The sequence below is a fragment of the Talpa europaea genome (genome assembly GCF_964194135.1).
Source record: "Talpa europaea genome assembly, chromosome: 14".
NCBI classification, from domain to species: Eukaryota; Metazoa; Chordata; class Mammalia; order Eulipotyphla; family Talpidae; genus Talpa; species Talpa europaea.
The window spans coordinates 13,683,848-13,755,030 of record NC_140082.1 but is presented as its reverse complement, the minus strand read 5'-3'; the positions used below and the strand labels follow the sequence as shown (position 1 = coordinate 13,755,030).

At 46.8% G+C, this 71,183-nt stretch overlaps 3 protein-coding genes across 3 annotated transcripts in view; 1 reads left to right on the top strand and 2 right to left on the bottom strand.

Moving 5' to 3' along the window:
• Positions 1 to 18,163, bottom strand: part of LOC311184321 (solute carrier family 5 member 4) — a gene marked incomplete at its 3' end in the record, with an annotated part of 36,660 nt that extends 18,497 nt beyond the window's left edge. Inside the window, exons 1-7 of the mRNA XM_084254212.1 lie at positions 18,131 to 18,163; positions 17,398 to 17,469; positions 15,693 to 15,797; positions 12,433 to 12,492; positions 11,149 to 11,253; positions 6,348 to 6,453; positions 3,996 to 4,076 (exon numbers count right to left, since the gene is read on the bottom strand). Coding sequence (XP_084110338.1) covers positions 3,996 to 4,076; positions 6,348 to 6,453; positions 11,149 to 11,253; positions 12,433 to 12,492; positions 15,693 to 15,797; positions 17,398 to 17,469; positions 18,131 to 18,148 — 547 coding nt within the window. The 5' untranslated portion in view covers positions 18,149 to 18,163. The remainder of the gene's footprint in view (positions 1 to 3,995; positions 4,077 to 6,347; positions 6,454 to 11,148; positions 11,254 to 12,432; positions 12,493 to 15,692; positions 15,798 to 17,397; positions 17,470 to 18,130) is intronic.
• Positions 18,164 to 25,938: 7,775 nt separating this feature from the next.
• TCHP (trichoplein keratin filament binding) lies at positions 25,939 to 36,286 on the bottom strand (the record flags this gene model as incomplete). Its single annotated transcript, XM_084253474.1, has 13 exons — positions 36,207 to 36,286; positions 34,420 to 34,613; positions 33,492 to 33,702; positions 32,864 to 32,920; positions 32,323 to 32,391; positions 31,537 to 31,710; positions 30,640 to 30,752; positions 30,348 to 30,414; positions 29,231 to 29,403; positions 28,371 to 28,452; positions 27,483 to 27,668; positions 26,928 to 27,071; positions 25,939 to 25,971 (listed from the first exon to the last, which is right to left on the bottom strand). The coding sequence occupies exons 2-13, from the start codon at positions 34,611 to 34,613 to the stop codon at positions 25,939 to 25,941; spliced, it is 1,503 nt and encodes a 500-aa protein (XP_084109600.1). The 5' UTR covers positions 36,207 to 36,286.
• Positions 36,287 to 48,051: 11,765 nt separating this feature from the next.
• On the top strand, positions 48,052 to 67,089 carry GLTP (glycolipid transfer protein; the record flags this gene model as incomplete). The annotated part of the gene is made up of 5 exons (XM_084253767.1): positions 48,052 to 48,154; positions 61,280 to 61,338; positions 62,808 to 62,941; positions 65,008 to 65,158; positions 66,907 to 67,089. 5 exons carry the CDS (start codon positions 48,052 to 48,054, stop codon positions 67,087 to 67,089), a joined length of 630 nt encoding a protein of 209 aa, XP_084109893.1.
• Positions 67,090 to 71,183: the final 4,094 nt, after the last annotated feature.

Below are 71,183 nucleotides of genomic sequence, written 5' to 3'. Positions count from 1 at the left end.
CTAGCATTGCCCAGGCTGTCAGATTTACTTTCACAAATCACATAACACAAATCACTCTTTAACTGTTTTCTTAAGGTGCTACTGAAAAATTTGGATTTAGTATTTAGCTTTGCAGTAAAAATAATACTGTTATCTAAGAGGCTGATGTCTTATATCAAACCAGAGCAGACACAAATCTGTTGAACATGAATTAACAGTAAGAATAACAGAACTAGTCATCAAAAAACCTGGCTCCACTGAAAGAGCCAGGAGGTATCGGCCTCTCTTCTTGACACAGAGCTTGGCTGGTCTGACTTATACACAGTCTGTTGTTTGCGGTACTGTACTAACTACATTATAGTAAAAAATTGGGGAGACAAGGAGCAGAAATTGGAAGCACTGTTTATCTGTGGTGAGGGGATATATTGCAACTCAGTCCACTTGAGGTCTGGAAAGGCTAGTTAGGCATAGAAAAGAGCCATAATGGATGAAAACCCTAGAAAGAGAAGCCCAGGCTTCTAGGGCCACTTAGTATAGGTTCAAATGATGCAACATTCATCAGAGCATCATACAATGTGTAGAGTTGAGGCTGACATTAGTTGACTTTTTCCTTAGTCATTCAACTGGGCACCAACATGTTTGTATGTACCAAACACTGAGCTGGGATTATGTGCAAAATGAATTTGCAAGGCAAGAACACAACCTAGTGGAGGGTACAGAAATAGTAGGAAATTGTTGTGATAAAGGGACTGTGGTTTGTAACAAAAATACAAAGGAGGGGCCTTCCTGGTGGCACAGGGTTAAAGGCACAGCACATCAAGCTATTGACAGTCATGGCAGCACGAGTTCCATCCCCAGCAGGCCAGGGAGCTAGCCCATATAGTGCCCGGTGGACCTCTCCTGTCTTGCTTGCTGCTCCCCTCAGCAGCGTATTTCAGTAGATCTGCCTGTTCTGCTCCCCACTCTGTCTCTAGTGAATCCTCTCACCCCCCACAACTCTGCCCTACACACCAGTTCTTGTATGCATAAATAAATAAATCTTTAAAAAAATACAAAGACTCCTAGGAGATGAGTGTTTCCCCATCTCATCCTCAGAATGGGAAAAGTGAGGCTTAAAGAGGCTGATCTGGGAAGTGCATCACTGAAGAAAACCAAAGAACCATGAACAAGAATAGCAACAATTTTCTGACTCACTAAATAGAAAGTCAGCAAGGAATTGGTACTAGTAGTTAGTTGTCTTGGAGCAGTGAAATAGAACTTTCTGCAGTGATGGAACTGTTCTATATCTGTGCTGTCCAGAATGATAGTCACTAGTCATATATTGAATACTTGAAATGTGGCTAGGCAAAAGTGTTCCTGACTAGAAAAACGAAGAATGGAGGCATTACACTCCTGGGCTTCAAACTATACTATAAAGCCATAATAACTTAAACAGCATGGTACTGGAACAAAAATAGACACACAGACCAATGGAAATGAGTTGAAAACACAGACATAAAGCCACACATTTGTGGACAACTAATCCATGACAAAGGAGCAAAGAATATGCACTGGAACAAGGATAGTCTTTTTAATAAACGGTGCTGGGAAAACTGGACTGCTACATACAAAAGAATGAAACTAGATTACTACCTCACATCATACACAAAGATCAACTCAAACCTGTAAAACCTGAAAGCATATAATACATAGAAGAAAACATAAGCAAAATACTCCATGACATACATCTCCAAGACATCTTTAAAGACTCATGCCCTAAAGCACAGAAAAATGAGGGAAAAGATAAATAGCTGGGACTACATCAAACTAAAAAGCTCTGTACAGCAAAAAAGACAATAACCAAGAGGAAAAGATTGGGAGAAAATATTTGTATACTCCACAAAACTGGTAAGGGTTATCAAAGATCTACAAAGAACTTACACAACTCAACAAAAACAAAATAAAGAATCTAGTCAAGGGACTCTCTGGTGGCACAAGGGATTAAGCACCACACTATGAGGCACTCTGCAGCCTCTGCAGCATGATTTCAATCCCCAGCTGGCCAGAGAGAAACACACATGGTGAGGCAGACCTCTCCTGTCTCACCTGCTGCTCCCCTCAGCAGTGTGTTTTGGTCAGTCTGCTTGTTCTGTTTCCCTCTCTGTCTCTCGTGAATCCTCTTACTCCCCGCATCTCAGGCCTGTACCCCAGTTCTTGTATGCATAGATGAATAAATCTTAAAAAAAAAAAAGAAGAAAGAATCCAGTCAAAAAGTGGACAGAAGAGCTGTCCACACTTCTCCAAAGAGGAAATGCTGATGGCCAACAAGCACATGAAAAAATATTCAGCATCATTTATAATCAGGGAAATGTAAATCAAAACCACAATGAAATATCACCTCACACCACTAAGAATAGCCCAGATTTAAAAAAAAAAAAACAAACTAACAACAGCAAATGCTGGCAAAGATATGGAGAAAAATGAACCCTCTTATATTGCTGGTGAGAATGCAAACTGGAAAGCCATTTGAAGGACCCTCAAATTACTAAAAATGGATCTACCATATGACCCAGCAATTCCACTCTTAGGAATCTACCCAAAGGATACAAAAACAGTAATTCAGTAGGATACTCGTACTCCTATGTTCATTGCAGCACTATTTACAGTAGCTAAAACATGGAAACAAACCAAAGGCCCAAAAACTGATGACTGGATCAAGAAGATGTGGTATATATGCACAATAGAATATTACCCAGCAATCGAAAAAGATAAACTCATGCCATTTGCAGCAACATGGATGGAGCTGGAAGGGATCATGGTCAGCGAAATAAGTCAGAAGGAAAAAGAAAAATATCAGATGGTTTCACTAATAGGAGGGATATAGGGAAACCATACAAGGGATGGGGGACAAAAAGACAAAACTAAAAGGCAAACTATAAATTGGAGACATTCTTCAGGGGATGATGAGGGAAAGGGATCAAAATGGGAGGGATGATCACAAGAGTCTATAGTGGTGGTTCATAGGTGTCTTGATGGTGGTAATTTTATGGGGACAACACCTGAGAGGAGAAATCAAACATTGTACAAAAATGAACAATGATGTAAAAATATATAAATAATTAAATTAAAAAAAAAAATATGGCGAGGCCAATGAGAAACTAAATTTTTGATTCAGTTAATCATTTTAAATTAAAATAGTCGTATGTGCCTACTGGTATCCATTTTGTATCGAAATCATCAATTATTAATGTAGTTTTTTCTTTTTGTCTTTGCAGTTCTATCAGTATCTTCATGCTCTGTGATTAAGTGCATGTATGTACAGAAATGTATTCGGTGCAGCTTGAGTGGGTAAGCATGGTGGCTGCAGGTCAGGGCTGGGATAAAAAGACATTTGTTTTCATCCTATACTTTTTACTGTGTGCATGGACTTCCTACACAAACAACCACCATAATAAAAGAAAACAAAAATTTAGCAAGCTGTAAATTAGATTTATCAGCGGTGCTAGCTGGTATGACTTACAAAATGTGAGCAGACTGATGATACTAATAAGAGAGAGCCATAAAGGAAAATCCAGTCTGTGTTTGTATATTAGAACAGTAGTGTGAGTAATGTATTTTAATAATTTCTATTAGAAATGGTTATAATAAAGGGAACATTCAGTCATCTAAAATTTTTCAGCATATTTAATCCTTCATTTTAGGAAGATTCTATATAACGAAGGCTTTCTGCCACTTAATCAAATGCACCAATATTTTTGTAAAATTATCATCCCATGGATACCGATTTTGTCCATTCTGAGCACAGATATTAAGATTAAACAAGATAATTTACTTGAGCAATAATTTTTAAAAGTAAGTGAAGTTCTTTTCCCTCATTTCCTCAGGCTGAGATAGTGTAGCAAGAAAGAAGTCAGACATTCATTGCAATGATGTGAATTATCTAAATGGAAAACGTGATTATATAGAACTGGAAAGTAGTGGTGAAGAGAAGGTATGTGGTAAAGACAGAAACCCCATGCTCCACAGTTATCACTTACCATACCCCGTGAGAATGACAGAACCGATCAGCATGATAATGGTCTGGAGGGTGTCTGTATAAATAACTGAGGCCAAGCCCCCTGTGGAGAGAAAGAAAAAACCAAGACATTTATCTCAGCTCTTCCCTTCCACCCAAGCCCAGGAAGTGCTCAGTAAAACAAACAAAAAATCATATCAAAAACCGGGGTAGCACAAGCTCCTCTTGGCACTACTATCTCATTATTATTATTGTCTGTCATTCATCTTTCTATCTCCTTGCCTTGCCTTGACTCAAACTTTCTGTTGACTTGTAGTGGATTCTGTATTTGTGTGAGTTTTTGAATGTTAAATAAGGGAAAAGGCAAGTTTTAATATCTTGAAAGTTTCCCTCAACAATCCCTCAGTTCATCCCTTTGGCACAATACAATATGTGCTCTCCAAAACTGGACAAAACCAGTTTTGTCCTTGTATTAGGATATAACATTGTTTTGTCAATTGAATACTAGATGCAACTGACTTGAGCTTTTGCTTCAATGTTGAACAATCAGCAACAACTTCTTTTCCTATTCTAGACCCACAAGATTGTCAATCAACAAGATACTTCATTTAGGAGAGTGTTGGGGGGGGGGGCAGCCTGAAGAGACTGATCCTGAAAATGGGAGATTGATGCCTTCATCTCTTCTTAATCTAAAATATATGCTCAATGTATGAAAATGGACCCAAAACTGCCTGGATTGTGCAAGCTGTTGTTTTTCTATATATTTTTTCCAACTCAGCTGGTATAGTTTAATTTTCAAGTTAATGATGGAGGCTTAGAGTAGAAAATTTTGGATGCATGTTTCACAAGGTCAGAAACTAGAGGTGGGGGTAGAAATGATTAACATAGTCTTGAAACCAGCCATGGAAATGTGAAAAAGCCTTAGGCTGGGATGGAGATTGAGGATCACTACAAAGGGCTGCTGATCAGAGTGGGGATACGGAGATTGAGGGGCATTACAAAGAATCACCAGTCCTTACAGATTCCCCAATCAGATCTTAGAAGTAACTGATTTAACAATAGATAAAAATTTCACAGAGAAATGAACACCTCCCCCCGAAAGGAAAGTAACATCTTAATGGCCATAGAAAGGGGAGGTTCCAGGTTTCCTGCCCCACCTAAGGATGGGGGAGCTCAGCACTGAGGGGAAGCCTAAAGGACTTTGGGAAAGAAGACTTGAGAGAAAACTTGGAGGACGCTCATGGAGCGAAAAGACTTGTGTAGAAGAAGCTGCATGTGCTTCTTGATCTTGAACTCATACCAGGGACTTAGGAGACATGGAAGGAGACACTTGAAAGAGACAGAGACATGAGTGAAAGACCCGTGGGGAGGTTGACAATGACAGCCTTTATCTTGGTTTGATTTTGCTCCTTTCCTTCCAGACTTGCCTGCCCCCTTCAGCCCCATTTCTATGGTTCCCTGCCAGAAGGTGCCTTAGATTTTTGGCAAGTTTGGGCCAACACTGTTTGGCTGGACATTTACCCATGAAGGGTAACTTTGGATGTTTCATAGAGAAACTATTTTAACTATATTCTTTCTCTTTGTTACAGGGCAGGAAGCGGGGTACCCCAGAAAAGGATCAGAAACAACCAGACAAGTCTGGAAGGAAAAGAGCAAAATCAAAATCAAGATAAAAGCTGTCATTCTTAACCTGCCCACAGGTCTCTCCCCCATGTCTGTTTCACCCAGCCCAGGACCAAAAGGCAAGTGCAGTTTCTTTACATGTCTCTCTGCTCCACATGCCTCTTCCAGGTCCCCTTCTTGCTCTCCATCCTGCTTCCTTCCTACTCTAGTCTCCTCTCCAGATTCTTCTCCTCCCTGCTCAATTCCACCCTCCTTTGGGTATGGCAGAGGACCTGGAACCTCCCCTTTTTCCTGGGCACCACCCTGTTACAAGACCTCTGCCACATACCTCCTCCCACAACCTACCCATTGCTCCAGTTTTCCTCTCCTGATTCTGTCATTCAGAGCTCACCACCATGACCTGGCATCTTATGTTCATTTGAGTCCTGTCTTGGACTTGCCAATCTCACATCTGAACTATTATTTCATCCTAACCTTCCATGGGTATGATCTTCTGGATTCTAAATGCTGGCCTGGGTACTGAACTCAGTGGAGCTAGGTCATCATTTCCCGCCCCACCCATCTCATAATTATTCCCCACTTAATCTTGAGGATTCTGCTTCCTTGCCTCTAGTGTTTCTGAGCCTATGCCTGACTTTCTAGGACTAAGGGATATTCTTAGCTTGGCTGTCCCAAAGCTATCACTAAAGCTATTAATTGCAGGTTGGAATAGAATCAGAAGATAGCATTGCGAACTGAAAAATGGACTCACCAGTGATCGTGTACACAGCAGTGATACCCAAGAGAATGAAGATTGCCAGGTAAAGGTCCAGTCCCAGGGCCATCTTGATGAATATGGCTCCAGAAAATATGTCTGCCTAAAAAGGATGGTAAAGACACATGAATGGTATCCCTCAGTTTCTCGCTGATGACATGTCATCTCTGCCATCCAGTTATGAACTCCTTGGAAGCCAGGTCTCTTTCTCAGAGTTAATTCTTGGGTTGACTAGAAAGGGGAATGATGAGTGAATACATGGAAAGTGAGAAAGTCTGCGCTGCAGCTTGTATAGATTTTCTTTTCATGATTGTCAGCAGAGAAACAAAAAATTGAGCAGCAGGTGGAGGCAATGGAGTCAGGCAATGGTTGTTGTTAGGAAGGAAGGTGATTGGGCATGTTGGGGGTAGTAGAGACTAGGATAAAAGATGATGGTGGGGTAATTATGAAACAAAATCCCAGAGACTTACGTAAGATGGGATCAAGAAAAGGCACAGGTGGATGGGATGGGCCTTTGACAAAAAGGGAGACTCTTCACTGTCAGAGTGGTGAGGAGATGGACAGAATGAGGTAAAAGTATATTATTGAATGGGGGGAGGGAAGGATGAGTGATTCATGCTTAAATGTTTTGAATAGGGCCTCCCCGGTGGCGCAGCAGTTGAGCGCTGGGTTGCGAAGCTGCCCACAGCCTCTGCAGCGCCGGTTCGATCCCCAGCTGCTCCCCGGCCACCGGAGGGGGGTCCCACATGGCGTGCAGACCTCTCCTGCCACCCGCTGCTCCCTTCAGCAGTGTCCTTCGGTCCTTCTGCCTGCTCTGCTCCCCGCTCTGGCTCTGGTGAATTCTCTCACCCTCGCGCACTTCTGACTGTACCCAGTGCTTGTATAAATAAATAAATAAATCTTTTAAAAAAAATGTTTTGAATAAATAGGAAGTGAGCCATACTGATTAAAGGCGGAGGTCTAGGAGCTAAAAAAAAAAAAAAAAAAAAAAAAAAGTTGTGGGCAGCTTAGAATAAGGATTGAAAAGACCTGGGTAAAAATCGTAAGCTACACAGACAGAACGATTATAGGTTGAGGTTTGGAGTTCAGTAGGGCATCCCACGGAGGTATATAAAGATGCAAGATGCATCCAGCTTTCCTGGAGCCCTGTATCCTTACAGGGTGCTTCCCAGCCTCCCTGATATTTCTTCAGTTCAAATTTGTGTAGACCTTGCTTGGATCTGCTTCTTCAACTCAAATCCTCCAGACTTCAAAAACCAAAATCCCAAACAGAACAAAACCCTGAGAAATAACATATAAACATGTTAGAAATACAGAAAAAAAATCCTTAGGTTCAGGTATAGAGTAAGTGGGAAGCTGGGTTCAACCAGTGTTGAAGCTTTGCCAGGGGAGTTCAGAAAAAGGGGTGGGAGGGGTGGGTATGGATAGACAAAGCAATTGAGGCTGTGTGCTGAAGCGTGATTATACCATCCATATTATTTCCTTACAGTCTCCCAGTTTACATGGAATCTAAGCGGAAAGAAGGGGTGAGTGAGGTGAAGGGAAGGGATAAGGTAACAGGATTTAGAATCAGAAAATTATAGGTAGTTTTCTTTGTAGAAATTGGATTTAGAAGAGGTGTAACAGGAAATGGTTGTTTCCCCTCCCTTGCAAGATTTGAAATAAAACCTAAGGTTTTATTCATCTGACCAGACATTCATGTTGGTTAAAAAACCTGTTCTTGATTCTCTGAACCTAGAAGCTAACCCTGTGTTACAAACACAAAGTACTTTGTCATTACTGGGTTTTTTAAATACGCAACCATTGTGTGAATTGAAGGGAGATGGTACTTTTTTGAAAATTGGTTATTTACCAAAAAAAGATTTACCATTCCAGAAAAGATATCACCTACTGAGAGGTCAGTCATTGCATCTGAGTGCCATCAAACACACCTGCATTTATAGTTGTCACATTCATACTCATTGCCAATACAGGGGGGGAGGGGAATTGTGATAGTAATTATTTAACCACAGCACTAGGATTTGTGTATCTGCGCCTAATCATTTACATGTTAAAACAAATTATCTTATTATGACTTCGTTGACTTTTGTTTCTCTTAGGTACAACTAAGGCATGAAATTGATTGTTTTGAAATGAAATCTAAGTCGCTTATATTAGCAATGTTTTTTTTATAGCATTAAAACATTAACAAAAAATTTGCCATTTTAAAATGTACAATTCAACAGGATAATTATATTCATAACAATTATCAAATATAAAATATTACTGATAACAAAAAGAGGCATTGCATGATCCAGATTTTCTTTTGCTACTGAAGGACATTAGTCTCTCGTCAGTGTGAATAAAGTCCCTAGATTACAAGCAGTTTGTTTCAAAGTTAATTTCCTTGTTTGAAAATTTGAAATGTGCTTTTTCTACAAGAATATCAATGGTTTTAAGGCATCCAGACCAAAATATTAAGGGGGAAAGGTGTGTTGTGTCTATAATAATTCTCAATATATGTATTATTGGAAGTAGGGAACCAATGAGTAAGAATATCTTTTTCAATCTGAGGGGCAAGGGAGGACTATGAAACTGTCCCAGCTCCTGAGCATGACTTGTTTAATAAGTAACCAGGGTAGAATCTGCCATCAGAGTATAAAAGATCACAAAAGGTCATGTCTAAGATTAATCACTATTAATATACTTAAAACATAATCTTTGAGGATAAGAATGGACTCCTGCCACTGTATCTTTCCAGCTGATCACAGACCCTGCACATTTGCATATGCTCTTGGCCTTCCTGCTCCCTGTTCAGGTCCCGAACATTCCATCCCCTTCCCACCACTAGGAACCTTCTACTCTATGAGGGTGCAGCCCTATTATTCTGGCCTATCACCTGTGTGTGCTCTTCAGAACCATAAAGCTGTAGATGTCAAAGCCAGGGGAGAGGAGGGAACTCATTTTGTCCCCTTCTCCCAGACACATGCAGAGCTCTGATTACCGAGGCTTCCTCTGCTCCCCTCAGCTTCTAATTGTCATGTCCTGGGGCTTATTTTATTCATTTATTTTTTAAAAATATATCTATTTTTTTGTCATTGTTCTACTATGCTATATAAGTTTTGGAGTACAGCTTCACACCTTGATAAGTGTATACCCCACGCCCACTCACCACCAGAGCTCTACTGCCATTCACTGCTGCTGGGGGCTTGTTTAAATGCCCCCTCCCCTCCAGCGAGGACAACTTCCAGTTCCACCCAATAGGGATCCCAGGAATCACCTTCTTTCCTGGGAGTCCATCCATGCTATGTTTCTGTACTTGTCCTCACAGTCATATTTTAATATATTTGCACATATTGTCATCAAGTGGTATTTCAGATGTAGAGTTCTTAACCATATGGTGAACTCTTTCATGCACAAGAATCTTTTTTTAAAGATTTTTTTTAATTAAAGATTTATTTATTTACTTATACAAGAACCGGGGTACAGGCCAGATTTGCGGGACAGAGAGAGGATTCACCAGAGACAGAGTGGGAACAGAACAGACAGACTGACAAAATACACTGCTGAGGGAAGCAGCGGGCGAGACAGGAGAGGTCTGCTTCGTCATGTGGGATTCTCACCAGCCGGCCGGTGGGGATCAAACCCGCGCTGCAGAGGCTGTGGACAGCTTCACAGCGCAGCGCTCAACCGCCTGCACCACCAGGGAAGGCCCTAAGATTTATTTATTTATGCATACAAGAACTGGGGTACAGGCCAGAGGTGCGGGGAGTGAGAGGATTCATCAGAGACAGAGTGGGGAACAGAAGAGGCGGATTGACTGAAATACACTGCTGAGGGGAGCAAGGGATGAGACAGGATAGGTCTGTTGGACCATGTGGGTACCTCCCTGGCCAGGGACAGACCCCATGCTGCAGTGGCTGCCGATAGCTTCACAGTGCTGAGACTTAACCCGTTGCATCACCAGGGAGGCCCATACACAAGAATCTTTATTACTCCCGACACGGAACTCAACAACAGACAGAAGTGCTGGGAAATACTTAGGTTGTATCAGGAAGGCTTATGCCATTTAATCTAAGCAGCACCTTCCCAAAATGTCTCAGCTCAACAGAAGAGCAATAATGAGGGTCAACTTCTTTCATGAGCTGCCTAGACCATAAACTTGTAAGAGATTATTTCATCAGTTACCGATACATGGGGAGCAAAGATGTTTCTCTTTGTTTTCTGCATGTGCTGCTGAATCTTCAACTTCCTTTCTCCTTTCCTCAATCATCATTCTCAAAGAATGTAACTTTTTAAAAGCTTTAACATTTCTTTTAAGCTTTATTGGTGACCTCTTTTGTAGGGGGTGGTCTTAGATAAAATAGAGTCAATTTAAGAAAAGGCAGTATAATAATACAAAGCCCTTTTCCTTCTGGCTCACATTTCATATAATCAAACTGAACATGAAAATAGAAGCCTATACTGGCCCCGACAAAGAGAATAAAGGGGCTATTGTGCAGTGAGGTGTCAGGCAACTGGAGAATCATCCTCTGGTCCATCACTAAAAAGCTGTTACTGAAATGAGACACTTTGTCTTTCTTTACATTATTTTTTTCACATTCTTAACAACAGGGCAGGTTTATACTCTGGTGTCTTTCAGGACACATGAGTGTTTTACTCTACGAACATGTGGCCTCTGAAGCTCCTTTTCTTCCCCATTGAAACTTGGTAGAAAGACCCAAAGTGATTTAAGACATCCACAAATTTTGACCCTATCTCTCTGCCCAGCACTCTAGCCCATCTTGTGAAACCAAGAGGTAGGAGGCATGGAACTCACTGAGATCCTCAACGCCACACAAGTGAAGAGGGTGAGGACAGAGAGGTAGATCTGGAGTCGCTTCCCACCAAACCGCTTCTTCAGGTACTCCGGCATGGTCATGATCTACAGAGACAAACATCAACAGGATTCACCTGCAGATCCCAGCACATCCCACTAAGCACCTCTGGGCAGTTAAGCACCATGCATGGCACCATGGGGACACACAGGTGAGACGGCAAGGCTGGAATCACACAATCTGGAGATCAGTTCCCAGATGCCACCTTTACTGGAAGTGTGACTTGTGGCAAATGCCAATTGTGCTGAAACTCCATTTTCTCATCTGCAAAAGTGAAGGTAGCTGTGCAATACCTGCACTCCCAAAGGCATAGCAGACACTCCACAGATATTTTGTTACTATGTTCACCAATGATAATATCATAGTCTGGCAAAAATAATTTTACTTGCAAATCATGAACCACAATGATGGTGGCATAACAAATTGGTACTTGAGCAAATTGCAAATATACATTTGAGTTTATGTTTCAGGGACCAGCATTACTGATTCCTACTTAGAGTAAACCTATCATTACTGAAAAGTGAGATCAGCTATGTGATGTGTAGCATAAAGGGGGTGGCTTTCTGGTTTTCTCATCGCAGATGGAGTTCATGATGAATGTTAAATAAATACTTATACATTATTATTGAAAACAAGAAGGGGGAACTCTTGTTGGCTCCTGAAAGATAGTAAGCCACAGGTGACCACACATGTGTGAGTTCTGTGGCTTGGATCCTGCCCCTCCAGGGAGCTGTGCTTGCCTGGAACTGGAAGAGACCCAGGGTGAACAAAGGGGGTTGTACGACAACCTGCAGGGGTACTAACCAGAAGCTTGCTCTCTAGGCACCCTCACCCCAGGAATGATCTGCACTAGAGCACCACATGGTCCGAGCACCAGCTGTAGAAGGAAAAGATGCAGGAGCCAGGCTCAGAGAAACTGAGCAGTGCCCTGGTTGGTTGGTTGGTTGGTTGAAAGGGAGTCATAATAGCTGTGGTATGTCCTACTCCTGATTTAAAAAAGAAACTTGATAAAAATTAGAACAAAGAAAAAATACCATAAGTTGGGGAGAACATGGGAAAATGGGAAGCCTTGTAGTTATCAGCAAGCAGACAGCTGACTGCAGCCATTTCCAACAGTTATCTGGAAGCATTTAGTGGATCTGTGTAAGTCTAAGCCTGGAAATTCTGGGACAAGTGACAGTATCTAGGTTAAAAAGGATGTGCTGAGTGCACTCATGGATACTCACCCCTGACTTGATGTATATGGGGACAAAGACCCACCCAAGAATCAGCAACAGGAACAGAGACTGCAAGATATCAAGAAAAAAAAAAGCACAAAGTTAAAGAGGCTTGACTTGTGGATCTATGAATTCGGAGTGTGGAAAAAAAAAAAAAGAGATTACATGGATCCTGTCCCATTCAGCCATGTAATAATCCCAGACACCTGTGGATTTCTCTGTTTCCAAAACTCAAAAGCCAAAGTTTCCTGGGGCCTAGGCTATGACAATAATGGACATGGTAGGGTACAGGAGAGGACATGCAAATGAAAAGAAATAATACAAAACAAGATTCGATTGAAAAATAACATGGTGTTAACTATGCTGGGCCTCTTTCCCACCTTGGATCAACAGGCTTCACAGTGAGAGCCTGGGAGTCTACACCAGCTCCAGGGTTTTTTTTCCCTTCTAAGATAACCATTCCACTGTCTTGATGGGCTCCCTCTTGCTCAGCTGTAAGGAACTTTTTTTTTTATTTTATTTTTATATTTCCCATACAATTGCAACCCCCTTATTTTGACCTCAATCCCTCCTTTCCCCACCCCCCATAGGGTGTCTCTGGTTCATAGTTGTTTGTTGATTTTGATTTTTTCTTTCTTATAGTTATTCTTTTTCTTGGTCCCTTATTTAGGTTTTCTAGATTCCTGCTATGAGTGAGACCATCCGGTATTTTCCTTTTTCTTTCTGGCTTATTTCGCTGAGCATGATCCCTTCCAGCGCCATCCATGTTGCTACAAATTGCATGAATTTATCTTTTTTGATCGCTGAGTAATATTCCATGGTGTATATTACCAAATCTTCTTGATCCAGTCATCTATTTTTGGGCATTTGGGCTGTTTCCAAAGCTTAGCTATTGTAAATAGTGCTGCTATAAACATAGGGGTGCAGGTGCTCTTTGGAATTGATGTTTCTGTGTCCTTTGGGTAAATACCTAGGAGTGGAATTGCTGGATCATATGGAAGCTCTATGTTTAGTAGGTCCAGAAATCTCCACACAGCTCTCCATAGTGGTTGGACCAGTTTGCACTCCCACCAGCAGTGCAGGAGAGTTCCTTTTTCTCCACACCCTCGCCAACATTTGTTGTTGCTAGTTTTTTTAATATGTGCCATTCTCACTGGTGTAAGATGGTATCTCATGGTAGTTTTGATTTGCATTTCCCTGATAGCAAGTGACGTTGAACATTTTTTCATATTCCTGGTGGCCATTTGTATTTCCTCTTTGGAGAAGTTTCTTTTTTAGCTTTTCTGCCCATTTTTTGACTGGATTATTTTCTTTGTTGTTGTTGAGTCTCATCAGCTCTTTGCAGATTTTTGTGATCAGTCCTTTATCATTAGTGTTGTGTGCAAAAATGTTCTCCCAGTTGGTGGGGTGTCTCTTTGTTTTGGTTATTGTCTCTTTTGCTGTGCAGAAGCTCTTTAATTTGATGTAGTCCCAGCTGTTTATCTTTGCCTTCACTATCACTGCTTTGGGTGATGTGTCTGTAAAGATGTCTTTGAGGTTCATGGGATATGACAAGAATGTGTGGGGAGAAATGGAGAGGAGATAAGGGCTCTGAACCCAGCTTGGTCTCTGGAAGCTCATATAATCTTTACCCAATGAGATTATTCTTGGATGGCAGGAAATTTATACAGTGCAAAGCAATGAGAAAGAAATTTGGGGACAGAAGAATATTCCCAGTGCTTCCCAAGTCTTGCCACAAATAATAGTATAATCAGCATTATGCACTAACATGCAGTGTTAACAGTCTTCACACATATCACTTATCTGTTCTCAGAACAACCAGGTGAGGCAGATATGGTAGGCACAGTTATTCCTCTTATATGGGGGGGGGGAGGCGCGAGGAGACATGTAACTTGAACATCATAGAGATTAAGGGAGCTCAAGGTCACAGGTTAACAGAGCCAGGCTCTCAGCTGCCTGACAATCACACCCATGGGTTCATAGGGCACTTTGTCCATGCCATTGGAGGCTGGCCCCATTCTGGAATCCCTGACACTACAAAAGCAAAACTAGGGGCAAAATCATCAACAGGGGAGTGGCATGGGCATTTGTGATGACTAAGGTCACATCTCAAGTCTATTTACACTTTCACTATAATCCAGCTTTCTTCCACGTGTACATCTCTTGCTGACTGATAGACATGCCTATACTTGTGCAAACACTAGCAAGAAAAAAGAGCAGGAAAAACTCTGGCAACTCCAGAAGTACTTATGGCACATTCGCCACATGCCCAGCCAGGTGCTGGAGAGGGGGCAGCATGAGTGCATGAGAGGTGATGGCTCCTGTCTTAAGAACCGAGGGTCTCCTTAAGGGACCTGGTTTCTATGGTGAAATGGCAGTAGAACAGCTAGGAGCTCAATCACAAAGCAGTGTAGGGCCTACCTGCTATCACTAATTAATTCACTCCTTACTCTGATATTATTTCCTGGGCCTCTCTTCCCTGGTATCAGCACCAGGAAGGTCCCTCACTTGTGCCATCTCCCACCTCCATCATCTATGACGGCTGCCCCTGTAGTGTGAGAGCTGGCACGTTTCTCTCCATGTACACTGCTGTGGATGCGTCTTATCTTTATATCTGTCTCTCCCACTGGGATATAAGCTTCTCAAAAGGAGAGACCATTGCTTTTATTTTTTGTAGAAGAACTGGGGTATAGGTCAGAGGTGTGGGGGGTTAAAGGATTTATTGGAGACAGAGTGGGGAGCAGAACAAACAGGTGGATCTACTGAAATACACTGCTAAGGGGAGCAGCGGGTGAGACAGGAGAGGTCTGCTGTGCCATCTGTGGGTTAACTCCCTGACAAGGGATCGAACTCAGGTCTTTGGGGTGATAGTGCTGAGACGTAACCCCTAGGCCACTAGGAGGCTCTTAGAGACCTTTGCTTTTATAGATATATTTTTTATTCCCTGCATCTAATTCAGGGCTGGACACTCTGTGTCATAGGTCAGGGCAGAGAGATAGAAGTGAGAGCTAAAATAATCAAAGAGGTCAAGTGAAAGTGCGGATTGACTGACATAGAAATTACATTCCTAGTGGGAATAGCTGCTTGAAGGAAATCTCAGAGGTGAGTGATAATGTGACTGGAATAGCCCAGGCCGAATGGGACCACACAGGGAAGACTCTGAAGGTCAAACGAGGATGGGTTAGGGAAGGAAACATCTCCTACAGACTCCCATGAAAACATGTCTGGATAGTTTTGATTTTAAGGAAGAAGCCTCTGAAGTCACTTACATTCCATTCAAATGTTACAGTGGCGACTCCTGTAGCTGCTCCAGTCCCAGCCAGGCCCACGAAGTGGCCACTGCCGATGTTACTGGCAAAGAGTGAGGCGCCCATCTGGAATCCACAAGAACAGACATGAGGATCAGAGGTAGAACCAAGTCACACTTATTGAAAAGAGGTAAACGTTGCACTGTTTCCATCACTACTCCTCAAGGCAGCCGTTAGCAAACTGTAGCACATGGAGTAAATCTAGTGAGTCACCAGTTTTTGTATAGTTGTTAGCTAAGAAGGTTTTATATTTTTATTGTTTAGGAAAGGGTTAAAAAGCTTATGAATAATGAGCTTGTGACATGCAAATTGTGTGAAATTCAAATTTCAGTATCAAGCAGTTTCATTGGAACACAGCTACACTCGTTGGTTTTCTATATTGTCTGTGGCTGCTTCTGTGAAACAATGTCGGGATTGTGTGTTGCAACAAATTGCATGGCCCATAAACTCTAAAATGCTTATAATTTGATCCTTGTTGGAAAAACGGACTGACCCCTGCCTTAGGAGGATGCCGGGCTCACTACCTGGATGCTCTGAGTTGAGACTGTCCAGACCTCCACCTGCCCCTTCAGTCAGCCTCAAGGCACCAGAACTCAGTAGGAGGGATCCCTTCTATCCTTCTAGCCCTAAGGACCCTCTTCTCATCCATGTCCCTTCCCATCATGTTGTCTACTGCTCTGAAGTCACTGATATCAAGAGAGATCTCTTGAGCAGGTATGATCAGCACTTGTTCTAACAGAACAGAATTGGGGTGGGGGTGTGGAGTCCCCTAATCTCCTGTTCCCAACTTTTCAGTCCTCTCTAAAATCACCTTTTCCCTCAGACATTGGGGCAGGCAGGGACAGGAGAGTGAGCTGATGTGTGGCTGTCATATTGGTTAAGACTTGATGGTTTACAAGAATGGTCCTACAAAGGCAGTGCCACATTGGACATTCCAAATAGCAACCCACCTCAAGCTTGCAGTGCTCTGCTTCAACCACCCAGGCCATTTCCCAGTTTCCACTTCCCTTTATACTATTTGGTCAGCATAAATCTGGGAAGGTAGCATATACTGAGCACCCACTGTATACTTCACCTGGTGCTGACACTAGATTCAGAGAGGATGCTCAACTCTGCTGCAGTGGGACTGACCAGTGAGGCCAGACATCAGCACCCAGCAAGGAAGACATCACTTGGACAAGAGTGCGAGACAGGAGCATCAACAGCATGACGGGGAACACTCAAGCCATTATCATAACTGCTGAGAACAAAGGACTAGACCTTCAGTCAAAGGCGGGAGTGCTCTGGGAGGCTTGTCAGAGGAAGCAGGTCATGTGCTGGGTGCTGAAGTAGAACAGACAGGGGGAGCTGGTCCAAACAAAGGAAGAATCAGCTGAGGATTGAGAACAAAGGAATGTGCTGAGTTGCATAGGAGCCAAAGTTTCTTGAATAAGGACCAGAGAGAAAGAATATGAAACAGGGCTGGGTCTTCTTAAATGCCAGGCTAGAGGGTTCTCAGTCATTTACTGGAATGATAAGGCAGAGCCCTGGGGGCAGGGATTAGGAAAAAGTGATACCAGCAAGTAGGCAAACGAAACAGCAGAAGTTGTCCTCATTCCCCATGTTTTCTTTATTTACTCTTAAACGCATGCAGGAAATATAGCTCCAGGAAATGCTGATTACTCACCGTCCACCAGACCATGTCTCGGCCAGCCAGAAAGAAGCCACCAACAGTGCCTCGGTTGGTCCTCACCATCGCCTGCGCAGAAGGAAATCAAGTGAGTGGGTGTCAATTCGCAGCAAATATACCCAAAATACCTCAGATACTGATGGAAATGACCTTTCCCAGCATTCCTAAAGAACCATTTTCCTGCAAACTCTGGTATAGCACTGTTTCCCAGAAACCTGGGAACCCTTTGGAAATCATCTTCCTCAACTTCTGTCTTATCTGTTCTGTTTATTTTCATATGTGAAAGCAAAATGAAGTGTCACAAGAGCTGTGCTTGGAAGAAAATTTGCAGCCTCACACTTATTAGTAAAAACAAAAAAAGAACAAAGAAACTGAAGGAGGCAGGCAACTCTCCGTGAGGAAGTGAGCAAACAACAAAGGAAAATGAAAGACATGAGATAATAAAAATGTCATCTTTCTTTATTATGCCAGGTGCTAGAGATGCCAAAACAGAGTAAGTCTGAGGTTTCCTACTCCTGGCTCTGTTGAAACAATGGGGTTTTTAGAAATAAATTAATTTCATGTTAGCATTATTTCTGTATACACAAGAAAATGATTCTGAGAGGACTATGAAGCCTGTGACAACCATTAATGTTCCTTTAGCTTTGTCACCCCATATCATCTTCTCCCTGAGATGTTTCACCCCCAAGTCTTGCACCCGTCCTAAAAGCCCCCTTGGAAATCTACATACCCATAGCCCGACGATCATCACCACAATGAAATAGATGACAATAACAGAGATATCAGCAGGGTTTCGGAGGAGATCTGATATCTGTGAAGTACCTGAGGGCCCCATTGTGGGGTCAGGGCTTGACGTGCTGGCCATGGCTACAGGTGATGCTTTCCCCAGCCCATGCCTGGCCTTTCCTTTTTATATAAGCTCTGGGTTAATGATCAGCCTCAGGCAGGTGGGGCACCCACTCAGTGTTCCTCCCCCTTTCAAGAAGATGTACCTGCAACACCATTGCATACTATTTTGATTACTATAGTTTTGTAACATAGTTTGAAATTAAGAACATGATGTCTCAAACTTTGTTCTTTCTCAAGATTGTGTTGACCATTCAGGGTTTTCTATTCTTCCATACAAAGTTTAGGATTGTTCTGTTTCTGTGAAAAATGTAATTGTAATTTTGATAGAGCTTGCTTTAAATCTATAAATTTCTTTGGGGAATATGGATATTTTAATAATATTAGTTCTTCTAACCCATGGGCATGAAATATCTGTCCATTTAGTTTTGCCTTCTTTAATAGTTTTCATCATTGTTTTATAGTTTTCAGTGAACAAGTTGTTTTTCTCCTGGCTAAAGTCATTTGCAGGTATTTTAATCCCTTTTATGCAATGGTAAATGGGATTGTTTTCCTAATTGTGCTTTCTGATGTCTCATTACTGGTGCATAGAAATACTACAAATTTTGTATACTGATTTTGCATTCTCCACCTTTATTAGGGGTTGAGTCTAGGGTTTTCTAAATATAAAATCAAGTCATTTATGGTGGATGTGTTATAATATACATGGGAAGAGATGTGAACCTATGCCCCCAAATTAATAGGCAACACTGTAAGCTATTGTTACCTCAATAAAAATATCACAATTGAAAACATAAAATCATGTCATCTGCAAATGATGACTTTACTTCTTCCTTCCAATTTGGAACCCTAGAATGCAAATATATTTCTACCCAATGTTGTTCCATAAGCTCTTTACACTATTTTCACACATTATTATCATTTTTTAAATGTCGTAGTTGTGTTTGTGTAAATTCCAATCCCTATCTTCTAGTTCACGCATCCATCCTTCTGCTTCATCTGACCTGCTGTTGAGTGCTTCTGTGTGTTTTCAGCTCTGTGGCTTCTGTTTGATATTTTCTTATATTTTATCTTGGCTGAAATTTTCACTGTGTAAATTCATTCTTCTCCTGAGGTCAGTGAGAATCTTTATGACCCTTACTTTGAGCTCTTTATCAGGCATATTACTTATATCTGCTTCATTAAGGTCTTTTTCTGAGTTTTTTTCTTGTTATGTTGGAAACATATTATTATTATTATTATTCTGTTTCCTCACCTCTCTGCATTTGTTTCTATGTAGTAAGTGAAAAGGCTACCTCTCCTGTCTTGAAGGAGTGGCCTTGTGTAGAAGATAAACCTTATCCTTTAACTTTGCCCTTGCTCTTGGTTGTCCAACCTTTGTGATGGTCTAAGCAACCTTATTTATTCTTAGTAGGTCCCAGATATTAAAGGTGTGCCAAGACCTGTCACTCTCCCAAAGGAAGTGATATCAGCTAGCACCTAGTTTCAGGTCAATTGAAAGCCAGATTCTTAGGCAGCAGTTTTTAATGTGTGCAAATATACAAGTCCTGTGGAGCCACAATTGTATACCCTGATACCCTCCAGGCCAGGTGATCTGGAAGTGTCCTTTCAGTGACAGTTGCAGGAGTTGGGGCTCCAGGCGAGTGTAAACTCTTTCTGGAAGAGCTATGGCAAGGTCACAGGAGAGTGCAAGGTTGATAGCTCTATGTACCCTGAGAGCATCTCAGAGCTTCTAGTTGTGTTGTAAACCTGAAGCCTGTTCTCCAGATTAAAGCTCCAGCACAAGAAAGAAAATTTTCTTGATTGCTGTTAACCTTTACCTGTTTTCCACATAGTTGATTTTCTTGAGCTTCTTGGTTGATTTTTTCAGTATTTCTGTGGAGGGAGAATGAAAGCTTGAAGAGTCTCAGTCCACCATTTAATGTACTATCTCATTTTTGTAATAAAATTCCTGAGAGTGAGGTACCTCATTAGATGATCAGTGCTCACCCTCCCTGCTCTCTCAGAGAACATGTCCTGGGTAAAACATTCATTCATATCTGCCCTTTTCTTTGTGCTACAAGCAAAATCTGCGTGCATTTCTGACCATGTAAGTTCAGGACAAAGGGCAAAACTGATGAAACAGAAACCTCAATAGGAACCAAGTGAAAAATCTAACAAGTCCCAAGTTAGGAGAAAAGGCATAGAGTGAAATTACCTACACCTTAATGTAACATCCAAGAAGGTCCTGCCAAGCTCTCTCTCATTAAGAAACAAGTTTTAAACTTGTTCTCAGAATAAAGGAAGAAAATATGACTTTGTAGAGACCCCTGTGAACCTGGGGTCCAAAACTCTCATTGATCATGAGGAAATCCACAAGGAGAAGGGGCCTTGGTAAACTCCCACAAAAGGTGACCTGTTTATAACTTTTCTTTACTGAATAAATTAACACAAACCAACCCACCAAGCAAAAGGCTTCCTTCAGATCATTTCTCTTCCTGTGTAAGGAGCTTCTGCTGGACATTACATTCTCTTCTACCTATGACCTTGGGGTCTTGACCTTCTGAGTTCCCACCTCATTCTGTGGGCAGGTGGAGGCACAAGGTACCTTTCCTGCTTCCTGAAGTTTTTCCTCCTCCAGGCCCCAGGATTTTAGACTCTGTAGTTCCTGCAGCCATGCTGGCATGTACTGTCACCTCAGGCCAAGGGGCAGAAGGAAGAGGAGGGATTCTGGACAGGAGGGCATCTTTGAGACCTGTGTGTTCACAGTTCCTGGATGTTGACAGGACAAAGCAAACTTTGTGTCCTCCAAAAGCGTGTGAGTTCTCCCGGTTCCTCTGAGAAATCTATATAATAGTTGTTTTGACATGTTTTTGCAGATGTGTGAGACTTGATTAGTTTTAAGTTGCATCCTATGTCCTTATCTCCTGCTGCAGTCACAACCACCGTCTGTGTCACTAGTCCTGTCACCGGCATATCCTTAAATGATCGTTTAGAGAACGAAGACTTAAGAATTACAAAAAGACCCATTTTCATACTTTTCCTGTAGAGGGAGTAAACAGCGCGCCTGCGACCCTGATTTTTTCAGCACTTCCCCATTTCTGTTTCCATTCGATGCAAACATGTTCTATAAATCAACAAAAACCAAAAACCAGATACATCACTTCCTTTGCTATGTTTGGTGCCCTCTCAGATGTTTCCAGTGAGGTTGATTTTGCAACCCCAGCACTAACGAGAGTTGGGCGAGATCATTCTTTGTGGTGGGAAGTTGTGCGATGCACGCAAAGATGTTCAGCTGCACCCCTGGTCTCTATCCACTAGTTGGCACTAGCAAGCCTTCCCTTGCTCTCCCCTCGCCCACCCCCAATTCCAGTGAGACAACCAAAAAATGTCCCTTATCATTGTCCAAAGTCCTATAGGGGCCAAAATCACCCTTCGTTTAAAATTATTGATACAATCATCTAAACCTACCTACAAACTTAATTTATTTCTCTTCTTTCTCACCACCAGATCCATGTGCTTACAGCCTGGTAGATTCTGCTCCTAATTATATGCTAAACTCACCTCCTCTTGATTTCCGTGCCATGAACACTTTCACACAACCATAATTGCTACTAGCTGGATTTCTCTAATTTATGTCATTTTTTAAAGATTTATTTTATTTATTTATGCATATGAGAACTGGGGTACAGGCCAGAGGCGGGGTGGTAAGAGGATTCAGTGGGGAGCAGAACAGTCAGATCTACTGAAATACACTGAGTAGCGTGGCAGGTGGGGGTGGGGGACAGGAGAGGTCTGCTGCGCCATGTAGTTCAGCTCCCTGGCCGGGGATCGAACTCATGCTGCAGTGGCTGCCAATAGCTTGATAGCGCTGTGTTTTTAACCCCTGTGCCATGAGGGAGGTCTTCAATGACTTTTAAATTTGTATATTTTTTTTATTGAGGTAACGCCAGTTGACAACATGTACCTATTATAGGGCTATAGGTTCATACCTCTTCAATGCCTATTACCAGCCCACGCCCACCCCCAGAGCACCAATAACCTTTACCATTGTCAATTCAGTGACACTGTGATTTATTTTTTTGTTTCAGATCCTCTTCCTTAAATATGATACTTATACAATTGTACACTTTATCCACTGAAGAAAAGATGCATTTGGTTAACAGGCATAAATTTAAAGGCAATAGTTTTGTCTGCTATAACTTGAGCCTCATAAAACACAGATGATGAGAAAAGAAAAACTATCTGTGCACATTTTATTAATCAGACCACTTACTAACCACTCAGAAGTAGATAGCAAAGCCTTTTTTTTTTTTTTTTTTTTTTTTGCAATGTGATCAAAATCAATTTGGGGCTTATCTTCCCCAATTACTGGCAAGCTATTACCTTCTTGCTTTATTCCCTCACCTCCAACTACCCTCCATCCTCTTCATTTCTTCTGCTCTGGAGACACTGCTGTCAAATCATTAATATGCTCCTGATGTTCACACTGACTAGTCTAGACTGTTACTTCGCTGTTTTAGCTGAGTATAGGAAATATTTTCCTATTTTGTTTTATCTGTGGTTAGGATGAATTCTGTAATTTAATGTTACTTTTTCCTTTCTCCTCAAAATCTGCAGATGCATTGAAGCTGCTCCACACAAGCCATCAGACTTGTTAGAGTGAGGAAGAGTTGTCGTCCCAAGTCTGGCCATCAGCTCTATGTCGCACCCCCAGTCCTGAGCCCCCACCACTGCTACCTGCTCCCTGGACAGTTTATGTGTTTGAGCAACCCCATAGGATCTACAGTACCAAGAATGAGCCCTAAGGAAAACTATCAACTTTGGGTAATTATAATGTGTAATGTCAGATCATGAATTGTAACAAATGTTCCACTCTGGCGGAGGATGCTGAGATTGGGGGGAAGCTATGCATGTGTGGGGGCATGAGGTAGATGGGAAATTTCTGTAGTTTCCCCTTGATTATACTGAAAACCTAAAATTGTCCTAAAAAGTCTTAATAAGAAAACATTTAAAATCACATGCTTATATCCTTTGAAGTAGTTTTGTTTTACATTTTTTTTTTTTTTAAAGATTTATTTATTTATTTATTTATTTATACAAGCACTGGGTACAGTCAGAAGCGTGGGAGGGTGAGAGAATTCACCAGAGCCAGAGCGGGGAGCAGAGCAGGCAGAAGGACCGAAGTACACTGCTGAGGGGAGCAGCGGGCGCAGGAGAGGTCTGCGTGCCATGTGGGACCCTCCTCTGGTGGCCAGGGAGCAGCCAGGGATCGAACCGGCGCTGCAGAGGCTGCGGGCAGCTTCGCAACCCAGCGCTCAACCGCTGCGCCACCGGGGAGGCCCTTGTTTTACATTTTAGAACTTTTGAGTGATCATGACATTAAGTCATGAAGTAAATACCCCTCAAAAATTAAGACATTACAATGTCAAATGAAATAAAAATTTATTTATTTTATAAATAAAAGGGCTGCAAATGCCTAGGCTTTGAAGACATTACCATGATGCTCTACGTTGTATGAACATTGAAAACTACCTAAGAACCAGATCGGGAAAAAATATTCGTTATAGCCATAAAAAAATATTTATTGCACAAATGGTTCCTTCAGTCCCAAGTCACACCATTCTTGAGCCTGGAGAGCAGCTCACCTGTGTATGGTCCGACTGCTGTCACTTTGCTGGGTCCAGTGCAGCCCTCTCCCCAAGAGCACCATGTGCTGAACAAGCAGAGCGTGTAAACGTCACACACATATACAACAAGAATCACTTCATGTTTATCATGGCTTCAATGCCTTTGTCCTAAAAGAGTTGACCTCCATAGCAGAAGCTACTGAAGAATAATCTATACATCATCAAATTTACAGTAAGTAGGAAAAAGCAGTTAAAAGTAATAAAACGAATATATGCATATATTAACCATAACATAATCAAGATATATATATATATATATATATATATAACAGGAATAGAGGTTCTACAAATAGTAAAGTAGTGGAAGCTCTAAATTTAGAAATGAATATTTTGGCCCAGTTTAAGGAGGAAACATTTAAATGTACCAGGGAAGTTAACTACCGCAATATAGTTTTTAATGCTAATAAGGAAAATAACCGGTAGGCTTCAAAAACAAAACTTCAAAGAAATAAAAAATTAGTAAATATTTGAGTGCCTAGTACCAGTCATTCTGTCATATACAATTCTATGCCAGAACTCAGACAATACATGATAGCTAATAATTCTGAGGTTTACGAAGAAGAGGCTTCAATGGAAACCAGAAGTGTGGACGACATCACTTGAGAAAAAAGAATACTTAGAAAATGTTACCAGTCACAGGAAATAGCTAAACTTGTAGATGTGGATTAAATCAGTAAAAATCTATCATTCTACACTATCCACTTTGTGAGGATTAATAAAAGCAACAGTGACAAAGCCTGGAAATGATACTGTCAAACCAGAACTTTATTTCACAATTAATGAACATTTGAAACAGGGAAAATAAATATGAGCATGCATAATGAAAGTGGTGCTCAGGGGATCAGGGCAAAGAAATTCAAAGCAAGAAAATGAAAAACAGATTAAGAATGCAGTTTGCAGCTCAATTTGTTTTCCCCCATCATGGAAGTGAAAGGGAATGCAGCTTGCAGACGGGATTTTCCAATAAACTCTGGTTTTTAATAACCACAGCACAGAGCCCTGTAATTAGTTGTGATTTACTGACATGTGGAATATTGAACACAATATAATTAAAACTGAAACCTCAGAAGAAAAGTAGGAGAAAAACAGAAGTCATAAAAATAAGATTATTGCTACAAAGAACTTGTAGCGATTTGCAGAGATTAGCCTTGATCTAGAGAAAATTTTGGTGGGTCTGTGGCTGAGTCAGCTTTCACTTCCTTAGGTTCGATGCCCCTTCCTCCGGGCACCTGGGTCCTAGAAAGCTGCATGTAGTTCAGCCCTTCCCAGACACGAGACATGCAGAGTGGAGAGCTGAATGAAGGTCAAGTCCCCTTTTGAGGCTCAGAAACAGACTTGTTGGGGATCACTCCTCCCACCACAATGCTCTATGAAAATTCTACCAAAATGCTTCCCAGAGGAGGAGAGGCTCATTTCACTACCTTTCTGGAAAGCATCCACAGGCCATGTCATACTGCCTCAGAGTCCATAGTCTTTTCTTCCCAAAAATAAGATGTGGCCCTTTTAGGACCACTAAGTTAATAAAACCTGAAATAAACTGCACCAAGATCTACAAGTTTGTTTTCAAAAGAATAAATTTAAATCGCGATTAAAAAAATGAAAAAAAACAAAAACAAAAACTCCCCTCATCTCTCCACTCGAGTCTTCACTGGAGGTTGGGAATCATGAGCAAGTCAGTAGGAAACCATGTATCCTGCCCTGGAGTGTGACTTAGTCCTCCCAGCAGTGTATCCTGCCCTGGGAGGACTTATACTACTTAGAAACACAATGGAAGACGTCGACAACTGTCAAACATGTGCCTATCCAAGCCCCTTGCTTGGGAAAGAAAGGAAGGAAAGGGCGTCCTGCTGGGGCCTGACAGCCCATACTCTTGACCCACTTAGTAACAGGCCTCACCGAACGACTTCACGGTGACCTGAGCCCCAGGATCGCACGCTGTAAAACTCGCGGGTAGCTGCATACTGAAGGCCTCAGATCATTGCTCGCTCACAGGCCCAAGGAAGTGCTCACAGGCCCAAGGAAGTCAGTTCCAAGCAATTTTGGGATGTCCATACGGCTTAGAAAAGAAAGAAAACATTAGACTGATCAGACCTGCAGTGTCTGGCGCACCGGGAATCAGCTTGTTCTGGGTTGGGGTAAAGGCACAGTATAAATGGCTGGTATTGTTACAGCTGAACAAGCCTGACCCTAAGCTGTGGCGAGGCCCTGTATGACTATTTTCTAAGTATCTGTGCTAAGTGAGGCTTCACATTGCTCTGACTCGCGCACTGACCCACAATCAAGTGAGTTCAGAGAATGCTGTTCCCTGCACCTCAAGCACCCCACTTGGTTAGGACACTGACATTCTGCCCGGGGGCAGCACCTGCTCTAATCGTCTCAGTGTCCCAACTTATCTTTCTCTTTCTCTTGCAGCACTTCACAGTACGTGCCAGGGTGGCCCCGGCACAGGAGGGTCAGAGGCGACTGCTGGGCCCTCACTCAGTTCCTGGGTGCTTTAGTCATCAGCTCCCTCAGAGCAAGGTGGCTACCTCTACCTCTCTGTGCACCCTATGGCTCCCTGTACAGGGGTCACTCAAGCACTTGGAGAACAGAGAAAGAAGGGGGGAGAGGGGAGGGTGAGACAACAGCAAGGGGCAACCAGAGGTGATAAGAACGGATGGCAACAGGCCCCATTGATCTGGCTTTGCTGTCTGGACCCTGAGGACCTAGCACCACCGCTCCTCCAGCTCTCACAGCTGTGTCCCTAAACAGGGCCATAGCCGTCAGGACCTCTGTCCTTGGGCTGCCGCAGCAGAATCTGAAGCAAAATCACCTTAGGGGCTGTTTGGAGCCCAGAGAAGCACTGTGTTAGGTTCATGACTAGTCAGAAGAAGGAGAAATACAAGAGGAGCAAGGAATAATCTGAGCTGGCCTAAAGCCCAGCTGAGCCCAGGGCTACAAACAGGCCTGGATGAGCAGGAGCCACGGTGAGTGGCTGGGCAGCAGTGGCCTGTCACCTGGAAGGCCCCTTACCTTGGGCTGGTAGCCCTGCTCAGCCATCATCTTTGCCTCCCGCTGCAGCAGGGCATCGGCGAGCTGTTCTGCCTGCCTCGTCTCCAATTCCTCCTGCTCCTCCTGCTGGTCTGCTTCCCACTCCTGCAGCTGGCGCTCTGCCACCTAGGCATCGAGAGCAAAGTCACCTCAAGACAAAGTCCACGGGACAGAGACCTGCCTCTGATCAGAAGGGAAGATCTAGATCTACCCCAGCTGGAGAATCAGTGGTCCAGTGAGCTAAATAAATGCAGATGCAGGCCAGAAAAAGAGATGGGCCGTGAATGACAGCCTTGCTCCCATGTGAGAGGAGGCTGGGCATGGGGCCTGAACTACACAGTCAGGAGGGTACAGGCTTCTGCTGGATATAAAATGGGACCCACTGAGCTCTCAAATGTGGGCTTCTTGGACAATGACTGGCCCAGGCTCTCTGAATCGTGTGCTGTGACCATGCGGAACCACAGCAGTGTCTGCAGCCTCCGCCTCTTGTCCCCCACCCCTCACACTGAGACCCTCCTGCTCCAGGCCCAGACCCACCTGGGCCTCCAGTTCCTGCTTCCGGGCTGATTTCAGTTCTTCACTCTCCTCTTTCTCACGGCGAGCTGAATCTCTTGCCTCCTCAAGATTTCGAATAAGTTCTTCCCTGTGTCTTAAGGATTCTTCTTGTGCCTGTCGATTTTGTTCAATCTTTTCTTGTATTTGTTGTTGTCTTCCTATCAGGACCTATCCTCAGCAGAAAGGAAAAGGGAAGGGTCAGTCTAATTCTTACAGATGCGTGTTCTACAAGGCACGGACTGGCCGCAGCTACAGGTACACTGAGACCGGGCCTTGGCCTTGAGCTTAAATATGTCAAACATAGACCCAGAGTAGGGGGTTATCCAAACAATTTCAGCCATGATTCCCAGCCACGAACATGCACAAAATTTATGCAAATAAGGCAGTTACGTTCTTTAGTCTGTTTCTTCTTATGTATAAGAAAGAAATGCTAAATATAGAAGGGCCTCATGTACCAGGATGGTCACTGCAGTGTTTCTTAAAACAGCTGAAAATAGAAAAAACTAAACAGGATATATGAGTGGTGATATATGATGCAGTCATCAAAATATTTACAAAATATTAGTATGTTTAAAATCAAACAGCATAATATAGTGACAAATATGTGGAGAAAATGTGATTCACAGTTACAGGAAAGCAGAGGGAAATACAGAAATGGCAGTGATGCAGATGAAAGGGGTCTGGGCAACAGTTTTATGATTCTACACACCTGAATTCTTTTCCAGTAAACTTACATTTCTTTTATTATGATATTAAAAGCCCATTAAACAAACCAGAGAGGACTTTGACTCCAGAATGCAGGGCAGGGGCTCTATGTCAGGAACTCCCAGAACCTGCCTAGGCCACTCCACCCCTCACCGGTGGGATTACCTCGCTCATCAGCTTGTCTCGTGCACTCCTCTCTCGGGCCCACTCGGCCTCTCTCTTTTCCCACATTTCCTTGGCCTCCTCCCTAAGGAAACAAAAACTGACACCTTACCATGGATGACAGAAGTGATGAACCCACAGGGCTCAGTAGCAAACATTTTCTGTGGGGCTACCTTGAAATAAACTTAATTTTTAACAGGTCACAATTAGGACAACATTCCCAGAAAATATTATTCCAGTAAGTATGGTAGGGTATCTTTTTTCCTAGTACATATTCTTACAACAAGTACTGTGTCAACTCACACGCAGGCTACTTCCACACCGAGATGTAGCCATTAGGACCCTGGGGCGCAGAAGGGCACGGCTGATGACAGCCTGTCACCACTTCCTGGTCACTCTAGGTGGCCTGGGACAAGAGAGTGACCTGCTTGAGTACCTGTCCCTACTACCTACCACTTGGCTGATGTCAAGCCTGAACAAGGTGAGGACGGTGAAGCACGTGGCACAGCGCTGGGCACACAGTAAGTGCTCAATCAATGCTAACTGCCATTCAATTATTCCAACCGTCTAGATTAAATCTTAGGATCCAAAACCATCTAGAGACCTAAGAAGCATCGACGTCTCCTTAATTTATATCAATTTCCCTTTATGTTTCTAAGAGTTTAGAGGAAAAGATCCTTAATGTAAGTCCTAATATTTCCACATTGATAACCTAAGAGAAACACCCCATGGGCAGGTCTGTAAGCAAAGATGTGCTCCTCAGGGCAATGGTCTGATTAACAAGGACAAGTGTTTCACTCACAACAGGTGACCGGGTACCACGCAGAGGCCAGAAGTGGGTGGCCCACACAGCTGCCCCTCACCTCAACAGCATCTGCAGCTCTGCTTCCCGCTCCCTCTCCAGCTGCAGCTGCTCCTCGATGACCTGCTTCATCCACGCCACGTCTGCCAGCGCCTGCTCCCGCCTGGCCAAGTGCACGCGCTGGTTCTCATCCTCCTTCTCTAGAAGTGCCTGCAGGATGCGCTTGTCCGCCTCCTGGGGGGAGGAAGAAGCACAGTGGGTGCATGGGGAGCCCTTCTGCGCCACAGCCTCCAGCTCCCTCCAGCTCCCTCCCTTCCGCACTGGGCACTGAACCCTGACATTCGTGATGCTTCCAAATGCTCTCCATACAGAGACAGAAAGATGGTGGGTTGTTTCCAGAACAGAAAGGGCTGGGTTAGACATCAAAGAGACCCAAGGGCTTTTCTGCCATCACTTGCAAGTCCCTAATCTTGGACTTATCTGGCAGCACAGTTTTTCAGAACACAAGTTGGATAATCCCACCTCTCACAACACAGGCCACAGAAGCACACACACACAGAGATGTACACACAGAATGCTGGCGTGCAGCTGCTATGTAAAAGGGAAATCAGGAAAGTAGTGAGTGTCCACGGGAATGGGTCAAGTATTCTGTGCACCTACATGGAGAAGCTGCAGAGCAGTCAGGGGCTTGGGAGGCCTTGCAAGGCCTCCCAGATATGCCCAGGAGAGACCCTGCATGTGGGAGAAGCAGTAGCCTGCCCTGAGGAGTGCCCTGATGGCAGCCACAGGGTGGAAGGAACCTAAGGTCAGCTTCCCCTTTCTCCTTGTCTCAATTAGAGGGTATATCAAAATACTTGGCAGGAATACTGAGCAGCAAACAACAAAAAAAAAACAAGCTCAATCCAAGTATACTATCTTAAAGTCTATTAAGATTTACCATTAAATAAGCCACTTCAAGTACATTGTGAAAGAAAACACTTTCCTGTGCACGTAAGTAAGGGCATCTAGAAGGACACACACCAAAACAGTCAGCTGGGCAGGGTCAGAGAGGGCAGGGCTGGGCACAGGACTCTCATTTTGTATTTCCATTCTCACAGGCAAGTTTTCATTACTGAACAATGGAAAACATTTTCTCAAAAAAGCATCAAAGGAATGCCAGTCCGTCTCTTGAGACTTACCAGCTCCTCCTGGATCTGCTGGGTACGTCTATTGAGTTGCACATTATACTGGTGTCTCAAAAAGCGTCTACAAATGAGCAAAATACAGATCGTTTCAATGTCTCATAAAAAAATCAAACAGACGTTAGATAGCTATTTAAGGTGTTCCTCCCTGGCCGAAGGGATACATGCTGGGTCTCATCCTCTTTTTTCAGGAGCATCTGAGGATGCACCTGTTTGTCTCCTGGAGTCTGAGAAGTGAGAGGTCCGGCCCCTGGGATGGGCGGGCGAGGGAGGTCTTGCTCACACGTACCCCAGCTCTGCCTTCTGCCGTAAGGCTGCCATCTGCTTCCTCTCTTCCTCCAGCCTCTCCAGCTCCCATTGCTGCTTCAACAGATTCTCCTGCTCCTTCTTCAGTTTGGTGGCCTGTGATCACGACAACAGTAACCCAGTTAAGATCAAGAAACTTAGAGCTTCTTGTATTCCTCATTCAACAGACACTGCAATACAGTGGCCTGGCGCCCTGTAGTCGTGATCCCCTCCCACCTCAGGGACACCTGAGCTACTGGCCCAGCCTACTCATTCTTTTGGCCCCCCTCAGCAGAGCCATTTCCTGCTAGGCCCCTTCCTGCCTGCAGGTAAGGATGGGGCAATGTTCCCTGTTCACTAGAACCCTGAGCTTGCCCACGCTTTACTATAACTTAGCATCTGTCTCCCCAACATGACACTGCTCCCACTGTGTGGCCCAGGACTGCAGGGGAAAGAAGGGATCCCCTCACCTAAATGGGAAGATCCAACCCCATCAATACCACACAGTATTCTCAAAACAGCCTCCTGGAGCAAAGACCCTTACAATTCGTGTCCTGAAACCCAAACCCACTAGCTAGGGGAAGCTATGTACCAAAACATTCAAACCTTTCAAGTCTGCTTAGTGCACAGGAAAGTCCAGGTTCTAAGCAGTCTCTAACTCAGAAGGTCTTACAAGACATCTAAGAAAACAGGAATTATCTCCATATCCTGAATGTTCTAGAACCCAGAGTACAGAAAAGTCACAGAAGGGCATCCACGACAGAAGGGAAAACCCAACATGGTTGCATCTCTCAGAACACCTCTCGCTGCTAGGGTCTGTTTTTCAGAACAGCTTTTTAAATGTCCACGTTCTAGAAACAAGCAGCACCAAGAGGAGCCACAGTCCAGGGGCTTCCCTCACCTCCATCTCCTTCAACTTCAGCTCCTCCATCTGCTGCAGCAGCGCTGCAGCCTGGAGTTTATCCTCCATTTGCCTCCTCTCCTCCTCTGCCTTTATCCGTTCCAGGGCTTCCCTTCGGGCTCTTTCATATTCATTTTCAAATCGTTTGTTCTCTTTCTCCTTTGTGGCTTCTTGCTACAAGGAGCAAATGAACCCAAGAGGTCAGAATTTATAACATGAAACCAGCAAAGACCCAGCTCCCCACTGCTGTCGGCAGGCCACAGGGCCCAGTTCCTCATTCCCGTGTCTGTGCCAGAGGGGCCCCAGCACTCCTCTGCTACGTGGCCCTGAGCTCTGGAAGGGCTGTTTCCCTAAGATACAAAGATGGGGGAGTCCTCACAAAGCATGTGGCACTGAGGAGAGGTGTGAGAAGGGACTCCTTTTCCTATAAGTCAACAAAATATTTTCCAAAATGAACCTGGAGGCAAAGTGATGGGTCCAAGGAAGCGTGGGCTTTTATCTCCAGAGGAGCTGCTGCAAGCCAAGGTTGACAGTTTATGATGCAAATTACACCAAAAAGACTGCCGGCAGCAAAATGCCCCAAACCTCCCACCTCTCATCAACCAGCTCTGGTCACAGGAATGATCACCAGGATTCTAGCATGTGTAAGAGCAATATTCAGTTTTAACATGTGTTGAGTAAATTGAGAGTCTGTTCCTGGATTGGAGTCATTAACACTGAAAACAAGAAATGTGGAGAAAGTCTTCTGCCGTGACAGAAGACTCTTCCCGGAGTCTCACACCATACCTGCTTTTTCTCTTCTTTTTGCGTTTCCCAAGAGTTTACCACATGCTTCCTGTGAAGGTCCAATTCAATCTAGGATGAAAAAGGGGAGAGTATTAATTTCCTCATTAGTTCACCTGACAGATATGCAGAGCAGGGCACAGCGCCACACACTGAAACGTGACCGTGACCTCCCGTGAGGACTCAGAGTGTCTTGTAAGGGAGTGGATGGTGACCCTGACACATACAGTCTGAAGGTACGTTGATGAGAAAATCAAAGACCACGCAGTTCAAGACCAATTTCAAGAGCTAGAACTGAGCAACAGAAGCTCTTCTCCCTTAGGAACATGGACCAGGTCTAATCTCCATGCACATGTGGACAGTCCATGCTGTAGCTGTTCTAGAAACAGTGGCTAAACAACCCAATGAATGGATGGCCTGGTGCTCTTTTAGAAGCTAGTGTTTCCTCTATTAGACCCTAGCACAAGACACAAGTTTAAAAACAAGTCCAAAACATGATTTCATCTATTTAGGCACATCAGTGGAAGGATCCTTAGGTTTTCACCTCTCGAAGTTTGGGGTTATTCTTCTTCCAGTGCTCATACAACAGCTGTTCAGCAATCTGTCAAGAAAACAGAAGGAGTGTGATGTCACTTTTCAAATGCATTCACACTTCCGGTAACTTACAACAAATCAGCTGCCCCACTGGCACGGCCCCTCAGCCCCCCTGTGCCCCTGGCACCCACAGCTCTGGAAGCCAAACACCCACACAGAACAGGAAATGAATCTCACAATGGCGACAACAGGAGGCCAAAATCTGAAGCTACATATGGGTCCTAGATAGTACAGATCTGATTCCAAAGACTCAGCAAGCTTAAAAGCAGATTTGGTTCACCATTCCACCACAGAAGATAAAATCTGCCAGTCCCAGACTTTTGTGGGACCACAGAACTGGAATAAAGAAAAAGGACTCAGATGGTATAATTTAAGGGGCAGCCTATGAGGAGGTGACTTGTGCAAGTCACGGGTGAAGAACTCAAAGTAGGCACTCTGCCCTGTCAATCTACAGTATGCTGTAGATTTAGCAGCCCTCTCATCAGACCAGAGCACGAAGGGGTGACCCCACATGCACCTCATTGACAGGCAGGGTACGCTCCTGTTCTATAGCTTCTTAAAGCTCAATGAAAAGTTACCAGTTTCCTTTGCTCTTCTCGAGCTGATTTCAGATTCCCATGGCGCTCTCGGATTCTTCTCTCCTGCAAGTTCATGCTCAGCCTCAGGTCCTCCAATTCTTTGGCCAGCAGGTCCTGCTCCTCCATCAGGAGCTGCCTCAGTCTCTCCCGTCTGGCCTCCAGACACCTCCTCTTCTCTTCCTTCAACTTCTCTCGCTGATAGGCATGCATGCTGGGGAGAAGGAGCCCACATAAATCAGTCACACTACAGCCTTGTGCAGAATGCTCCGCTCTGCTGTGTAGGTGAAAAAGACTGACATGGACATCACCTTGTGACTCGGAAAGGTGTCCTCCAGCCAAAGTGAAGAGAGCAGGTCACAGAATGGTATGCATAATGGAATGTTGTTTTTGCAATGAGAAAATGTATAATGTACTTAAGTATGCATGTGGTACTGGTAATAGCTAATATTATTGGGCAGTTACCATACACCAGTTATTTTATTAATCATCACATAAATCCTACAAAGTTCTGTTGCAACCTCACCTTACTAATGAGGAAATTGAGCTTCATTCCTAAAGCAAGTGACACAGCCAGGATTTTCCACTGTCTGATTCCAGAGTCTGTGCGTTTCTTTCATGCATTTCTATGAAAGTGGTTTTGTATGTGTGTATATTTTGTATGTGCAGAGGTATGGGAGGCTATGCATCACACTATTATTTGTGGTTCTCTCTGGGGATTATGAGGAGACTTCCAGAGTCTACATACACTTTTATCTTTTTTTTTTCAGTGCAAAAGTATGTCTTCATTAATCTTTTTTGCTTTTTTCAGCATCTAGTTGGAAAAACACCAAGCAGGTAATCCATACCTTTCAGCAAATTCCTCAAGAAAACATACCCTCAATCAAGTCACACAGTACGTGTCCCCCATCATCAAGTTCACCCCAGTTACCTCCGTTGGTAGGAGGTCTTGGAGCTCCATTCTGCCTGTTTGGAGGTCCGGATGTCAGACATCCGGAAGTAGCGGCTGTTCTGATCCCACTGCTGCCGAAGTCGGGCCTCCTGCTCTCGCTGTCGCTGTCGCGCTACCTGCTGATCCAGGAGCCTTCGGGTGCACCAGTAGGAGGGCAGCGTGGGGAGTGCCATCTGAGGAGAACAGCAATGGTCGAAAATAAACCAGCTGCAAAGCCCAGGAACCCTCATAAGCTTGGCCTCATTCCTATGGTGAGTGGTCTCACGCCTTGGGTGCTCATTGGAATCTCTAGATAGAGCCTGGACCCCCCATGCACACAACTTCATTTAAAATGTCTTTCTTTTGGCCTCCAAGATCAGCACTTTTTCTAAGTGACTTGCCGTCAGGATTGTAAATCATAGATTTTCAGTAAGTCTGCACTGCAGCTGACCTGGGCCAGATAGTACAAGAGCACTGCAGAACAAGGCATCCTAGGGACTTTATGTTCTGCGTAAAGCAGCAGGAATAGTAATTTAAAGAACATTTGTGGGGCCTCCCCTGGTGGCACAGAGGTTAAGCGCTGGGTTGCGAAGCTGCCTGCAGCCTCTGCAGTGCTGGTTCAATCCCCGGCCGCTGGGGAGGGTCCCACATGGCGCGCAGACCCCTCCTGCTGCCCGCTGCTCCCCTCAGCAGTGTGTTTTGTCAGTCTGCCTGTTCTGTTCCCCGCTCTGGCTCTGGTGAATTCTCTCACCGTCCCGCGCTTCTGACTGTACCCAGTGCTTGTATAAATAAATAAATAAATCGTAAAAAATAATAATGGAAAAAAAAAAGAACATTTGTATGTACTAAGCTCTTGACATATGACATTTTCCATTGGGCAATCACCCCATTCATTATATGGCAGTTGAGGAAACTTAACTTGGAAGTTAACATGTGTCCTGCCCAAATCCACAAAGCCAGAAAATAAAAGAAATAAAAGAGCTGGGATCCTAATTCATGAGGTGAGGCTCCAGGCTCCGCAGACTGCAAGAGGGTGCCTGCTGGGACCACCACACGCTGACTGCGGCAGCCTGCAGGAGGGAGCCCGGCCCAGGGTCCCAACCGAAGTGTTCTGGACTAGCATGGAGGGCCGACCCCTCATTTTACAGATGGAGAAACCGGGGCCCAGAAAGAGGAATCGACATGCCTGGGTCACAGAGGAACCTGGGGACACAAATGAAGACCTGAAGGCAGAGAGCCTGAAGGCTGCTTCCGCACACCTTTACCCCTGGCCCACGAGCTGAGCCCCTGTGCGGGGGTCGACACAGCGCCAGCGTGGGCTGATGTGCTGTGCTGAAGGGCTGTGCTGACAGGCAAACTGTCCAGCTCCACAGCAAGCATCTCAAACTCTGAATCCTCCAGTACCGGGGGGGAAACGTTCACCCAGCGGCTGCTGCTCACGATCTCTGTCCAGAGACGGTGGCGGGGTCCCCCGCGCGGCCCCCCGTGTCCGGTAAAGCCAGCCATGGGTAAAGTTTTGCACCAGATGCAAAGAAACTTTAAGACTCCGGTCCCGGATCGGTCCCCAACAAGCTGAGCTGCTCCCCGAGCAAGCAGCACCCCTCCACCAGCCCCAGCACCCACATAAGGCAAAAGGGGTCACAGAGGAAAAGGCTCGGGCCCAGGCGAGGTGGCGGCAGGGCGCGGGCTCCCCCAGCCCAAGGGCGCTGGGGTCCGGGGTTCCCGCCATCGCGGGGCCGGCGGCCGCCCGGCTCTGCGACCCCCGCCAGCCCAACCTCGCGACTCACGTTTCTCAGCGTCCGGAGTTTCCAAAGAGTCTCCCGGCCCCGTCTCCGCACGCCCCGAGCGAGCGCGGCCAGCCGCCCAGCCACCCTCCCGGGCCCGCGCTACGGCAGCGCCGGCCGTTTCCACGCTCGTTGTCCGGGCAACGGAGCCGGCGACGGGACGCCGCGAGGGTCAAGCCGCCTCGCTCGCGGTGCTGCGCCGCCCAGGAAGCAAGGAGCGTCTCGGCTTTCTCTGGCGCCCCTTGTGGTGGGAGTGAGACCGCGCGCCAACGGTGCTGGTCCTGAAGGCGGGAAGATGAACTGCAGAAACCTGTTGGCTACACAGGATTCAGGTTAGTGGTTACAGGGGTGTGGGGGAACTAGATTGGGGGGGGGTGATGGGGGAGGAAAATACACGCCAGGGGTTTTCAAACCCGACTGCATGCACGTGAGAATCATCTGCTCTGCGAGAGCTTTTAAAAATCCAGGTGCTCAAAAAAAAAAAAAAAAAAAAATCCAGATGCTCAGACAGAACTCCAGACTCGCTGAAGGTAGCAACAGAGGTCTGAGCTCCGCAGGAGCCTTCACTGTGCAGCCAACTCGGAGACCCTGGTGTAGGTAGGTGCAAATTATTGCTAAGTTTCTACTGTAGTCTGAGATTGGTGGTGGGTTCAAAGTGTTCATTTTATTATGTTTTATTTTATTTATATTTTATTTTTTTAAAGATTTATTTATTTTTATACAAGAACCGGGGTATAGGCCAGATGCGCGGGAGGGTGTGAGGAATCACCGGAGACAGAGTTGGGAACAGAACAGGCAGACTGAAGAAACACACTGCTGAGGGGAGCAGCGGGCGAGACAGGAGGGGTCTTCTCGCCATGTGGGACCCTCGCTGGCCGGCTGGGATCGAACCGGCGCTGCAGAGGTTGCGGACAGCTCCACAGTGCGGCGCTCAGCCACCTGCGCCACCAGGGAGGCCCTATTATGTTTCATAACTCACGTGTGTTACATCTATTATTGTATGTATAAATTATTCTGTTAAAAAGATATTAAAAACAGGCCTCCCTGGCGGCATAAGGGGTTAAGTCTCAGCAAGAGTTTGATCCCCAGCCAGGGAGCTGACCCACATGGCGCAGCAGACCTCTCCTGTCTCACCCGCTGCTCCCCTCAGCAGTGTATTTCAGTAGATCTGCCTGTTCTGCTCCCCACTCTGTCTCTGGTGAGTTCTCTCACCTCCACCCTGCACCCCAGCTCTTGTGTGCCCAAATAAATAAATCTTTTTTTAAAAAAGAAAGATAGTAAAAACGTTCACTTTCATTTATTCCCTTTTCTTTTGTTTTCCCATCATTTCCTTCATTTCTTCACCCCTTCCTTCCTTTGTTGTTTCTCTGCTTTTCCTGGATGCAGTATAGTATCCTGTTGAACTTCCTGGCTGTTCCAACCGCCTCCATGCTAGTTGTGTGCTCTGGGGCAGGTCACTCCATCTCTCTGTGGTTCAGCAAACTCCTCTGAGTGAGAATTTAAAGTCATTCAAAAGGCGGGCCCTTACACCCAGGTGGCTCCAGTGCCTCCGCAACCTAAACAACAAACCAAAAACTAAACAAGGTCTATGCACTAGAATCTGAGAAAACTAAACTTAAGAAGTCACAAACAGCCAACGAGTCTTTCCCAATTAAGGCAACTGCTTAAGATTTAGCCAATGCAATAAGCTCCTTGCTTTGCTTCCCTTGTTCTCTTTAAATACTTCTCTAGCTCCTATAGGCTGAGTGTTCCTAACCACCTTTGGTTTAGCACTGCCCAGTTCAAATTGATGTTTGTTCAGATAAACTTTAAAAAAAGTTTCCTTGTGTCTCAGTTTACCTTTTAACCAAGAGTATCAACAGTGCTGCTTTCTTTCCTTGTGAGAAGAAATGAAGGTTGAAATGGGGAGCTGGGCACCTGAACATCTGAGGGACCCGCGTGTGAGCTTTCTCTCACATCTCTCTTTGTTAAAGCCCCAACCCCAAAGAGTGGGTCCTTGACCTCTAGAGAAAGAATTCACCAGAGTGTGTTGGGTGTCATTAACCCAGGCAGTTTATTAGAGCTTGCACTCCCAAGAGAACAAGGAAGGCAGCCGAGGACAGGACTCTAGGCTGACTGCCGCAGGGGAGTCTGAGACCCACTTGCAGGCAGTCTCCTTCTTCGAGGCCATCTGGATCCTCCTTCGTGGACTGCGCATGTGTGATGGTCCGTAACTCTGAGGTGACATGGTGACCAGGGCTGCTGGAATATCTACTGAAAGTCCCATATGCCTGGAAGCAGGTCATTGCTCATGCGCACACAAAGCTTGTGGAACACTGGGAAAGTTAGATCAAAGGGAGCACAAACAGAGCAACTATAGAAAAATGCAGTCTCTGTGTCCATCATGTCTTACTGGTCTCAAGACCCCCTCGTGGCTGGGTGGCTGGTGCCTGGCCTGGCCTGTTCCTACTCCTACTCCCACCCTTCCACATCCCCCATTTCACCTTGGCTTGGCATGTGTTTACTCAGGATCTGCCCTACCCCCTCTCCATGGGTTACCCCACTATTGGTCCCTACCCCTTTAGCTATTGGTCCCTACCCCTTTAGTCATTTTCCATATTGTGTCCCCAATGGACAGGGGAGGCAGCGACCCACCATGATCAGCCCACCGGTGACAGAGCTGAATATGTAAAGACTCCCTGCGTGGAATTAGAACTTAGAAAATAGGGGTAATAGAGCAACTCAAAACAATGGGCACCACTAGGGGGCAGGATTGGGTTGGTTATCATTTATTTCTCACAGTTTTTCATTTTATGTTGGTGACTATTACTTGTGTCATTTTTTCCCTATAATACATGGGTTGGTTAATCATAACAGCCTGCATGTCCCTAGTGCTTTATACTTTATGAGGTTCTTTCAATGCACCAGTGGCTCTCAACTCTGGCTCTGGCCTAAATCTCCTAGAGAGCTTTTTAAAAAATCCCAATGCTTGATCCCTGTCACAGAAGTTCCCACTGAGTTGCTCAGGGGTGTGTTTTTTAATGAACTCTTTTATTATAGAACAGCTTTAGATTTACAGAAAAATTGCAAAGGTAGTGCAGAGACTTCCCTCCCTTATGTTTCACATTCAGTCTCTGTCATTCACCTTAGCATGGTACATACTTCTGCAGGACAGGAGTCTGACTCGGGGCTCAGGGGCTCAGAGCTCGGTTCAAGGTGTCAGTAAGGCTGCATACCTTTCAGGAGACTCTCAGGAGAAAAGGTTTCTTTGCCTTTTCCGGATTTTAGAGGCCACCGCTAGCCTTGGCTGTTGGCTCCTTCTTCCACCTTCAAAGCCAGCAGAGCAGCGTGTTCCTCTGACCTGTAGTTCATCTCCTTGAACCACAGCTGGGACACTGCCCCACTTTTAAGGGCTCACATACCCACCCCGCTAATTCAGCATAACTTCCTCCTCCCAAGGGTTTTAACCTTCATCACATCTGCAAAGTCCCTTTTGCCAAGTAATGTGTTCACAGGTTCTAGGATTAGCAGGTAGACAGCATTGGAGGTCACCTTTCCAGGAGGGAAGGGAGACATGTCCTTCCTGGGTGTTCAGTTTTACTTATTGTCACTCAGTTGTATTTTTGTTTGTTTTAACCTGGATGCTGCCACATCGCTCCTAACCGATGGCGGTCAGCTCATCACTCCTAGTGTAGAGCTCGCCATTCTGAAAGAAACCTGCCTTCCTCAGGTGTGTGGCTGGGACTTTCCCCTGTCATCCCATCTGTCGATTAGGTGAGCACAACAGACCTTTTTCTCATAGGCCTGCTCGTAGGTGCAGAGGAAGCTGGCGATTGGAATTCTATTCCAGAACCTTCCATTCAGAGCCCTCAGACAGCTCAGCCTGCTTCCAACTGTTGGCACTAACATTTTTTGATATTCTTATTATTTTTCAAGGCCAGTCCAATATGAAGGAAGGAGTCTGGACTAGCTCCAAATTATTTCACATATGAAGCTTCAGTTTCCTCGTCTGCAAATGGGGACACTTGATTGGCACTTGGTACATGAAAACTATGGGCACTATGTGCTCTGATACTGACAATTTCCTGCATGGTACCTTCCCCAGTACTTTCTGGGTTGTTTTCCTTTGGCTCCAAGAGGAAGGAGCTGGAAATGTGTTACATATTTGCTCAATACCAGTTGGTAAACTCCCAGTCATTCCAACTTTCCTGTTGAGCTGCACCCTGATCTGGTCAGGCTGAGATATGCACCCCTCTCTTGGTGGTTCAGGGGTAAATCCTGAGTCCTCTAAGCCCCTTGTGGTGGACCCACACCTTTGTGGACCACTGGGTGGGTGTTGAGTTTGGGGCCCAGTCCTGCCCTTGAGGGGGTGTCTGTTGTATGTATATGGGGAGGGGTGTGTTGTTGAGTGTTGTCATATCTTCGGGAGACCCCTGCTGCAGTGAAGCCATCTTACTGGAGGAAAGCCACTGGACAAGCTTACTGTGACCATCACAGGGTAGAAAGATGGTGATGTCAAATATGGAGTTAACCTACCCCAGGCACCCAATCCCCATAGCTTCCTTTATTATTATTACTTGCTCTAAAAGTTTTTCTTCTTATTTTTTTCCAAAGATTTATTTATTTATGCATACTAGAACTGGGGTACAGGCCAGAGGATTCACCAGAGACAGAGTGGGGAACAGAACAGGCATATTAACTGAAGTACACTGCTGAGGGGAGCAGTGGTCGAGACAGGAGAGGTCTGCTGAGTCATGTGGGTAGCTTCCTGGCTGAGGATCAAACTTGTACTGTAGTGGCTGCTGATAGCTTCATAGTGCTGGGACTTAACCCCTTGCACCACCAGGGAGGACCCTGTTGGCTTTTTTTTTTTTCCTCTTCTTTTCAGGAGAGGTCTACTATGCCATGTGGGTAGCTCCTTGGCTGGCCAGGGATCAAATTCATGCCACAGAGCCTGCGGATAGCTTCACAGTGCTGTGCTTAACCCCTTGTGCCACCAAGGAGGCCCCTTCTTATTTATGGAATAAACAAACAAAAACATGAAATCTACCTTTTGAATAAATTTTTATGTGTACAGCACAGAATTGTTAATGGATAATGAAAATATGGTAGATACACACCTTTGATTCCTTCTTATAAAAGATCTTGTTGCCTAAGTCATTTTTCAGTCAATGGAAGCATTCCCATTGCTAGACTCTTCTAGAGCAGCACTGCTCAAAGTCCAATTATTTTCTTTTTATAGGACCTTTAGGGGCAGGGGGTGAAAGGCATATAACATGATTCACCGCTTAATCATTGTTAAATGTAGAGTTCAGGGCCACCAAGTACACTCACAAGGTTGTAAACCCTCTCGAAGTGTAGTTCTTTTATTTCAGTTTCAACTATAGTTTAACATAAAAAATCAGGTCATGAAATTATCATAATATCAAATAACAACCCTTCAACCCACATCGTACTGTGGGGATAGATATTTCCATCACCAGATTATTATTGGCAGGAGAAGTCACAAGAGAACAATGAGCCCAGTACTCCAGGCACACTGGCAGTGTGGGGAGCCCTCACACGAGAAGATTCTCACAGAATGTCAGTCCTGGTTGTAGCAGAGGTGAAGGCCAGAGCGATGGATCTAAACTCTGAGCTCTCACCACTCAGTTTCCTTTGCCTCAGCTGGATTTCTGAAGATTTGCCTGGCCCATGTACAAATGGCAGGCTTTGGGGGGAGAAGTGTGTGGGACCCTCACTGTTTGAATCAAAGTATGATGGTCAGGGCCTCCCTTGTGGCGCAAGGGGTTAAGACGCAACCTATGAAGCTGTTCGCAGTCACTGCAGCAAGAGTTCGATCCCCAGCCAAGGAGCTACCCACATGGCGCAGCAGACCTCTCCTGTCTTGCCTGCTGCTCCCTTCAGCAGTGTATTTCAGTCAGTCTGCCTGTTCTGTTCCCCACTCTGACTCTGGTGAATCATCTAAACCCCCACACCTCTGGCCTGTACTCCAGTTCTTATATGCATAAATAAATGTATCTTAAAAAAAAAAAAAACACCAAAGTGTGATGGTCAGACCCTCATAGCCTCTGGGGAATGGGTGTCAAAGTTTCCTCCCCAGGCAGATTTAGTGAAATACACTGCTGAGGGGAGCAGCGGGTGAGATAGGAGTGGTCTGCTGCACCATATGTGAGTCAGCTCCCGATCCAACTTAGGCAACCACCTTGGTTGTCATGGTTATAGCGCTGACATTTAACCCCTAGGCCACCAGGGAGACCCCTATTCTGTGCTATTTAAATGTCCCAGTACTATTTTCATCCAGGAGCTGAAGAAATGTTCAAATATTTAGCTGCAGTATGGTGCACTATTTTCTGGCGATGGCAGCAAGTGGGCCTGCTGGCGGGGGGGCACCTTTGTGTTAATTAGGGAGAAGCAGCAGACGGCCCCGCGAAACAGCAAGGTGGGCTGGCATGGCAGTGCTTCACACCCAGCAGAGTTGGCTCAACAAAGCCCGTTTGGCACATTTAATCCTGCTGAAAACCAGGCATTTGGAGAGGTGACATCACTGGAATCAATTACCCCCATTATTTCTACTGGGTAGAAATAACTCAAGAAATCAATTCACAATAACCACACCATTCATTGAGGGCTGCCTGCCTGCTGGCATGCCAACTGCCTGCTTTGTATTAACCAGCTGAAAACTCACATGAGCTCTAGAGGTGGTGGTCACTGTTGTCCTCTTTTTACAGAAGAGACAACTGAAGCTCAAAAGAGGAAGGTTATAGGAGGCTGAGGAATGGCCCCCCGAAGATAACAGGTCCTTGTCCCTTGAACCTCTATATGTTACCTTATTTGGCAAAAGGGTCTTTGTAGATGTAATTAACTGAAGGATCTTGTGGTGGAGAGATTACCCTGGAGGACTGGGGTAGGGGGTAGGGGAGCCTAAATGCAATCACAAAATGTCCTTATATGAGAGAGATAGCAGGAGATTTCCCACACACAGGGAAGACAGCCAAGTAGATGGAGGCAGAGACTGCAGCAATGCAGCCACAAGCCAAGGACACCTGCAGCTGCCAGATGCTAGAAGAGGAGAGGAACAGTTCTCCTGGAGAGACTTTCCAGGACAAGAAGTGCTCCCAACACCTTGACTTTGCCCCATTGATTACAGATCTTGGATTTCTGGCCTCCAGAACTATTAGAGAATATATTCCAGTTGTTTTAAGCTCCTAAATTGATTGCATTTATTTCAATAAATGCATTTATTGCAGCAGCCACAGGAAATTCATATGGGAAGTGACTTGGTCACAGACACACAGCTAGAAAGTGAAGGTGTGGGATTGTAAACACAGTGAGGACTCAAAAAATATTACTTGTTATTACTGCCATGTTGCATGCGGGGAGGCTGAGTTACAAGGTGAAGTTATTGGATCAAAAAGCCTATAAACTTGGCCTACTTTATCCATCCCAACAAACCCTGTTTGGGAGAGGCAGTCTGAGTACTCAGGATTTGATGACTCAGTTTGGGAAGCAGCTATTAACACTGGGTGGAGGTGATTGAGGAAAATGATGAAACTTTGCAGGCTAAACACCTCACTCCCACTGAGTCAGTCCCAGCCACGAGAATTAACTCTGCTGGCCAAGCTGGTCTTGCAAATGGACTTGGGAGGGGGGTCTCAAATAAAGCAGCAAGTATGATGCTCAACAATCCAAAAAGATGAGGTGGACTCCTCGTGTCTGATGGTTTTTCCCCCACAACATTTACTTATTGTTGATTTAATCAACTGCCCTTTGTGGTCCGAAGGAATCACTCAACAATTATGAATTGAATGTGTACATGTTTGCTCACCACAGTAAGCTAAAGCAGGGAGCTGATGGTCTATAGTTAAAATGAGCTTGCCAAAGGTTTATGTGGCTCCCCCCTTCTCTTTCTCTCCTCTGTCTTCTTCTCCCTTCCCTTCTGGAACAATTCAATCCAAAAGTCATTCAGTGGGATGTAACAAAGGAAGCACTGCTGCACCTCCCCGCAGCAAAGCACCATCAATGTAGGAGGTGGGAGGGTACATGAGGTCCAAAGAGGGGTGCCAGCATCCAAATGAGAAGAGTGTCTGCCTGGAGCGAGTTCCCAGCATGAGTGGCCAGAGCTCATGTGAGTAGGGAGGTCATCCTCATAGGAAGGCAGCCTGATTAGGGGTGTCAGAGCTTGAGTGGGGCATTAATCTGGGGAGAGGGTGGCATCAGCAAGAAAATGTTATATACAGAGGGTTGGTCAAATACAAACCTGTTAAGAAATAATGAGAACACCAGGTGGGAAAAGGGAGTCACCAATATGGAAAGGGGGAAAATTAGAATGAACTCTATGGATGTAGAGGGGGATTGGATTGCTTAGGGTGAACTCACAGTTTTCAAGATAGATGACTACAGAAACCACTAGAAATAAACAAATATAAATGTGTGTGCATGTGTGTGTATAACACTTTCCACTGAGACAATCAAGGAGCAGTGACACCTCAGTAACAATAACACCTCTAGATCTTTGTTTCTAAATACCATTTCCACTAAAGGGAACCTGGGATTTTTGGAGAAATGTCTGATTTGGGGGCTAAGTCAGGTAAAATATAAGATAAGCCTGGACTGTTCTGTGACAAATCAAAAGAACACAGAAATGGCAGGGACTATCACAGACTAAATCTAGGATGACTTTGGGTTGCCAATAAATAGCAGTAATGAATTGTAGCCCACAGAATCACGAGTTTGTCCTGATGTAAATAAATAAATGGAGAGTCTGATGAAAGATGAAATACTTATCTCTCTATGAAATATTAAATTCAAAAAGGAAAGGAGCAGATTCACAGAGCAGCAGCCTGAGCTACATCAGTCTGAGTGATCCAATTTAGCATCATCAATTTTGGAACAAACTGAAGTCATATCTGTTATGAAGCAATGAGGATCCTGCATCACGCCGGTGACATTTCATGATGCTCAGAATCTATAATCTGCATCTAATCTAAGATAGATGACCTAAATCTAATCATGAGGAAACATGAAACAAATCTAAGCTGAGGGATGTTCTTCAAAGTAACCGCCCTGACTCTTTGAAAGTGTACAAAAGTGTATAAAAAATCATGAGAGTCAAAGAAAGTCTGTGGAACATTCCAGATTGGAGATTCAAGAGAAAGGACAACTACATGCAACATGAGAAGCTGAAATAGACCCTTTATCTATGAAGGACATTATTTGGACAAGTGGTGAATCTTGAATCTTGAATGAGGTCTAGGTAATAGATTTTGTATCTGGGTCCATGCCCCACAATGATGGAGAAATTATGATCTGTAGGAGAATATCCCGTTTGTAGGATACCCACATTAAAAATATTTAGGGTGATGGGGCATTCTGTCAGCAGCTTAGGCTCAAATAGTTCAGGAATAAATTTATTTGAAGCATAGCATAACTTTCCTGTAATTTTGAGATTGTGTCACAAGAAAATGAAATGTTTTGTGTGGCTTACATAGTGGTTTTTAATTTTTAATTCGTTGCCCACATCAAAAAAAATCAAAGAGATTTTGCCCTCAACTCCAGGTTTCTGACTTCTCTCGAGAAATACATAAAATGAACAACCTGGGCAGTGCCCTGGAGATGGGTCTTGTGCCCACCCAGTTCTCCACAGTTCCCACCAGCCGCTCCTCACTCAGTAAGGTCCAGGTCACAGAAGCTAAGTATGGCCCCTGGTCCCAGCTCCACCCCATCACAGCTATGGGAATTTCCCCCAGAGCAGATGCTTAAAGCATTGTCAGTGGATGGATGGATGCATGAACTTTCAAGATTCTCTAGTAGCCCAGAACATGGGCCTCTTTCAGCACATCAAACCCATGTTCTATGCCAAGACAATTCTTATAGACTTGAATTTCTTGTCTCAGCCACAGTCTCTGGGTGGTTTGACTGCAAAGGAGCAAGTTGAGAAATCAGGGTGTCGTCTGATGCTGGAGGTCTCCTTGTGGGTTGTGATGTCTCTGTGGAATTGATGGAGGTGTTTGAAAGGTGGGTGGGGTTCTGGCACTGGGTGAGGGTGGTGGGTGGGCTAGTGAGGCTTCAAGAAGATGATATCTTAGGATGCCTGAGGTGGTGAGGTTGGGTGCGGTGGGAACAAGCCAGAGTTGATGGCGTGGACTCCTATCACTAGGAGATCTGACTTGATGGGGCATGTCAGGTGTTGGATTAGGACCAAGAATGATGATGGCTTTGCCTTCCCCCGGCCCTCTTACTTCCTGGCTTTATGTGGGTCATGCCCTTGGCTTGGAATAACTTCTTTTCCCATCTGCCCCTGAAGATTAAATTGAAAATATTTGGTAAGTTTGGTAATTACTTGTCTGGCACTAGCAACTTCTCACTGTCCTTAAAATAAAATTCAAACTCCATACCATTCCCCACCTAATCCGACATGCTTCTGCATACCGACTCTATCACTCTGCTCCCATTCCCTGCCCTGGCTCCCCTGGTTAGTTGCACACACCAAGCTCTTTGCCACCTTCAGCCCTTTGCACATGACCCAGCCACTCTGGCTGTCTCCTACTTCTCCTTTAGATCTCAGCTCAAATGTCACCTCTTCATAGGTGACTTACTGTCCTTAAGTACCTATGTCCCTCCCCACAGCCCATCTCAGGCATGCCCTCAGCCATTCCCACCCTCCCTCTGTGTTATTTTCTTCATTTACACTTATCAGAGTCTGAAATTATTTTATATGTGTATTGCATTTATGTTTCTCCCAAACAGGAATGCCATCTCCAGAAGAACAGGGCTTTTGTGTACTGTTTGTCCTCAATGCCTAGCACAGTGCATGGCACAGAGTAGGCGCACAATGAATTTTTCTTCAGAAGTGAACAAGAAGCTCTCAGCAGCAGTGTGCTAGATTTATGGTGAATCTGGGTATTAGGTTTCAGGGCACAAGCATCTGGGTGGGTTGTGGTTGAGGTAAACAGTGCCCCAGGTTGTGGTCAGCCTGTATGGGCGTGGAGGTGGGCTAAGGTTAGGTTTGGAGAAACAAGTCCCCAGTCAGGTGATGACTGAGCTGGATTGTAAACTGGGCCCATCAGGTAACATCAGTTGCGGTTGGCCTGGACCCCAGATTTCGGGACACAGGGTTCCCAGTTAGAAACAGCTGAGTTAATTTGTCACCTGAGCAGTGTCCAACAGGTGTAAGAATAAGGAGTAAGATAACTGAAGGCAAAGAATTAATAATCCTCCCCGGTTGCAGCTAGAGAGAACGGGCACCCAGGCAGTGTCCAACAGGTGACTTGGGGCTCTTAAGAGGCCAAGCTTTGTTTTGGGGGAAAACAGGTGTCCCGCAAGGCGCCGGTTGGGTTTGTCATGTGGGCGGGTGGGTGAGTCGTGCGATGTGGTCTGGGCAACTCCACGCCCTCATCAATCGAAAAGCTGGCCTGAGCCGGCCAGGCCAGGTTAGGGGGCCAAGCCGGGGGCGGCAGGAAGCACACCTGGGCGACTCACCTGGGAGCGGCTCCGAGGGGCGGGCCGGGACCCACGAGTCCGCGCGCTTCCTCGTCGGGCTGACTGACCCCGCCTCCCGGCCAATGGCGGCGCGCAGGTCGGAGGCGGTGGGCGCGGATTGGACGCGCGGGCGCGGCGGCGGGCGCGGATTGGACGCGGGTGGCGGGAGGCGGGGCGGCTCGGAGGGCCGCTTAGGCTCGCGGCCTGAGGGCGGCGCTGAGCGCTCGGCTACGCGGGCGCGGCGCGGGCGGAAGTGGCGACGCTGGCGTCTCCCGGGGCTGCGGCGGCGGGCGGGGGTGAGGGCCCCAGCGCTGACGGCGGCGGCCCGCGGGGCGGCGTGGATCCCCACGGCCCTGGCTGGGGCATCACCGCCGGCCTCGACCCCGAAATGGCGCTGCTGGCCGAGCACCTGCTGAAGCCGCTGCCCGCGGACAAGCAGATCGAGACCGGGCCCTTCCTCGAGGCGGTGGCCCACCTGCCGCCCTTCTTCGGTGAGCCGGGCGAGGGGTGTTGGTTCGCAGAAGCTCCCGAGTCCCTCTTACCCCGCTTCACCCCAAACCATTTCCCTCCTGCGCACCCCAAATCCTGTTTTCCCGGCACCCAAGATTCCCGACCCTGCAAGCACCCCAAATTTCCCCTACCCCGCATCACCCTAAATCCAGTCGCTCCCGAGCATGTCACGTCTTCCACCTCTTCCCACACACCCCAACACGCCCTCTCCCCGAACACCCCACATTCCAGCATTTTCTTTAAAGCTGCCTCTCATCTCCGCTCCCTGAGCGCCTCCAGTCATCCATCTCCCCCCAAATCTCCCTACTCTTCCAGCCTTAATTCTGCAGTTTTCTGTGTCCCCCCAAGCCTGCCACCTCTTCTCCCCCAAAGTCTTTCATCCCGCACCCTGTCATTCCCCTTTCAGAACATCCTTCCCCTTGACATGAATCCGCCCATTTCGTAAACCTCGTCTGTTGCTTCAGTTCTCCCGGCCTCCCTCTGTCGAACACTGTGAGCGCTTCTTCCCTTAGAATTCCCCCGTCCTGGACTAAAGGACGCCCCTCCCAACCACACACAGACTCCAGGGCGGGATGCCTGGCAGGGTGAGGAGGAGGGTTTTGAACATGGAGTGGTGCAACGCAAGGCCCCCTTTCTGGGAAGAATCACCTAAAGTCTCCCCACCCTTTAGTACAGGGGTCAGGAGAGGGGGAGCGGTGTTGTTTGCAGGGTGATTTCAGGCAGATGGTGCTCAGTGCTCGTCATGACTCCCTCGCTGATGTCATGTCCAGGAAGGTCCTGGGAGCCCTGGGGAGGTGGTCCCTCAGCCAGGTTCACGCTCTTCTTCCTTCCTGCCCTCCTTCCTTCCTGCCCTCAGCCCAGCCCAAGCCCTGAATGGAAAATGGGAAATGGAAGACACTACTGGCCGTCCCTGCCCTTTGCCTCTCAGGTCCTGGTAAAGGGTGCAACCTGAGCCTCCATTTTTCCTTTGCTGTGTGGGCTTATCCAGTGTCCCGCCGCCCTGCTGGTTCTCTCAGTGGCCTTACAGGAAGACAACAGTCCCATCTGGGGGCAGAGTCCAGCTAAAACTAACTGGCAGAACCTGAGCACTCTCACACCAGGGCGGTCCCTCACTACCCCGGCCAGTGATTGGGGCGTGTCATGGCAGCAGTTCATGCAGGGCTGTGAGCAGTGGTGGCATCACATGGAGTCATAGCTCAGGTCTCCTTCTCCACCTCTTGAGCCTCTGGGTCCCCATTTGTGAAATGGAGATGCCGAGCTCCTAGGTATCAGTGAGGGGGTGAGTGTCAGTGAGGTGCCGAGCAGTTCTTCGCTTTTGGGGGAGTGGTTGTTACTAAATTCCAGTTTTGGCTCCTCATACCAGGTGATTAATCGGTGTTTGAGTGTGTGAGATTGCTTGGTTTGCAGGAGTCTCAGACCTGGATGACCCACATGAGAGCAGGGTCTTGGTCTTTTACGCCCACTTCTGCATTGCCAGTGTCTGAAAGGTACCTGGATACTTGTTGAATGTACAAAATATTCTTATTTTCAGTATCACAGTTTGGTACTGAGATGCTGAATCTCCAGGCAGGGCCTTGGAAACTCATGGGCTTTGTTCGGCATTGAGAAGACAGTTTTTGTGACAGTTTTTCTCTCCTTTTGGTTCTGTGAGCTTTGGCAGAGCAGAGCCAGCTTGCCCCAGGAAAGAGTCAAAATCTATTTAAGCTGGTGGTTCTCATCTGTGGGTAGTTTTGCAGCTGACATCTGGCAGTGTCTGGAGACATTTTGGGTTGTCACACTGGGGGGGGGGTAGTTTGGGGAGTGCTCCTGGCATCTGGTGGGTGGAGGCCAGGGAGGCTGCCAAACGCCCTCCAATGCACAGAATGGCTCCCACCATGAAGAATTGATCCTGCCCTAAATGTTAGTGGTGCCTAGGTGGAGAAACTGCATGTTTAGCTCTGTGGCCTTTTCCTCGTGTTCAGCAAAGTTGCCCATCACTCTTGAATTGGACGCCACCTTCATTTGCTATGATTCTCTGTCTGGCTTTAGGGGAAAAGGGATGGTGACAGCTGGAACCAGCAGCGATCTGGAGCCAGGGCTAAAGAGCTTCTCCTCCCTTTCCCTGATCTCAAAGGACCCTTGTCCTTTGCTGTGAGCCTTGTGAGCTAGGGATGGGGATGGGGGGTGGGTGTCACATCTGTTGACAGAAGCGCTATTTATACAGGCGCCTCAGTGGGTTGACCTACAGAGGTTAATTCTTAGCACTCTAGAAAAAAAAAAAAAAAAGGTGATCATCTATTTTGAGGCTTTATGCTTTTCTGGGGAGAGAGTTTCTCCTGAGAGTTTAAGTTTTAGAGGGTGCTGGAGCCAGTGGCTTTTCTCTGGGACTCAGGAGAGGTGCTGTCAGCTCTCATACCAGGGCTTTGTCTAGATCTCTGGTCACCCAGATCATCTGGGTGGTGTGTTTCTCTCAAAAGAAGTGGTTGAGGGCCTCCCTGGTGGTACAAGGGGTTAAGTCTCAGCACTATGAAGCTATCCCCAGCCAGGGAGGTGACCCACATGGTGCCGCAGACCTCTCCTGTCAGCCCCCCTGCTCCCCTCAGCAGTGTATTTCAGTACATAGCCTGTTCTGCTCCCCCCTCTGTCTCTGGTGAATCCTCTCATTCTCCCCTCCCCCCTTGCCTCTGGCTGATACCATAGTTCTTGTATGCATAAATAAATAAAATAAATCTTTAAAAAAAAGAAGAAGAAGCGGGTCGAGGATAAGATGCAAGAAATCCGAAAGGCATTGCAGTGCTAGCTCTCACCAGATCAGGGTCTCTCCACTCAGGTTCTGTTGGCGTCTGAAACTGGAGCAGTTCTTTGTGGTGGGGGCTGCCCTGTGCATTATATGACATCAGCCCTGGCCTCTCTCTATCGGATGCCAGTAGTACCTCCTCTCTCCAAATTCTGACAACCAGAAATTTCTGCACAGAGACAGAATCACACCTTGTTGAGAACCACTGCTCTCAATGATCAATAGACCAAAGGTGCCAGGAGATCTGTTTCTCGAAGGAAAACTGAGCCAAAAAACAAAACAAAACAAAAAACAAAAACAAAAAAACCCAGAAATGGAACCTTTCTGGTGGCCTAGGGGTAAAGTCTCAATGCTATCAGCTGGACTGCCTGAGTTTGATCCCCAGCCAGGGAGTTGACCCACATGGCATAGCAGACTCTCACCAGCTTCTCCCCTCAGCAGTGCATTTCAGTAGATCTGCCTATTCTGCTCCCCACTCTGTCTCTGGTGAATCCTCTCACCCCCTGTGCCTCTGGCCTATACCCCAGTTTTTCTATCATAGATAAATAAATCTTTAAAAAAAATGATTGCTAAAACTGTCCCTGTCATTTATTGAGTGTTAACTCTATGTGCTAAGTGTACTTTTTTTTTTTAAAGAGATTTATTTATTTATGTATATAATAGCTGGGGTGCAGGTCAGAGGTACGAGGGGTGAGAAGATTCACCAGAGATAGAGTAGGGAGCACAACAGGCAGATCTTCTGAAATACACTGCTGAGGGGAGCAGCAGGTGAAACAGGAGAGGTCTGCTGGGCCATATGGGTCACCTTCCTGGCCGGGAATTGAACTCGTGCTGCAGTGGCTGCAGATAGCTTCATAGTGCTGAGACTCAATCCTTTGTGCCACCAGGAATACCCCTATGTGCTTAGTATTCTGTGTAGATTAGTTCACTTAATTCTCTCATGAACTTTTGAGACAGAGAGACTGCAGACATATTTCAGAGTTTTTCCTTCCAGACTCATTATAGCTACCCTTAGGGAAAAGGTAGGAGCTGCTTTTTCTACTCAATTAGGTAGCCTGATCAGCTGCCCGTACCAGAGCTGCTTAGAATTCCATTGACCGTAGTTTATTTAACCAACCTCTGAATGTTGGATGTTCACATGGCTTCTCTTTTTTTGCTCTAGTAAACATCACCACAGTGAACATCCCTGTATGCATTTCTTTGCATACTGCCTTGGTCCGTTGTAATTTTTAGAGGTGAAATTGCCAAGTCGAAGGGTGTGAAGACCTGGAACCTATTAGAGCAACCACAGCTCTTAAACCTTTGTCGGGTGTGGTTTGTGACAGTAGTGGTTGGACTTGACGAATGCTGATTCCTTGGGCCACTCAGGTATGGCCCATCTCCCTCACCTTCAGCCTGAATCCCTCGAGTTGTACAGGTCGTACACTGTCCAGCCCTCCGTCATTTTTCTTTCTCCACTTTGACCCAGTAATAGGATCTCTCTTCTGACTGATCATCTTGCAACTGACTTGTGTGAGGCCTGCGCTCACATTCTAGGTCAACTAGACAGCTGTTCTAGAGCATTAGCAATTGGGGTAGAGGCACAAGGTAAGGGCAGGGAGTGACTTAGATGTCATGTAGTCATTCACTCCCTGCCTAAAAGCATCAGTGGTTCCCTATTACCCCTCAGTCTGGGCTGCAGCCTTTCTGAGTGACTAGTAGCCACAGGGGTTCCGTGCCTTTGCTTGCCTCTGGAACTTAACCTTTTCCATCTCTGCCTGGCGGACTACTCCTCTCCAGCCCACCATCTTCCTTTTGCCTGGCTGGGTCCCACTTCAGGATTCATCTTAGTGGTTACCCCTACAAAGCCTTTCCTGACACCCTCAGATTCACAAAGAACGTTTCATATTCTATAGTTACTTCCAGGGCCTAGCACTTGGTGAGTGATATTTGCTGAATCTCAAATGGTTCCGTTCTCACTTTTTTCCTGGTTTCTTCTAAAAGTGTTTTTGCTTTTCTCTTTCCAAAATGGACGAAATTAAATATATAACTCATATCCTGCAGCCATGCAGACTTTTAGTAACCGATTATGATACTGTTTTCCCCCTTGAGACCTGACACGGCCTCAGTGTCTTTTTTTTTTTTAAGATTTATTTATTTATGCATACAAGAGTTGGGGTACAGGCCAGAGATGTGGGGGGTGAGAGGATTCACCAGAGACAGAGTGAGGAATAGAACAGGCGGATCAACTGAAATACACTGCTGAGGGGCGCAGCTGGTGAGTCAGGAGAGGTCTGCTGCGCCATGTGGGTCTCCTCCCTGGCTGGGGATCGAACTGGTGCTGCAGTGACTGCCATAGCTTCATAGTGCTGAGACTTAACCCCTTGTGCCACCAGGGAGGCCCACACAGTGGGGTTTTTTTTTAAGTTTATACAAATAAGTGTTTATTTTTGGTTTTATATAGAATAGCACAAGAATGAGAAATAAGATACTGTATTTACTCTCTTACTAGCAGGTTAGTTATCATTTTGGTTGAGTGTCTGCTGAGAGCTGGTGGTGCATTCATGAGTAGAGGATTCATAAGCCTTTAGGAGCACCTGCTATGTGCCTGATGCCATACTTTGTGTCACTCTCCCGACCTCCTCTGTCTGCATAGCTCATGAAGTATTTGAGGCTCAGAGAAAACTCTCTTTGGTCCCTGGACCTGTTGTCCACTGAAGTCTATGACCTGAACATCACAGATGTATGGAAGGAAACACGGGCTGGGGCATCAAGCTAAGCCAGCCTGAGCTTGAGTCCTGGTTCTGTGGTGCTAAAGCTGTGTGTCCACATGCTGTTTCTTCCTTTCTCTGAGCCTGCACCCCCAGCTGTAAAATGGGAAGCTGGAGCTCCCAGGAGGACTGAGCGAGCTGATCTTCAAAGTGATTCTGCTGCTCACTGCTAGACGCACTCTGCCAGAATCGTAGGTGGGACAGACTTAGGCCCCTCTTGCTGTGCAGCCCCTGGAAACAAGGCTCTTTCACAAAGAAGCTACCACTGGTTTTGGTGACCACGCTGAACTGCCTGACTGCTGAAGCCTGAGCATTTCTCCAGTGCTTTCATTTATAACATCCAAAGGCCAGTGCAGAGACTGGGCCAATGACCCCCACCTGTTCCATGGCCACCCCCCCCCCACCCCACCCCACACACACAAGTGATTAGGGTCTCTTGTTCTTCTATGTTCAGAAAAAGTCTGGCCTGAATCAGGCCTGGGCTGAGGTCTGGCCTACACTCCAGAGGGAATAACCTGCAGAGGCTGGAGGGGAAGACCCAGGCATCCACCCTGTCACTGCTAGCTCTTCTAGCCCCTTCGCCCCTCTCTTCCTCATCGGCGTGGTGTCTGCTGCACTGGGCTGCTTGGTGAAGCAGCGCCCCACTATGAATACCGTAGGGCAGAAGTCGGGCCTCCCAGGGGCCAGCACTGTGCCTGGCAGAGCGTAGGTGCCCAGTCAATGTCAAACTGGAAAGGAATGGGAAGAATGCGTGACAAAGGACTTGACAATGTAATGCATGACCCACCATAACTGGCTCAGCCTTTGCTTTGAGAGGCTCCCATGCGCCCAGCATTGAACGATATCTCATGTTTAATCTTCTTGATGACCTTATGGGTTGGGAAGCATTGGCACCAGTTGACAGGGAGGAAACTGAAATTCAGCGAAGGGAAGGGACCAGACCAGGTCACGTAGTTGGAAAGTGGCCCACAGGGCTGGAAGGGGGCTGGCCCTGCAGAAAGGGAGGCCGGCAGGCTCAAGGATGCTGGAAGTCTTCTTCCAGGACAGAAGTGGCCTTTTCCTGTTGTTTGTGGGGGACGGGAATGGTGGGGAAGTTCCATCCGGCCTGACAATGCGCATTTATTTCTATGCACTTGTGAGAATGCAATTGCTGGGTTCTGGTCTTAGGTTTCATTGTTTCAGTTTGAAAGTGGCTTGGGTGGATGTCAGCTCCCTTTGTTACGTTCTTACCATGTTACTTGTAGCAGGGCCTTGTGTTATTGTTATAGTGTTAACTGTTCATGAGCTTTTAAAAATCCTCCCCTGGGCCAGCCCTCTCCAGGGCCCTGTAATAAGCTCTGCTGCCCTCCCTGGAGGTGAAGCGGTCACTTCACACTTCCCCATACTCAGGAATGATTCCTTTTCATCACTGCTGTTCCTTCAAGTTCCTGGCTTCATTCGCTTCTGGATCTCCCTTTTAGTGGTCTGGAATACGTATGAAATCTTTGTTTTATGACGAGGATTCCTGCTGATTTTACCCATATCACACAATCGGTTATCACTTTCTCTCCCTACCTCTCTCTCCTTCCTCCCTTCTTTCTCTTGGTATCAAAAATGTCTTAATCATTGGAATCTCTTCTCTAAAGGTTGGGAAAGAGGAAGATGATAGAATTGTAGCAATAGCAAAAATACCTTCTCTTTTTATCAAGCTTGTGTTAGGTACCAGCAGCTGTGCTGAACCTATTATACAACCTCATTTAAGCCTCACACAACCTTATGAGGTGGTGTCTTCTATTAGTCTCAGTTTTACAGATGAGGAAACTGCAGCTCAGAGAAGTTAACTCATTTACCCCAAGCCACACAGCAAGTAAGAGAAATCACTTTCCCAAACTTGTTACCAATTCAACACTGATTTTTGCCAAATAGGGCAATGCAGACAATGAGTTGGCATGTCTTGGGGGTGAGTTAAAACATTCTTTCCTGTTTTGATAGTAGAATTTAGAGTAGGAACTAGTTTAAGGAAGGTGGGCATTCTCAAGGCCCTTATTTCTTAAAATAAGCCTTGTGGAAAACTCTTCCCTCTGCGTCCTCCCCCCTCCTCCCCACTCCCCCCTCCTCTCTCTCTCTCTCTTTCTCTCTCTCTCACACACACACAGAGAGAGAGATTAATAAATGATTCATCTCCATCAGGCGTAATTTGAGTGCCTCCCATTATGATCCTTGTAACCTGGGACATGTAAACTTAATCTGCCCTCATGTTTAAATAACTGATCCTTATTATCCAGCTGTTGGCAGAGAGTGGGGGGTGCAGAGGGGGTGGGGAGACTGCCTTGGAAACGGAACCTCCCCACACCACACTCTGAGCATCGTAACACTGACATCCTGTTCTTCCTTTTGAAAGAAGCGTGTATGGGCTGGTTAGGTGTTCTCATCCTGAATCACATGGGCTGTAAGGGAAGCTGCACTTCTTAAACATGGAGTGTTCTTTGTCCTGGATGAAAATTATTTTGAGATGAAACAAAATTATTTTGAGATGAAAATTATTTTGTGCTGGGTCGGGTAGTTCCGTCACCTAGTTTCCCAACGTTAGGAACCTCACCTAGAGCAAGAGATGGCTTTCTGAAGAGGCGCTGAGGGGCAGTTTGGATGGAAATTTCCAAATATGTTCTGTGGTCTTGCCAGGAATATGAACAACTGGTACTTTCCAACCATGTGGAGGCCAGAAAAAGAGGAAATGAGTCTGATTCTGTGTGGTATTTGGTGACAAGCTGGCTGTTGGGTAATTCTGCTCTTGCCTCCAAACTCTGACAGAGACCCTGCCCCAAGTGTAGCCAGATGGTCACAGAGGTCAGGCACACAGTGGTGCTTGGTCCCTGGCTCCTCTTATTTTACAGGTGATGCTGACCCAGTTGGTTGTTTTCCAGGTATCTAGCAGAGTGAAAGCACTGACTGCAGAGAAAGCAGGAGAATGTGACTGTCACCTGTCAAGAGGGTTTGTTTTTTTTTAAAAAAAAAACATGAAGCTGCCCTAAAAGTTTGAAAATGCACCATAGAAAGCCATTCAGTTAAGAGTTGGAGTCCCTGTGATGTTACTGAACCATGCCTTTATCATAATGCTTATTTTCTAAAATGACCCTCTGTAGAAATCTAGGAGTAGCTTGCTGTGCAAAAGCAGGTGCCACGACCAAAAGACAAGTACAGTTTCTTCACTTGTCTCTAGGCTCCATGCGCCTCTTCCAGGTCTCCTGGCTCCATCCTGCTTCCTTCCTCTGTCTCTTCTGCAGCTTCTCCTCTTCCTGCTCAGCTCCACCCTCCCTTGGGTGGGGCAGGGAACCTCCCCCTTTCCTGGGGACCACCCTGTTACACAGGGACATTTGTGTTACATTTTGATGGGTTCCATCCAGAATGGTTGAGCTAGAGAAGGTTGGTGCATTCTTAAAACTTGACAGATGGAAAATATTTCACTGTTTTAATTGCATTGTCTTTTTATTATTGAGATTATGTCCTTTTATTTCTTTGAATTGTCCCATTTTTCTAGAGAATTTTTTTCTTACTGATCTGCAAGAGCACTGTACCTATTAGGGATAAGTCTTTTGTCCATGATATTTGTTACGCAAATCAATCCCCCTCACCATTAATTCACTCCTGCCCCATTTAGGAAGTTTTTGGTTTTAGTAATCAGATTGCTGATCTCTTCCTTATGCCTTCTGGGTTGAGCGGCATGCAGAGATAACCTTCTACATTACACTGAGGGGCATTTACCATGTGTCCTTACCTGGTGCTTAGAACCAGCACATTGGGTCAGGCTTGACTGTATTTAGACTCTGCCAATTAGGGTCTGTTCTATGAAATAAAATGGTAAGCTTGTGTCTGATTTTTCTTTTTCTTTTTTGTTTGTTTTTGAAACAACTTCCATTCTCCTTGGAGGTCTGATGATGGACTGGAAAACCATCCATGCTCACTCCTGGCAATTGGGTTCTGGATGGCATTTTAAAGAACTTGTTTGCTGACACTGAAAAAACAAGTTTGGGGTAAATGCAAAACTGGTAAAACAGGAAAGGTGAATTGGGGGCATGGTGGCATTCTGTAGGAAAGGTGAGGCTGGATTAGCTGCTAGAAGCACAGTCACTCTACCTGGAGCAGCTCTGGCTAGAGTTGAAATGATTAGAAAGGCCACCATGTGCTTGAGGGTTAAAATCTTCTTCTGGCTTTCCTGTCAGTGTCCTCTCCTTTTTGTTGACTTCACGCCAAAGGTGAAGGCATCCTAAAACCAGCCTTTGCTCTGTACTTGTGTCTGAGTGCTGGACTCTCGCTGTGTGACCCTGGGCAAGTCACTTGGCTTTTCTGGACCTGTTGCCTCTTCTCTCTTCTGCTGTTCTGCCCCCAGCTCCAGAAATACACTCTAGGCCCCACTTTCCTACCCTGCTGTTGATCAAGCTCTGTGCCCCTGTGGTGGCCCTGGCCCGCGATAAGTGCCACTCAGCCTGACTCCTGCCAACCATGATGGCTTCCACCTCACATCACACTGTCAGGAGCTCTCCAAACAGAGCCTCTCCCCCAGCCACCAGGGCAGGGCCACTGGAACTCCCTAGAGCATCTCCAGAGCCCAGGTCACATTTCCCCACATCTCTACTTTGCGTGTTTAGAGAGAAGCTAATCAGCCTTCCCCAGTTGACGACGGTCTGTTGACAGTCTGTTGCTAAGCCCTGGTGCATCACACCTCTCCCGGGAGGCCTTGACTTGAAAATCGGCCCCATCAGCAAGGAAATCTGGCCAGCCCTGCACCTCCCTCCACCCATGACAACACTCCCTGTCACAAGGACCCATCAGAGGACGCCCAAGGTGGTGTTCTCATTTTACAGACAGGGAAACCGAGGCCCAGCCCTCCCCATGTTCTCTGCCCTCATGGCTGGAGGGTGCCCAGAGCATGGGAGTGGTCAGGCTGCGCTATGAGAAAGTGGATGGAGGTGCTGTCTAGCAGGGAAATATGCCCAGGGTTTCTGCCCGAGGAGGGAGGAAAGCAGATGTGGCAGGGGGCACGGGCCAAATGTGGCTCCCACTCAGCAGAGGTTCTGGGGACCTTGGAGCCTGGGGCCAGGCAGGATGGGAAGTGGTGAATGATCAAAATCCACTTAGTGAGTGTCCATGTGCAGGGCCCTCTGCTGACTGCACTCAATGTATTATTTAAAAGGTATGTATTTTTATTTAATTAATATAGATTTTGGGCCTCGGTGGTGGTGCAGCTGTTAAAGTCTCAGCACTATCAAGCCATCACCAGCCACTGCAGCGTGAGTTCTATCCCTGGCCAGGGACTAACCCATACTTGGCACAGCAGACCTCTCCTGCCTGCCTGCTGCTCCCCTCAGCAGTGTATTTCAGTTAGTCTGCCTGTTCTGCTCCCCACTCTGTCTCTGGTGAATCCTCTCCCCCACCCCCGCCACACACACACCTCTGGCCTATACCCTAGATCTTGTATGTATAAATAAATAAAATTTAAAAATAATAATTAAAATAGATTTTTAAAGAGACTATGAAAGAATTAGGATTCTCATCAATTTTAGCAAATGCTGGCTGCTAGTACAACAGTGCATTCTTTTTAGTTTCTACAACCATCCTGTGAAACAAGTATTGTTACTTCCACGTATGGCAGGTGAAGAAATGGAGGCATGCAGAGGGGAGACGTGCTCACCTGGGGAGTGAACTGGGCCAGGATGCAAACCCCATCTGTTGGGATCCCTAACCCACTTTCTTTCCTTGGGTTACTGGGCATAGCATTTAAAAATTCGAATGCTATTTCCCCATGCACCTCTTTTAACAGCTGCAATTAGAACGTTCCAGATGGCCAGGCAGGTGTGCTGGGTCACCTTGGGTGGAATTCAGCCTACAGATATCCCTCCCCTGGCCCTCTACTTCTGAGTGGTCAGGTGGTGCACACACCAAGGCCCCTGCCTAGCCCTTGGGTGAGGGGAAGCTGGCACTGACGTTCCTCCCGTGGGTTTGGTATCCAGTTCTGACTTGCCTCGGGGTCCTGGCCTCTTTGGGGCTGTATCAGGCGTGGTGGGAATCTAGACTCAGCACTGAGGACAGTGAGGAGGTGTCAGGAAGCCCAGTTGTCTGTCCTCAGGCTCTGAGGGGGCCATCCACGTTGAGCTATTCTGGCCGCTCCCTCACGCTTGCTCTGCCCTGCCATTGGCAAGGCGCTCCCTATGACAGCTTGCCAAGGGGATCACAGAGGAAGGCATGGACGGTGGCAGGCCACACGCTGCTCATGTTTCCCCAGGCCACACGCTGCTCATGGCGCCCCAGAGTTCCAGGCATTGCCAACTTCAGGTCCACGTTCCATCAACTCGAGTTGTCACCTATTTAAGGTGCCCCTTTAGTTTTACGAATCACCGAGGAAGGAAAAACACCTCCAGATAAGAGCATTCTGATTCCAGAGACAAACAAAAGGTATATCTTAGAAATGTCAAGTCAGATTGGGGCACCTCTGTGATCAAGCCTGCTGCCTTTTGCTAGAGGGGAAACCCCGAGGAACAGGGCTGAAGGGGTGCCCCAGCTCACAGAGCCAGCGCATGCAGAGTAGAGTGTTGAGACCAAGCTCCTTGTGCTCTGCCCCCCAGATCCCATCTTACAGCTGACTTTTAGTCCCTTGTTAAGTGACTGTGACCCCTTGTGGGTGTTCCCTGGGCATGTAGGCTGAGTCTCAGAACCATGGAACCTCTGGGTCTTAAACTCATTTCTTTCTCATGAGAGGAGAGAATGCACGCGAAGGCATCTTTAGAAATCCCATCCCTCTCCTCCCAACTCAGTTGTCCTCCTGACCAGCCTGTCAGTTAGTGGTGATCCGCCTTGTCGGCCCAGCTGGGTCTCAGGGCCTTCGCTAGATGGTATACAACATTGTACCTCCCGCACGGAGACACCACGACACAAGGCTTTAAATAAATTCAAAATTCAAAATTTATTTTATTGCCAGGGACCTCTGACCATGTGTGTTGGACAGCATGGGTGCAGAACATTCCTGTCATCACGGAAAGTTCTACCAGACAGCATGTTTGAGGGGGAAGAGGTGCTATGGGTAAAAGGATTTGCCCTATAGATATTCCAGGCACACTCTTAAGACTCTGACAAGGCCTGCAGTAGGACACTGTTTTCACCTTGAGCTCAACACTGCATATTTACTTTCCCATGAGCCTTTTAATACTTATAAACAAGGGTCTTCCTGGTGGTGCAAGGGGTTAAGCAATGCACTATGAAGCAATCTGCAGCCTCTGCAGCATGAGTTTGATCCCCAGCCAGCCAGGGAGCAACCCACATGGCGCAGCAGACCTCTCCTGCCTCGCCCACTGCTCCCCTCAGCAGTGTATTTCAGTCAGCCTGCCTGTTCTGTTCCTCACTCTGTCCCTGGTGAAACCTCTCACTCCCTGCATCCCTGACCTGTACCCCAGCTCTTGTATGCATAAATAAATAAATCTTTAAAAATAATAATAACAATTATAAACAGCTCGACCTTTCCCTAACCACACAGAGTGACGTCCCTCCTGACCACAGATCTCCATGCCTCGTGTTGGGAGTCTAAATCTCTCTTCTTGTTTTGTCTCCAGATTGCCTCGGGTCCCCAGTGTTCACACCCATCAAGGCAGACATAAGTGGCAACATCACGGTAAGTGCTGGGCCCTGCAGCCACATGAGAAACTGAAGCCCACCTGGTTACCAGCACCCAGCTCCCCCTTGTAACCTCTCCAGGCAAGGGAACAGGAAAGAAATCTGGGAAAGAGGCTTGGGCTTGACTGACACAGTGCTCAGGTTCTTGGGCCTGCTTTGTAGCCTTGCCATCTAGTCACAGCCTGATGGCGACTGCAGTCTGTTGGGTTGACCCTGAGAAGGAACATATTGGAGTATTTTTATCCATCAAATGAGAAGTAGACTCCAAAGTCCACACGTGGTGGCTGGCCCTTCTCCCCCAGTGCTGGGACTTTTGATGCCGTTCCCTTTCCACAGACCCTCTGCCCTTGAAGACGCCTTAGGGCCTGTCACAGGTGCCTGCATTATCTCATTTCTTCATCCCACCAGCCCTATGAAGCTGGTTCTGTCGTTATCCCCATTTTGAGAAAGTGGAGTGTAGGGTAAGTAAAGTATCAGGCTTTTCTGCCCTCCTGCCATTAGGATGGATGATGGATCCCTGCGGTTCCGAATGCATGCCTGATGGCGGGCACCTGGAGTAGGGTGTGGGCATATGTAGGTGGGTACACCTGGGCTAAGACTGGGCTTATAAGGGCAGTGTCATGGGGACACCAGCAGAGCAGAAAGAGCGAAAGGAAGAGCAGGGCAGGAGAGCGAAAGAGAACGAGAATAGCACCAGCAGAGAAAGAGACCATGAGAGAACGCTGGAGAGCCCAGAAAGAGTGAAGACTTGCTGGCCTGCCAGCCTCCCTGCCCCTGGCACCCCTGCTGCCGTGTACCTTGTAGATCTGAATAAAAGCCTGCAAAAGCCACCGAAGGCTCCAGGACTCCTCCTTCACCCATCTGCTCGGATCATAGAAAACCTGCTCTGTGCCCATCCTGGCATTACATGGAGGCTGACCAGGAGGCCGAGGCTCAGAGAGGTTGAAGGACTCACCTGAGGTCGCACAGCAAGGAAGTGGCAGAAGTGGATTCAGACCTATCCTGCTTGGCTCCAACTCTAAAGCCTTTGTTCCTGACTATCTTTGAACCCTATGAGCCTGTCGCTACTTATGTGCAGATACTTGGTGTCTGAGGCACATCAGTGGTGGCTGGAGAACGCAGACTGAGACACGTGCTGGAATCCCTGCCCCCCCACCTGAACCAGCTGTGTGACCTTGAGCACGTGTTTTCCCCTCCGAGTCTCAGTCTTCATCTGCAAATTGAGGTGTGATGATCAAATAAGGCAGTGCCCACAAAGCACTTGCAGGTCCCGGCTCACAGGCGCCCTCTCTAGCGAGCATCAAGGTGGTCAAATGCTGCAAATGCTGCTGCTGCTGCAGCTCCTCCTGGTGGTGCTGGGAAGGAGAAGGTGCCCGTGAGGTGCTCCTCCACCCAGCACACTGGCTGGCTGTTTATGGGGGTGAAAAGGAAAAGGGAAAATAGAAACCCCCATGTGCTCCATTTCAGAAAATCAAGGCCGTCTATGACACCAACCCAACCAAGTTCCGGACCCTGCAGAACATCCTGGAGGTGGAGAAGGAGATGCACGGAGCAGAGTGGCCCAAAGTGGGAGCCACACTGGCCCTGATGTGGCTGAAAAGGTGACGGGAGGGGCAGGGTGGCGTGTGCGCGCGACTCTTGGACCCCGCCCGCAGCTCTGACTGGGACGGAAGGTCACTTCCATGACACTTCTGATGTGATGCTTATTAATGCCTGAGGAAGGGCATCCCCAGGGCCGAGGTCTGCCTGGTGGTGCTTTCTGGTTCCAGTCCTGTCAGAGGTGCAGCGTTCGAGCGCGTGCACTGGGCATTGTGTGCGCTCTCTACACCCCTGCTCGAATTTCATGTGCTGTGAGTTCGGTGTGGTGATTATCCCTGTCTCTCAGAGGAGGTCACAGGGGCTTCTAGAGGCCATGTTTTGTGCCAGGGGCAGAGCCATCACTGAGTGGCCGAGTACGGTTGTGCAGGCTGTGCACCGCACGGAGGTGTCACGGCACACACAAGGTAGATTTGTAATTATGACAGCTGATTTTTTTTTAAGATTTTATTTATTTTTGCGCAGAAAAACTGGGGTGTAGGCCAGAGGTGCAGATGGTGAGGGGATTCACCAGAGACGGAGTGGGGAGAAGAACAAGTAGATCTACTGAAATACACTGCTGGGGGGAGCAGTTCGTGAGACAGGAGAGGTCTGCTGCGCCATGTGGGTCAGCTCCCTGGCTAGGGGTCACACTGAGGCTGCCACAGTGATAACACTGAGACTTAACCCTAGGCCACCAGGGAGGCCTATGATGACTTCTTGACAGAAATCCAGCATCTTAAGGCGACGGTATTATCTAGTAGTGCAGATGTGTCCTGTGGGCAGCGGTAGAGATGGGGAGCAGCGGGGCCCTGGAGGGGGACAGCAAGAGAGCAGGCAGGCACATAATCTGGATGTTGGGCTAAATTCCTGATATGGGATTTGAACCTGGATGTTGACATTGCACATCATATTGTCCTCATAGCAGGCATGTGAAGCCACATACAGTTGTTCTCATCTCATAGATGAGGCCACCGAGGCTTGGAGAGGTCTAGCACTCGCCTACCACATGCTGCTCCTCCCACCTACAGCATTCTCTTTTCTTTTTTTTAAAGATTTATTTATTTATGCATACAAGAGCTGGGGTACAGGCCAGAGATGCGGGGGGGAACCTTCTCAGAGATGAGAAGATTCACCAGAGACAGAGCGGAGAACAGAACAGGCAGACTGACTGAAATACACTGCTGAGGGGAGCAGCGGGCGAGACAGGAGAGGTCTGCTGCGCCATGTGGGTTGCTCCCTGGCCAACCAGGGATCGAACTCATGTTGCAGTGGCTGCGGATAGCTTCATTGGTTGCATTTTAACCCCTTGAGCCACCAGGGAGGCCCAGGATTCTCTTTTATCAGTAGTTGTACGCTGTCCTCACTGGGGGCAGTGAGTGAGAGTAAAAGAAGGAGCCCACCTGGAGGGTGAGACAGGTGAGCCTTTCAAGGACCTCAGTGTTTTCTTCTCTGAAATGGGCTGATCACGCCAAGCTTGATCGTGCCGAGGCGAGCAGAGACGAGGTCATGTGCATTAAAGTGCTGGCAGTGATCTAATTTTTGATTTATTCACCTTGCCATACCCCACACCCTTCTGGCTCTTGAAGCATCACTCTAGCCCTGGACATAGGGCTCCAGTAGCCACCAGAGGCTGCAGATGGGGGTTCAGGGCAGTGGTGGAGGTGGGGCATCCTGGCATAGAGCCGGACTCATCAGTGGTCCAGTGTGCCTGGCCTTGAGGGCCGGCACTGTGGCTTCAGTCCTTTGACGCTCTTGCCTGCCTGCCACATGCCAGCCCACAAGAAGGGGCAAGGTAGGCCCAGATCCTGGCCACATAGACTTTCCTGCCTGGCAGGCACATGGGCAGGAGCCAGCAGCAGGCCGAGTATAGAGAGGTGCTTGGAATAAGGTGGGGTGAGCAGTGGTAACAGGGCCCGTCAGCCAAGTGTGAAGAAAACGGGGGAATAACATGTACTCAGTGCATACAAGTCCCCGGCTCGTGGTCGATGCATAGCTCAGCATCCATCAGGGTCCGCCATGCTCAGGGGGTGCTGACTAGTAGGAGGCAGTGGCATGTAGAGCCCTAAAGCCATCTCCTCTCTGGTCGCAGAGGCCTCCGTTTCATCCAGGTCTTCCTCCAGAGCATCTGCGATGGGGAGCGGGACGAGAACCACCCCAACCTCATCCGCGTCAATGCCACCAAGGCCTATGAGATGGCCCTGAAGAAGTACCATGGCTGGATTGTGCAGAAGATCTTCCAGGTGAGCCGCCCCACAGGCCCAGAAGGACTACCAGCTTGTGGGGTTCGTCCTTGCTCTGTCCCTTCTTAGCTGTGGCTCCTGGGAACCCATGTCTGCCCACTGGGCTCAGGAAGGGTCCGCCTCAAACTGATGTGCTGAGGGACCCCTTTGGGGCCATAGACGCTCCCTGGTATTTTTGTGCAGGTGCTATGAGGCCTGAGGGCGGGTATGAGAGAAACCCCTGTGGAGACTCAGGACCTCAGGTTGGTCAGATTCAGACTGAACCTTTACCCTGGGCAGGGAGGGAATCTACTGGCCAGGAGGCATCTACTGAAAGGACACTTGCGCACAGGGCCCTGGAGCCTTGTGTTGGGGTGACATTGGCCAGGGCTCCTGGAAACAGGACTTTTTACCTGAGGCCCCCACGGCTGCCAGGCTGAGAGGCCTACTCAGGAGACGTCAAGAAGGCCTCGGGGTGTCCTGCATGCTTTCACTAGCCATCGTGTCTCTCACTGCCCCCTCATCTCACCCCCGTGCCATGGCTACCTTGTCTCCATTGCCTGCCACCCACTCCCATGGCACCAGGATCCAGGAACTGCTCTCACAGTGCAGATTGTGGTCAGGTGGGGTTGAGAGCCAGTCTGTGTCCAAGCAGGAAAAGAGGTTGGTCACCAAGTGGGAAACATGGCCACCTCTGGGCCATCCATCCTGGCAGAGCTGGAGACAGCCTGGGGACGTGGGACGCCACAAAGGCCCTGCCCCTCCCTGGAGCATGTTGCTCTCAGTGGTGAGGACAAGTCCAGTGTGCCTGGTCCAGGGCAGGCTTCCGAGATCGTCCTCTGCACAAATGCACAGGCCCTTGTCATAGACGAGGAAAACTGACACTCAGAGAGGTTAAGTGTCTCGCTCAAGGTCACGCAGTAAGAAGCAGGGGGTCTTAGATTCTAGCTCCAAGGGCTTCAGTGTCCTTATCTTTCAGAAGGTGTCTAACTGTCCCTGCCTCAAAGGGTGACTGTGAAGGTTAAATACGTTAAACTGTCTAAGTGCCTGGCTCGTGATTTACTCAGTAAATCAAAGCTGCTGTTTTGATTCATAATGATATTATTTGTGATTTCCTCACACTATCAAACTCGTGCCAAAGTGTTTTATCCAGTTGTATCTTTCCTCCTGGCTCTGAAATTCTGCAAATTTCTGATTCTGTCAGGGCTTCCCTGACACTTAATGGGAAGTGTCGCCCCCTGAAGGATAAAAGAGGCCACTGCACAGATTAGCAGTCACCTCCCCTTTTCACAAAATGGATTTCCCCAGGATGACCTTGGCCTTTTCCAGAGCTGGGAACCCTGAGGGAAGAGGCTCATCCAGGCTGAGCACCTACTGTGTGCCTGGTGCTGTGCTGAACACTCTGTGTAAGCTCCTCAACCCTTACAAGGCAACCCCAATTGGTGGGTGCCATTATGATTCCCATTTTACAGATGAGGAAACTGAGGCTCAGAGAGGCTAAGTAACTTGCTCAAGGCGCACAGCTAGTCGGCGGCACAAGCTGGAATTTGAACCCAGGTCTGTCTGTCCCCAAAGCTGGTGTCCGTCCCCGCTGTCCCTCACGGGGGTAAAGGGAAACCACAACTCCCTTATCCTTCCCCTTCCCATACCACGAACAGCACAGACCCCTGCCCAGCACGCACCTCCCGGAAGGCCTGCCCAGAACCCCTCCGTCGCTGGCCTGGCAGCCCGGCTAACCCTGTGCCGCCTTCCCCTCTCCCCGTCTCAAGGCAGCGCTGTATGCGGCTCCCTATAAGTCCGACTTCCTGAAGGCGCTCTCCAAGGGCCAGAACGTGACGGAGGAGGAGTGCCTGGAGAAAACCCGCCTCTTCCTGGTCAACTTCACGGCCACCATCGACGTCATCTACGAGATGTACACCAAGATGAATGCCGAGCTCAACTACAAGGTGTAGAAGGGCCACAGCACGCACAGAAGCAGGCAGACCCGAATCACTGTGAATCCAGCAGGCGGCCGGCCCCGGCCCCCAGAGTGGCCCGTTCCGGGCTGGGCTGGTTTTTCAAAGTCATTTTGGGGTCTATTCTAACGGAGCAATAAATAACCATCCGAATCTCCTTCGAATTTCACAACAGCACAGACTGACTCTAAACCTTCATTTCAGTGTGGTAAAATCAATTACTGTTTCTAATAAATCAAGTCCTAGGGTTTTTCCCCCTTCCCAGGGGAATGGTGTCCTGTGCCTCACTTTAAAAATATGCACGTGTCCTGACGAGGAGCTGCCTGAATGGAGTTTTGGGTATTTTAAGGACCATGATGAGTGTGATTAGAAATGATACAGGACTGCTGTTACGGAATTTTTTTTTTTTTTTAAGCAAGCTGGTGTGTGTTCTGTGGTTGCACAGCCCAACCTCACAGCACTGTCATTAGACAGCCTGCTCTTTCTTACTGTCTTTTGCCAGACGGTTTTTTAAAATAGCTGAAACCAACCAGCAAGCCTTTGATGGGAAGGGGGGGTGATTTTAAAACCATCAGGCACAAATAATTGACCATAGATGGCTGTATTTGCATTTTTCCGCATAATTATCTTCTTCAGGGACAGCTTTTCCAACCTAAGATACTACCTACCACATGTATTCTCTCGAGGGGGAGAGGATGAACCCCTCCAGCTGCTGAGACCCAAGAAAATGCCTCACTGCCTTAACTGTCCTTCCTGGCGCTAAACAGAGCTGTATTTTTTAAAGTGTTGGGGTGAACAAAGCAACCCCCAAAGGAATTGATGTGTGTTAAAAACCCAATGAGGAACAATTGGTAATTTTTATGCAGAAAATAAATAATCCGTAATAAATAAATCTATTTTGGAATCACATCTCTGTGTTTTGGTACTTGATTTTTGTTTTCCTGGTTCAGAGCTTACAACTTAGGGACCTGTTTTTTGGGCTTCCTGGTTTAAAAAAAAAAAAACAGAACTGGTTGCTAAATTCATAAAATTTCACTTTGATTTCTGATTTCTAGCTGCTTTTGAAAGATCAAACTTCCTGGCAGGCGCTAAGAGATGATTAACCCCTAGACTGGACAGAATGAGTGGGCAGGCGTATATTACACTTTATCGCTGTCTCCACCAGCCCTTATCACCTCCTTAACCCTGGGACCAGTGTTTATTTGCACTTTATCATAGACTGATGCTTTTTCTGATACAGAATTAAATCTAGTAAAGTAAATATTTTACTTCAGTCCTAATCTACATAGCGGACAAGATGAACCAGTAAATCAACAGTGATAATGTAAAGGGGTCAGTGCCCAGAGGGAGACTAGGGCCACATCCTGGGATGTACACTGAACCTGAATAGACGATTGGGCTGGGGGGAGTCTGAGAAAGGAGGGGCAGGGGACACTCCATGGCATAGGCAAAGACCCAGTGGCTTGACCCAGAGCAGGCGGTGTGTGTGAGGCATGCTACCAAGGGAGGCATTTGATCTTCACCTGAAAATAATGGAAAATCTTCCAGGGTCGTGTACATAATTCCATATCCAGTTTAGTATGGCCAAGGGATGGACACCTGAACTAAACTTTGCTGTGTCAGATTTCATAGTATTTTCTAATCTTGCTGATAATAGGAATGCCACTTGAGCTAAGCTCTAATTGCTTTTTAGTTTTTTCCCCGTTGGGCTTCCTAGAAATGTGAAAATTCTGCCAACAAATTAAAAGGCTTTCCACCTTCCTTGAAAAAAGATTTTCTTTGTTCTCAAACAAAATACAATGAAACTGAGAAAGCGATTTCTTTGTGGAAGGTCAGTGTATTCCCAGGAAAGCCTCCTTCGCTCCTGGTACCTGCTGGGCCCCTGTGAGTACTAGCAGTTTTTCACCCCAGACACAGCTAGTAGTGCATCCGTGCCTTCCCATTTCATCCTTGTCAATAGTGGCACCACATTCCATCCGGACAGAGAGGGAGGAACACATTGAGCACCAGCTGTATGCCAGCTGTATACCAGACCCTATACAAGCACTTCATATACATCATTTCACACCCATCCTGAGATGGGGCATCAGGAGCCCCACTTATCAGATGAAGCAACTGAACTCCCTGGAGGTGGGGTGAGAGGACTCATTGGGGTAGCCCAACCAGGACTGGGTGAAACATTAGACTCCATATTGGCTGTGCCCACCTCTGGACCAGCCGACAGCCTGTGTCCCACACCCCTTCCTACCAGAACAGTGCCACTGTGAGAAGTCACCTGTCCAAGTGTGGGGAACCTGATAGTGCACAGAAACCCAAATGAACCCCAAAGTTTGACAAGGGTTGACTCATTCACTTATTGATTCTTTCAACTTCACTAAGCAGTAGTTCAAATCCATTAAAATATTTTTCTAGTATTATAGACAACTGAAGGTCAGTTTCCTGTAAAAAATGCCTTGGTTACCTGATACATTACATGGGGCTGCTGCTGATACCCACCTTGCAGGTTAGGAGTCTTGTAAAATATTGCTATTGTCTGAAGCATAGGAAAGCTAAAGTAGTAACTGCTAAGTGAAACTGCACGGTACATTTATGCGGCGTGGGGTGTATGGGGACACGGTGAAGTACTGGAGTCCTGGCCTAGCTGAGTGGCGCTGCACAAGTCACAGCACCACTCTGAGCCTCAGTTTCCTCATCCTTCCACTGGGGATACTAACTGGCTGGGCAGACTCCTGGCTGCATAATCGTTCAATGTTGAGCTACTTCTCGCCGTTTGCAAGGGGTTAAGGGAGTATGGAGGAGGAACGACTCCCCTGGGCTTGGTTGGTCCTGCTGGGGTTCCCCTGGTTGGCACCTGCGGGTTTAGGCCGGAGCGGGCCACCCCTCCCGCGCCTGCGCGCCGGCTGCCTGCAGCTCTGGAAAAGCCCGGTAGGCGGCGCTGTCGGCTCGGAGCCGGAGCCGGAGCCGGAGCTGCAGCCCCCGTGTCTGCTGTTGCCTCTGCTTGTGTGTGACACGGGCAAGTGAGCTCCGTTTGAACACCGCTGGGAAAGTTTACAGCCTCTCAAGCGGGTGCTCTGGGATTCTGACTTCAGGCCAGCCTCTTTGTGGCCGCCGGAACGCATCAAAAGTGTCCTGCTATTTTGCTGCTGCCGCTGCTCTCCCACCCCCTCCTGCTACCTACCGTAGACTGCAGTTTAACTAGCACCGCGTCTAACAGTTTCTGGATCTATAACTAGCTGTGAGGTCCAGGGTAAGTCAGTACTTCTCTCTTGAGTGTCAGTTTCCTCATCTGTAAGATGGAATAGGAACACCTCTACCCCCGGGGTGACATACAACCATGCGGGTAATATGCCTGGCTCAGAGATATTGAATGCATGACTTTTATTTGATTTTTTTAAGATTTATTTTTGCATACAAGAACTGGGGTACAGGCCAGAGGTGCAGGGGTGAGAGGAATCACCAGAGACAGAGTGGGGACCAGAATAGGTGGATTGACTGAAATGCACTGCTGAGGGGAGCAGGTGGCCAGTCAGGAGAGGTCTATTTGCCCTGTGGGTCAGCTCCCTGGCTGGTGGATGGAACTCATGCTGCAGTGGCTGGTGATAGCTTCATAGCGCTGAGACTTTATTTAACCCCTGTACCACCAGGGAGGCACACATGACTTTTATTAATATTTTTAATTATCATGCTTTAACCTGCCTAGGGCTCCCCAGGGGCAACCTAGATTCTAATGCAGTTAAACCACAGCAAGTTCATTTGCTCGCTGTTCTTAAAACTACAGCAGGGCCCGTGCCAACACATCAACAGAACATCTCCTAAAAAGGTCATGCCCTCAGGCTGCCTTTCCTTGTTCTGCCCCATCTGCTGTGTGACTCTGGGTAAGTCTCTTTCCCCCTGTGGCCTTCAGTTTCCTCACTATAGAAGCAGGGTATCAGAAGGTGCAAAATTTCCTCCCAGCCCCTTGGACACTTCTTGCCAGTGTAGCCAGCCCTTGGTTTGTATTCATGGTTCTAGGGAAATCAATACTCTATCCACAGGTGGGGACACTGATCTCTCCTTGAGATAGTGAAGGTGACCCATGTGCAAAGAATTTG